Source organism: Erithacus rubecula (genome assembly GCF_903797595.1).
Source record: "Erithacus rubecula genome assembly, chromosome: 14".
Lineage (NCBI taxonomy): Eukaryota > Metazoa > Chordata > Aves > Passeriformes > Muscicapidae > Erithacus > Erithacus rubecula.
Window position 1 is genome coordinate 14,991,553 of NC_136666.1, and position 72,089 is coordinate 15,063,641.

A 72,089-nucleotide genomic window follows, 5' to 3' on the forward strand; every position below is an offset into this window, starting at 1 on the left:
AAGAAAGCCTTTATTCATGTCTACATTTGGGCAATTTGTTATGGTAAGACCAGGTTACCCACTGTTGCTGTTGTAGGAGGGCAGAACTTCTTCCTCCTCCATGTACTGCTTGCTCTATGTTCATCTGTGATCAAGGGCTTTTCATAGAAAGGTCTGTTGATTTTGTGCCATCCCATTTCATTTTTCCCACAGTGTTATGGTCTTTGGGCCTCCTGGGAAAAAAAATATTTCAGTAATGCTGGTGATGGGAAACAGGGTAGTTAAAAAAAAAACCAAAGAAGGTACCTACACTTTAAATTTCTTGCTCTTTCTATGTAATTATATTAGCTTTTTCACAATAACTATTGCTTCAGATATTCATGCTGTAGTGTCATCATGTAATTAACCTGCTGTACCTTTGGACCATTGAAGTTACAAAGCACAGGCAGGTTTTGAACTGAAAGCTCAGCATCCTGGTCTGATTATGTTCTGCCACCATAGTGTATATTGTCTATGAGCAGTCTGATTATGTATACCTTTTGGGCAGTCTGTCCATCTGTAAAAATCAGCAGAATAGGATTGTTTTAGTCAAACTAATTCCCAAGTAGTGATTTAGTTTCTATTCCTCCATCTTGTTTCTGTAAATTAGTGCCATGTTCCAAGCACAGTAATGCTCACAGCAGTGTACAGTGTCTCTTGCAGGAAAGATGAGCTGTAAACTGTGCCAAATCTACTTCAGATTATCAGAACCAAGGTCATGGTGCCTGGCAAACAAGGACAAGATGAAACCAAGCAGAGACTTCTCCCTGAGGTGTCAGGTAGCAAAAGAGGGAGACTGGAGAAAGAGGGAGTGACTGTGATAAACCTGCACAGGGGTGAGAGAGAATGGAAATGTGGGCTAAGGAGCTGCAGCCATACAGGTGCAGAGTGTGCCCAAGACAAGCAACAGCTGGGCACAGGAGCACCTTTCCAGAGCAGAGGAGACCTGGTGCTTGCTAGAAGCCTGTCACCTCCAGTTCTGTTGGTGGGGAGTCAGCCCTACCCAAGAGGACAAGGGAATGGTCAGAGGTCCTTTGGCTGGAGAGCTGCCAACAGCAAGCCCACCATTCAGGGACCTCCTGACTTCATGTTTCATAGCCCTTGTAGCTTGTTTTCCATGAGGGTACCCAGCTACTTTTTGGGAGCATTTATACTCTTCATGATCAGTGATTCTTCTGACATAATTTCACACAGAAATGCGGTGCCTGGTTTTCTTCAAACCCACTGTTCTCAAAGGTAGGAAACAACAAACAGCTATTTTCTGTTCACTTCTGCATACCAGTCATGATCTTCTGTACCTCTGTCACTCATTCCCTGCTACTGTCCTTTTTCCAAGTCAAAGATCACAAATTTGTTTATCCTTTCTTAAACAAAAATAATTCTAGATTTCTTTTTTTTCAGCTCTGCTGTGTATATCTCATATTACTTCAACAGCTTCTCTCTCTTTTTGTTACCTGGGAAGTACCAGATGTTCACTCTGTACAGCTTGTTGGCTCCATAATCCCTACAGTGTAGACACATTTTTGGGAAAGAAGAAAAAGTTGTTCCAAATGTTGCATTCAAGCAAAGAGGGATCACACAGGCTGCACAGGGGGTGAAGAGACTGCAAGTGGTTGCATGGTCAAGCAGCAAGGCAGCAAACAAGTTACTCTCATTACTACACTCGTGCATCTTGTTGGTGGGGGAAGAGAAGGAGATTCTGAGAGTATCCAAAATAGGGAGACTACTCACCATGTAGGTTATTTTTTCTTGGAGGATATTAATTTGATGATTAAATAGAAGATGCTCCTTTTCAAACAAATATTAGTAAATCAAATAAATGTGCCTTTCTACTATTTTCCAAGAATTGGAGAGAGCTGCAACTAAAATTGACATAACTGAGAAAACCATATTTTTATTGTCTATTATCCATGGGCAAGCCTTTTGCTTATCTGCATTTATAAGATTTCCATCTAGTTTATCAATATTCTCAAAGTTGATGCAAATTTTCCCAGAGACCTGATTATTCTGTCTTACTCTCTCATGCCAATGATTATTGTGCCATACTCTTATCATATAGGAAGGGAGGTCCTTTTCCATAGTGCAGTACAAGTTTAGTCCCTGTGCCTCTTTTTAGAAAAGCAGTTGTGTTTGTATCTTGCAGTGACTGGGCAGCCCCACATACACATCTTGTTCCAGAGTGAAATACAGTCCAGAAAATACAACTTATAACTAACCAGGCAACCTCACAGGTCTGTGAGCTCCTTCTCAGCTGAAACCACAGAGGTTACCAGCTGTCTGCATACCAGAATTTAAATAGACTCATCAGAATGACCAGGAACAAGTGCTAAGGGATAGCCCCACGGGTAGACAGCATATGTGTGAAGGAACTTGTTCCTGTTGACGATGACACACCTATTATCCACCTGCAAACCCACAAAAGCAGCATTATAACCAGGACTTAAGATAGGGGGTGTTTCATAAGGAAATACAATTGTTTGTAAGAACAAGACACCTTGCCACAAAAAGAACCATGTGACTCTGAATCTTGCCTTGAGAGAAATCCAAATACAAGTCAATGTTCTAATTAATTTGCCTTGGGCTATATTACCTTCCCCAGGAGGAGAAAAGAATAGTAATTGGGAAAACAACATAAAACATACTGAGTAGTAAATGCAGACCTTTCATTCATTCCTCTGTGCTGGGCAATGATTTCTTTCTCTCTTCCTCAGATCCTTGTCATGTTGATAGCTCAATATCCTGCCTTGGGGACAGAGAGCTGAGAGGCAGAAGTGAACAGAGGCATTTTACACAGAGAGAGTGGGGCACCCACAGCTCAGTGCAGTCTCCATTTTTCTAACGCAGATTTCCTCTCTCCAACTCTCTGGTCATTAACATTTTAGCGGCTAAGGACATCGTGTAGCCATAACTCTGCTTTCTCGTGGTCTTAATTACTTACATGGAGACAGGAGAGGAATTATTTTCAAAATGCTGTTTAAGTTATTTGTTCTGTTTCTTTCAAACAAAAGCATCTCCTCTGCTTACAACTTCCTTGATTACTGAGGAATGTAGTGCTCGTGACAGATGCCCGAGGCTGCAGATGAAGCCGTGTGCCCGGGCCGTGCAGGGTTACGCGTTCCCTCAGCCCAGATCCAGAACTGAGCATCTGAAGTGCTGAAGTCCACAGCTGCACTCTGGCTCGGGGCCCGCCGGCTCGGGCAGACCACACTCACCTTGTGGGACCTTTGGCACCCAGGCTGATGCTGTCATTCATGCACTGAGCTGCACCGGCTTCGTGCCTGTCAAGCCCGAGGCTGGCTGAGATCTGCGCGCTTTCTGATGAGCCGGGAACCCGTTCCTGGAGCACGGACAGACCGGGATCGCTCAGGAACTGCTGTGGGAAGAAGGGGAGGACAGTGTCCGGCTTTCACACTGCACTGTCCTACAGTGCTCAGAGGTGAGTGCCGGAGAACGGGGCTGAGTGGCCGCCGGTGGCTCCTGCGAGCCCTGCCCCGCGTTTTGTGGGACAGAGGGACCTTTCGGGTCTCCCCTCGCAGCTCCTGTCCCCAGTCTGCAGCCCGACACCCAACACTGCGGGGAGCAGAGGGAATGCCGTCCCGCAGCCACTCGGGCCGGTGTCACCCCGCGGGAGGCAGCGGCGCTCCGGGCGAGGGTGGGAGCGGAGCCCGGCCCGCCCCCGCCCGGCCCCTGCGGCCGCCCGCGGCCAAGAGCGCGGGGCGGAGCGGCGGCGGCCCGGGAGCCGCAGAGAGCGCTGGCCCGGCGGCCGCGGGGATGCTGCGCTACAGCTCGGGGCTCACGGTCACCGCCACCACCCCCCGCAGGCCGCCCGGGGACGGCGGCCGCTCCCGGCGGAAGGTGCGCGGGGCGCGGGGGGACCGCGGGCGGCGGGGTTTGGCATCTCCCCTCGAGTAGTTACCTGCCGAGCGCCTTCCTCTCTTTCTCCGCCCTTATATTCTGTGTTTTCTGGTAAAGCTTGCGGTGTGCGAGAGCATCTTTTTGTGCGTTCTTTGTAGCTGTGGGGAAAGGAAGAGTTTTTGGGGAGTTCGGCAGGGCTTTTGTAGTTCTAGACTGGCGTGTTCTGTAAACCTTCGAGGAAGGTGTACTTGTGTTGGAGGCTTCCCCTGCATCCTTGAAATGTGCCTGGATATTTACAATTGCAAACGCGCCTGTCCTATCCTGAGAAAGCTCACTGTAATGATTTAAATGGCAATAGTAATTTAATTGTATGATCGGTTCCTCAAATGCAGATATGTAATTTGCTGATTTAAAAAAAATCATAAATGCACAAATAATAACCGTATATTAATCTGTTTGTCTTCTAAAAAGTTGTTAAAACTCAGGCAGATATGATAGGAATGTCACTGCAGCCACCCAGCTTTAAATAGCCCTTTTCTTGCTGCTGTAACTACACTGCTGTCATTGTGAATGTTGATTCCACATGTGAAGAAAGAAATCAAAATAAGTAATAATCTTATCCTTTCCAAAAATATGTCCATGTGACCATGATGTTTCTTGAATTATGCAGTTATTGTTTTGATGCTTCAAAAATATGACTTCATAATTTAAAAACTGAAGAATGTTGTGCTGCTCTGGTTTTACATGGCAGCAAGGTCAGAATGGTCTTCCTGACAAAACGATCCCTGGTCTTCATAAAAAATGAAATTGCTCATGCATAAGAAAAAAAACAATAACTTGAAAATCTGTTTTGTTCCCTATATGACTTCTTGTTCCCATGGAGTTTCCCTGTTCTAGTATTTTTTAAAGAAGTTACAGTAAGGGAACTTCTGTTCAGATGATAAGCTTCTTATTTTAATCCCCTTGATAGATTTATGGAACGAAATTATTAACTGTATTTGATAAATTCTTTTAAGAAAATTGGTGAAAAATTATTTCACAACTACAACCCACTGGGAAGGTGTTGTTACTTTTTTAGTGAAGTGTGGCTCCCTTATCATGTGTTGTCAGAAGAGGGGAGAGAGACAGTTAGAATAATTGCTGAATAAATGGAAGATGTGTGTCACATTCCCATGTGCCTGTGGTCACAGGAAAAGTGCCATTTAATTGAGTGTGGACTCTCATGGCAGAGATTTTATAAATGGAGCAGCCTAATCAACAGATAAATGACCACAGAAGGTACTTCTTTGCTTTTTAGAAATGAAAGTAAACATGCACTGTTCTTCTGCTTTCACCTTCGAAGGTCTAAAGCCAACACTGGACCTGAGGCAGGTGATTTTTGGCCACTGAGCCCATAGGGTAGTAGATAGTTACTCTACAAACATGTTATCCACATTTATTTTGTCAGTATCAACAGTATTAAATTCTGGTGATGTTGAACTCCAGGGCTGGTTTGAAGCTAGGTCAATATTGAACCACATCTTTTTCCTGTGGGGCTCTTGTAAAATGCTTAGAGACTGGTTGCTACTAGAAAGCCTGTATTTTTCTGTTGCTCTACTAGTAATTTTGGCTATTCTGTAACAGCATTGCTCATTGATTTAACAATTAATTTTAATGAAAAAATATGTAATTATTTCAGCCCCTAGTTAATTCTGATTAATGTCTTTCTGGGTGCCTTGTTTTTGGGAAAGTGGGAAGAAGAGGCTGAAGAATATTACCTAAACTGAATCTGTCATTTGTATTTGTTTTAAGTTGCACCCTAGTGATTTGAGTAGGATGGTAAACATACATGTGGATTGTGGATCTGGGCCATGGATTCTCAACATTTTAAAACTAAGCTAGACTGGGGTTTTTTTTTCCTTAACTGCCATACTGCAGTAGCTTTCCTCTATGCTGTCCCACTCTTAGAAATCCAGTAAAAAAGTGTGTTTTCATCTGTTACTTTTCATTGCAGTCAGGAAACTTCTGTCTGGTGTCATGTTGGGGTGAACCTGACCAGTCTTTGTTTTCCTGTCTATGTCTTTGTTTCACAAATGATGTCAGATGAGCTTTGGAAATACCACTCATGGTTTGTTGGTGTCAAAAACCCAGGAGTGAGCATAAAATGTCACAATTAAGATTATTTGTAATGTTGACTTGCTAAACTACAGATGCTGCAAATTAAGCAAAGGTCAGACAGTCTTACAGGATTGTTAGAAAGATACCTGGTTCTTCTTCTACCCGGTATTTCTTTTCAAAAGTTATGCTCACAAAGTTACAGTGGCAATGACATAAAGGTAAGGTGTAAGTCATGTCTGTCCCTTTTTATTATCACTTGTTCTTAGTGTCAGTGAGCAGATGAAGGAAATTTAATTGCAGCTCTTTTCCTGATAGAGTAGTTCTCATTTTCCTCCCCATTTTCTCTCTGCATTGCCCAGTTTGTTTCTGGAAATTACTTTTTCATCATCAGTTGCATGTTCTCCTGCCCCTGTTTGGCACTGAGTCAAGTCTCTTCCTGTTAGGATTTCATTTCCATTTTAAGGCACCACTACAGCAGTGTTTGCTGTGGGAGGAGGGCTTGCAGTGATTCCCATGTGAGCCTGCTCATTGATTTGGTCAAGTCAACTCACCAACAAACAGCCCAGTGTGTTGTTCCTTCAGGAAGCCCTGCAGAGCAAGAACAGTGCATGAACAGTGTTCAGAGCTGCTTCTGGGCTCTGCAGGAAAAAGCTGTGCTGGTTGTTTTTCCTTTCCAGTCTCCACAGTGTTTCTGAATTTTAGCAGATGGGTCTGTAGTGCTGTCCTTAGGTAGAATGCATCATCTGGTGCCTAGGAGGAGCAGGACTGCATGGCTACTTTATACATTTGCTGCTGTTTCCCCAGGGATGCTGGGGAGGTCCTATTGTTGTGAACAATAGCAGAATACAGCCTGTGTGAGTTTGTCCTAGCAAGGAACTGGGTGGTACTTGGCACTGCTGTACAAGCCTTGCTGGGCACAACTTCATGGCTGGAATCCTTATGATTGCCATTTGGGGTGGGGTGAGAGATTTGGGGATAATAGATAAGGCAAAGTGAAAAGGGCAAGAAAAAACAGCTTAAAACCTTTTGATTGTACAGTGATTTTAGTCCCAACTAATGACTGTTGTTAATTTTTTATTTCCAGTGTAGTTGTGATGATTTGACTGCCATCTGTGCTGGACTTCTGTGGTTTCCCTCATAGTAGCCCTGTAACACCTGTGATGTGAAGGGCAGTTGTGATTCACTCACTGGTACAGGGATAATTACTTATTTACAATCAGTGCACTGTGAACCTCTGTTGGCTATAATTAGCCTCATACTGATTAATAGGCAAGTTATTTGCTTCAGAGAATCATACACAACTTCATTTCTCCTAACTTTGAGTAGTCAGTCATTATCCATTTCTAGTTATTTCAGGCATTTTTAATGTTTTATCCTAGCAATATGTTCATTCCTTTTTATCCAGTTTTCCTTTGTTCAAAATCACTGTAAGAAAAAGTTGGCCTCATCTATCACTTCCTGCACAGCACAAATTCACATCTATTTCCTATTTATGGCTCTGGTCTTTGTTTGCCTACATGGAGGAATGCCAGTCTGTGTTTCCCTTCTTGTTGTAAACAGGAATGTTTTAATAGGAAAGAGCCTTAATAAGCTAATAGGAGGAAAGGTGATGTTAATTACCTCATAAATCAATGAGCTCCAAAGATGAGGAATTTATTATTAATGTATCTGGATAACCTATCTGTAAGTAGGAAGTACCACCACCTTCTGTAGATTATGGGGACAGTCTGGTGTTCTTAGAACAAACATAGCAGCCAATCACTATCAAAAACCAATGTACCAAGTGTCATAATTTTAAAATGTATTTCATTGTTTCAGTATTCTTTAGGAAAGTGAAAACATACACTAAAATATACTCCATGTTTCTAAATAATCCCTTTTGAAGAATTAAAGTACGCCAAATCAGCAAACAAAATTCAGAAAGTAGAAAATTATGTTCATTGTTCTGTTAGCTCTCAATGTCATTTATGAGTACCTAAGAAAAATTTTTTGATTGAAATGCATTTTTGGTATTTCAGGTATGTAATTACGAGGATGCTCTTGAATTATTTTTTGCCAGCTAAAAACCCCTTTAACCTTTACAAATAATGTTTTGCCAGTGTGTGGTAGAAAACAGAAAATAGTCAGTTAAAAGTTGAATCTCAGTGCAGTCCATTCTGTAAAGCAAATTATTAGCATCATTTTTGTAACACCTAAATCTTGTTGTTCTTCCAGATGAACGTGTGTAGGCTGCGTTTAACAGTGCCACCTGATGAAGTGTCACAGCCTGAGCAGGGACCAAAGGAAACTGAGAGAAAGAAGAGTGTAAGTTTTAACAATCCAAGTTAAATTCTCTATAAATGAGAAGTAAGCATTGCCTCCACAGATGTTGGTACTTGTTGTTTTGGCATCCTGAAGTCCGGTAATTGTAGAAGATTTAAAAACATGTGGAAGGTTGTGAAATTGGGTGTGAGCTATGACCCTAACCCTTGGAGTTAGGGATGGCAAAACTGCATGTAAAATAGAGCAGTGGTAGAGGAACAACAGAGGTTGTAGGTGATTTGTGACTGAGGTGCCTTTAAAACTTGATTATTTAATATTTATATATCAAAGAACAGGAAACTGTTATAGGAACACAGTCCTGTATTAAATAGGATTTTGATCAGGATCCTCTTGATTCTAAAAGAGCATTTCATATTTCATTAACAGTGTGCAAGATTTGAGCATTAATGTAGTTGATGTGCTGGTGACTTTGATGTTTGTGTGTGCCAGCTAATTTTGGTACAGGGTGATGTACAAATAAGAAATTAAAGAATTCAAGATTGTTCTGAATTGAAAGGGATTTTGAAGGTCATGTGCTTAGAATGGTTCAGAAGGGCATTTGTTTTGCAGAAGTGAGTAGAGTGCACAGAAAAAAATTTTGCAATCTGTTTTGGTACAGAACTTGTTCTGTAAGAGCTGTTCACTGTAAGAGATGATGTTTGATTAGTCTTGAGGAGTGAGACTGAAAAGGGAAGCTGGATGAGCTCCACAACTTCACCATATGTATACTTTGATAAACCAAAATTAAATAAGTTGATGAAGTTTGCCAGACTCAATGTCTGACAATCAGAAGTATGAGAACAAAAACAAAAATAACAATAGGATTTACTAGAAGTAATTTCTTAGTGATACATAAAGGCAAAAATGACTAAAATTACTGAGAAAGACATTCTAAGCAGTAACAATAAATGCAAAGTAAAATGCTCAAGATAAGGATTCCTTATCAGTTGTTTTTTGTCCTGGAGTCATTTTCACACACTGGTCTAGCAGAGTAGTTGGTTCTTTAGGAATTAGAAATGTTACTTGCAGAATAGTTTAAATAGATCTTAATGCCACCTAAATTTGGGCCACGAAATTTATAGTAATATTTCATTTTGTACAGAGGTGTTTAGCTGTAGCATTTAGAGTAGCTTCTCTGTCAGTCTCTTGTCAGCTTGTACCTGATTGCAGCAACCCTCAGACTGGCCTGAGTTTATGGGCCCTTTGTCCTAGGAGGAATCCGAGTTTGCTTTTGAGGAGGATAGGTATTTACTCATGCCTTACTCACTTTATGGCTGTGAGTAATGTGATAATGAGAAAGAATTGTTAGGGATTAGGGTTGGACAATTTGTAGTGGCTTTCTTATGTAACCAATGTTTTTCTCTGTGGGACCTTGTATTTAATGAGCTGTTATTTCCATCATAATGCAAGTAAAGGCAAGTGGGCTTTATATCAGAAAATGTTAGGGAGAGGATATGAAGATAATAAATACATTATTTGGCTCAATGTGCAAAACTAGGATGTTTAAGAGATAGGTCTTTATTAGCTGAACCAGAAAAATATATGAAATTTAAATATCGCATGTTCTGAGTAGTTTCTAAAGTTCAGTACTTTAAGACAATTGAAATAATTAAAAAGTCAGGCTTCAGAGCTAGATGGGATCTACTCAGCCAATTTCAGAGCAATTAAAAAACACAGAGGAATTGTGCCAATTACTTGTGTTTTACAGTTTGTGTGTGATTAAGAAAAATACCCCACAGATAGTACAGCCATTCTGTATGGAAGCAGCTGCAAAAAAAAATCACTGCCCATGAGTTTTTTCCTCATGTCTCTAAAGCCAGACAGCAATATATTACCTATACATTTTATTGTCTGTGTAATCCATTGCTTTCTTCAAATTAGTTGTACAGTAACTTCCAGTGTACACATTCCTCATGACTCGTCATGCTGTGATACTTTTACTGCACAGTTTAATTAAAAATAATCTCCTACAAACAGTGATCAGGCATCACCTGTGTTCAGCTGACTTCATAATAATGAAATTGTTTAAAGCACTTTGAGAACAAATTTTACAAATTTTAGATAATTCTCACAGTCCTGTGAGAACTGTGCCCCTTTTTGGAAATAGGGATAATAGAAATTAGGGAACTGCTCTACCTTGCATTTTACAATTGAAGGTCAAAAAATCCAGCTTCAGCAAGAATCAAATTTAACATCAGATCCCTTGTTGGAATCTAGAATTTTGTGCTGTCTTTAATTGCTGACTCCTAAGAAAATGAGAACATGAAAAATGCTTTTGGTATTTCAGATATGTTAGTCTGATTTACAGAAATGAGCTGTAGGGGTAATCTGTGAGATTGCAGTTTTTGCTGTCAGAACCTGGCTGCAGGTGCTCTCCTGGTTGGGCAGGACAAATCTCTGCCTCTGCTGCTGAGAGAGGAAAGACCTGGCAGTGTTGAAGGGAATGCCAGAAAACTATAAATACCATGGCATGACATTTGGTTGTAATCTCCTCTTTCCAATCTTTCATTGGAAGGAGGTGATTTTGAGCTGCCCTAGTGTGACACAGCAGTGGTTCACTGTTTGTTACTTTTTACCATCTCTCAGGCTCGGTGCCATTAAGAGGTGCTTCATTTGCAGAATCAGCTAATGAACTGCACAGCAGCTCTTCCTGGGGCTGAGCCTCCCAATAACTTATTGTGCTGCTTGATATCAGACCAGAAGTGATTCTTTATCAATTATGTTGGTAGCTCTTGCCTTAGTCTTTTTCATTAGGGTCCAAACTTCACAGGAAATTTGTGCTGTATTTTGTTTAATCCGTATCAGTGCAGCAAGTTTCCCAATTAACTTTTTTTTACTGCTATGCATCCATTGAATAAAAATGAAGAAGAGATTAAAATGAAATTATGGATCCGGGTGGTTTGGTTGCAAGAAAATTGCTGCAGGCTATACTGTACTAGGGTAGCCTCTCCCTGCTTTTTGTGAAGGGCTGGCAGATGGTGCAGAGTTAGAGACTGATCTCAAAAACTGAAGGGGGAGTGAGTTTGTGTCAGGTTGGATTTTGTATACTCATATTTAGGATGAGATATCCTGAAAGAAGCATATGAGAACTTAATTCACAGGTAGAGGCTGGTTGGTTGGGTAGTTTGAATTGTTAGTACTTCAAGTAAAAAGAATGACAAACTATTCTGATTCTGTTCCATTATTTCTGTGCATGATAGACAATGGGTGACAGTAGTGTGAGGCTGTTTACTTCACCATGAAGTACAAAGGAATATTGTGCTTGGCAGATTGTATGCCAAATCTGCATATCCTGAAGCCTCTCTTGTCTTGCATGATACCAGACAATTGTATTGTCCCTGTTTGGGATTGGGCTTATTTTTATCCATCAGTCTCTTTCTTCACTGTCATGGTTAAATTTGGAAGTGCCATTGGAAGCTGCAGCTAAGCTTTTGAGGGCAGAATGTGAAGATATGTACAGACATACATTTCTTTTTCCTTTGGATGCACGGACAAGTGAACCAAAATGAGATAACACTGGGGAAATTTGTGTCACTTTACTGTCTGTGGCTTTCAGCCAATATTGAACAGTGTTTAGTCTTAAACTCGACTTGGTACTTAGGCTGCATATATCCTAAAACACTTTAATTTTCTTGGTTTTTTTTAAACATTACAACTAAGAAGTAAAATTCTTTTTTCTTCCTACACAAGAATACAGAAGCATAGTAAACTTTTTTTTTTTTTTCCCCCAGCAAAAAAAGTAGGCTGTAAAGAAGCCAGGAGGGGAATTTGCTTCTGTACATCATGGTGAGAATCAAGCAGAAACTTGTGTCAGGCCTGGCTCAAGAATTTGAGTGCAGTGAATGTGTGGCTGTGGTGCAGATGGAATCTAGGACAGTGCCTGTTTTCTCTGCTGCTGCCAGCCCACTCCTGTCAGCAGAGCAGACCTTGTGCCTGCACAAATGTGGTTTATCTGCTACAGGTGATTTTACTGTTTCTTAGTCTCTCCAGCACTGGTCACTTAATTTTTGACCTGCACTAATTAAGCAGCACCTTTGTTAAAACCAGCACTACGTAAAAAAATGCAGAAAGAATTCCAGTGACTTCTGAGGTTACTGCTGTTTTGTTGTATCTTAGTTTCCCAATGTGTGAACACTGGCATTCTGTGTACAGATTTCATGGCTTAGATATCACTTTGTATAATGTCTGACACTTCTCTTTTGAGATGGATACCTAAATTCTACACCCAAGGAGTTTCAAAGTTGGAATGTATTCAAGCAATACTTCTTGCATTCTTCATGAATTTAAGAACACTCATGTCTGTTGTGGCATATTTTCCTTATTGTAATACTATTTTAATGTAAAACATTCCCATATTTACCATGATTTTCATGGGCTGTAGAGGAATATGAAGAGACATAAAAACAGAGCTGCCTTTTACCAGAGCACAGTAACTTTTCTTGGTGAGCTTAATGTTATAAATGTGCCATTTTACTGAAGAGAAAATATGTAACCTCAGTAACATCATGGATATGCTTGTTCCTTGTGTAACTAGTGAACAGGTAAAAGATAACTGGATATTTTTAGAAACATCTGGAATGTGGCTGTTAAGGAAAAGATAAAGCCTCACTTAGTTGATATAATTCTTGTTAGAAGTTTTTTGATGGTGTAGGTAAACAGAAGACCATGAGTCAGGAATAATTTAAGGCCACGGAGATACTAGACACAGAATTGTGTTAAACATTACATTAGATGTCCTTTTTTCTCAAAGAAATTGTTTTCTGTGCTTTTGCTTTTAATTTTGGGGCAGGGAGAAGTATAAAATATAAACCTATCTGACTTTCATTTATAAAACTGGTAGATTAGAAACAGATCATCCCTTAGTGTTATTTACATAATGTACAGGCCATAGAAAAAACAGTTAAAAACTCAAATTCAGGGTTTGGCTTTGTAATATCTTCACCTGTTTCATGCTACTTGTGCTGCCTCCTTGAACAGAGACATAAACAGGATGCACAGTAATTATCAAGACTTTTGCAAGCCTGGGGTGTAGGCTTCTGTTTTAAATATTTATTAGTTAAGTAAACACAGTCTGTGTTTCTTTGGTACGTTCTGTGTGATCACACCAGCACAGCTGTCTCTTGCTGCAGCACAGCCAGAACACGTTCCTGGAGGCTGATCCAGGATGTCTGAGCATCTACACGAGGTGTCCTTGCTGCCACCTTGGGCTGTGTAGAACTGACTGTAGGTACAAAGATATATTCACAAACTGACAAGCCAACCCTGTCCTTTCAGATCATTAGCTCACATTAGAAGAGATTTGGCTGATATTTTGACTTTAAACAACAATGGTTGATTAATCTAATGAACCCTTCTATCTTAAAGCTCTATTCTGGTTAGCCTTACAGTATTTACTTGCTCCTAAATACTTGCCTGTATTTACTTATGCTGTTATCTTCATTGAGATGCCTCACTGTAGATAAGAGTGGAGACCATTGAGGACCTGCTTGGAAAAACATTTGAGTTCTGAGAATGGGTGTGTATGGGACACAGAGGAAAATAATGGGAAGTATTTGACTTTAAAAAACTGTTCTGTAGTTCTTGAGGATGCAGAAAACCCAGGATTAATGAAAGAGGAAGCACGGGAGAGAGGCTGTGTCAGAGGAAGAATAGAGTACAAGGGAGAAAAAGAGACAAAGATGGGTGGAAGCAGCTTCAGAGGAGGCAGAAGTATAGTCAGTGCATGCTTAGTGCTGCAGTTCTGTGGAGATATTTGAGAACTGAGGTACTCAGCAAGGTCTTGTTTAGAGATAAAGCTGTATTGAAAAAGTAGTGAACAAACTAAGCAACCATCTCAACTCTTCATTCAGAGGGGTCTTCTGATTGTAGCCTTTCTCCTAAGAGGGAGCTGCATCAGGTGAGCCCTTTTTTTGGCTATTTATACAGAGCACTGAAACTAGTGGTCACCGAGAAGAAATTCAGAGTTAGTAAACAGAAAAGGGTGAGTAGAAGATAAGCATGGTTGGAATAGAACAGCAATGAAAAAGGTTAAGGAAACATGAGAACAGTTACTTGTGTAGCTGTTGGCTCACACATCTTTAAAACAAGCAAGAACTGAAATTTTACCAGGCACTTGTCTGGGGATTATGATACGAAGGAAGAATAAGGAGAGGGTAAAAACAATATCCTGCATTTTAAGTAGCACATAGGACTGGAACAGTCAACAGATGATGGAGAGTCTTTTAATCTTCTGAAAGAGAAGTAAGAAAGGCATTTTAGGAGGCTTGTGCAAATACAGATAACAGGCAAGTTTAGCATTGTTGCAAGAGACATGTAACCAGTCTGCCTTTGTGTGTACCTAATCCTGCATGTACTGTCCATTATAATGTAAATTTAAGTCTGTTCATCTCTGAAATACATATGTAAGTGCCATGGATGATTATCCAGCTGCAAACCAACTGGTCTGAATTTGTAGGTCTTTCTTGGGATGGGGGAAGGGGGGAATCCTTCAAAGCATTCCTGAGGAATGTGTTCATAATATTCTAAAAATAAGGAACTTGGTCAGAATTTTTATGCCAGAACTCTGCAAACAGCAGTTTAGACACTTTAGACAATTCTGCTAATGTTTCAGAGGCACAAAGGACCTTGGCATTGCCATTCAGCTTTTCACCCCATTAAATATGAGTGATCATGGGCAAAGGGTATGGATTTATGAATTCAGTCTGGTGCCTTGGTAACCTCTAAACAATCCAAGTGATTATTCATTCTGTTATCAGGAAGATGGAAACTTGTGTGTAATCCTTTTTTCCAGATGCAGGGGAGGAGCTGTAATGAACTATGAAAGAAACTCTACAACCCTGGAAGCAAACAAACACAAAATAATCTTGAGTCATGTCCCCATCTGGTTTCTTTATTTCCCTATTTATAAGTATGAGGCGTAGGACTTTTGTTTGTGCACATCCAAACAGCAAAACAAAACCCCCAATAATACATAATTATCAAACATCTCATTTTGAGGATATGAAGCTTTGCATATAATGTTTTCAAAGTGCAAAATTATATCATGTATAAGTAGAGCTGGTTGCCCAATGTTTTCTTCATTAAGTGGTTTTAAAGCTTTCTTTTCAAATGAAGGTTTACAGTTTTGTTGTTCAGTGCCTGATATGTTCTTTATCAGGTGTCTGCTCTGTGATTTTTGCCCTCCCAGCTGTGCACACACACACAGAGCTTCAGCAACATGGTTAAACTATTAATGATGGGATAAAGAAGAGAGTGTAGGATTTACACTGTTAGGAAAATCTGTCAGTGCCATGTGGGATGGACACAATATAAAACGAATGTCTGCCTCTATAAATTTTTCTTAATACAAGAAAATTTTCCTGTTGATTTCCCCCTTACCCAAAGAAATATTTATTCTTATATTGCCAGCATAGTTGTGTTGGTTTGGCTCCTAAAAGCTGAGAGTGCAGCTGCTTTAGGCTGCAGATGGTGTCCTGTCTTCACCATCATGGTAAGGACTGGAGATTTCTAGGATGCAGCTGCACATGGATATAAGATGTTGAGCTTTGTCTGTTTTTGGCTTTGCTTAGAGCAAAAAAAAAAAAACAAAAAACCAAACCAAAACATATTCTAAAGTCAATGTAGTAAATGTCCTCAAGTGTACCTGTATCTGGTATATCCAGAGTAAGAAAGTAAGCTCATTAAACCATCTATACTTGATTTTTCTCCAGAAGTGACCTTTCAAAAACAATGTGCAAAGCTTATAGGTAACAGCTGTGTATCCAAACTTTTCATTCTGACTTTCCATTCAGAGATCACTGATTATTTTTAGATTCCTAGTTTGCAAATATTTCACAATCAGTAAGAATATTTTCCCCTTTAAAAAAGTCATAATGTGTATGTTTTCATCTAAGGTAGTTATTTAAATTCCTTGTAATCAAGAAGAGAAATGAGTAGTTCTGAGGACTGACTAATTTCAGGTGCTTGTGACAGAAGGATGTTTCCCTGGGCCCATTAGAAGGGAGGAGAGATGAATAGCCAGGTCAGGTGGTGATCTGACCTTGCAGATACTCATTTACATGCTGAGGGAAATCATTCCTGCTGTTTGCATGAATACTTTTCTGGTTAAGTGTATTGATGAGATGAACAAGAGGAGTCTGTGAAGGGTGACTTGAAGTAAGACATGCCATTATTATGAGTATGTTCCACAAATTTCTGTAGATCATTCAAATAAAAAATGTTGCCTCTTTAAAGCAAGCTCTATTTACATAGCAAGACTTGATTTAGAAGGTTTATCCTTATACAGTACTTAATAACATTGGAACACCCACATAAATTCTGTTTCATAGCTTTGCTTTAGCTCTTCCAATGTCAGTTCTGCAACATCTGTAACAGAATTGGAGACCTGAAATCAGTTTGATTGCTTTGGAGGTTCTTAGCTTTAAAAGCAAACTGAAATTCTGCTTTATCTTCAAGAGAAACAGGCATTTTCTCTTTTAAGGAGTGCTGCCTAAAAGGTTTTTATTTCAGTTTCTTAGAACTTTCTATGTTTTTTGAGTGAACTTGTGAATTTTTGTTTCATGCAGCAGGGAGTTTGGGAAATGATAATAATTGAATAAATAGAAATAATTCTGTTGGTGCAAGAATTTAGAGGGGACTAGAGACCTGACAGTGTTCTGCATGAATGCAGAAAAGTAGCAGCTGGTGGTGAATGAAAATTAGCCAGGTTAACCTTTTCTTACTTGTCTCTACCTCTCCTTTTACAAATCCAGCCTGTTGTCTCTGGCTGTGCCTATGACTTTCATTGAAGGCAGTGGTAATTAGACATGTCTGTATTCTTTATTAATTATAAATTGGTCATAGTTCTTTTCAAAAACATGAAGGCTGGCAGGTTGGCTCCAAAATGTTTGGGACTTAGTGTTCATATGTACTGTTGTGCTTTCACTGTAATTGGTGTCTCTCCTGGCCCTAAGTTACTGTGGTTTTATTCAGGACTTTTTATTCTAGTACTTATTTATTTTAATTTTTTTTTATTTTTATTTTTAGGATCTCTACCATGTTCCAAATGGGATCTCTCCAGGGAAGCTCTCTCATGGGATGGTGTATGGGGTTGTGCACCGAACTGACAACAACCATAAGAGAGAAATGGTGGTTTATGGCTGGTCAGCTGACCAGCTGAAAGAGGAGATGAATTACATTAAAGAAGTGAGTTACACTTTCACCTCAAAATTTGTTAAATACCCTTTTCATATATCCATGTAGAGTTGTGAGAGTATGATGGGATGACTGATGTCTAGCCCAACATCTCAGTTTGAACTGGGAGCCTACTCTGAAGCTAGAGGCTGGCCTTGGCAGGATTTGAGTTGGGAAAACAGCATGCTCTGTACCTGTGAACTGTACTTGCTGATGGAAGAAACTATGTAAGCAGACACCTGAAAGGATAAAGTCTTCTCTCTTCCTCTGCTTCCCCTGTCCCCAACCCCCCCAGCTTTGAAAAGGCTTCTAAATTAGGTGACATAGTAAAATCACTTGGGTATATTTTAGGGCAGCCTTAAAATAGTCAGCCTAATAAGGATGTCTTTGTACTACTTTCTCTGTGCCTGCTCATTTATCACAGTTGGCAGAAGACCTCCTGAAAAACAAAAAATGCATTTCTGATCCTGCTTGAAATTTTTCTGTTCTTGAAACTCAGCATCTCTTTGCCCATCAGTCTTTGGCTCTCAGGCTGTGGCAGTAACACCCTAATTCCCTCAGGGCAAATAATCTGACCTCCTTCCACCCACCTTCACCACCCAGGAGGCTGTTGGTCATTGCTTATCCTGTTACACTGATTCAAGTGCAAACTGAATTGATGGAAAAGGGAGGAGCCCTGAGTCAAGTGGGCAGTGTAAAGCTCTGCAATCATGTGTGCTCCTCACATCTGCCTGGTCTTGGCTATCAGCACTTGCTTCTCTCCCTTGGTACTCCCATTTTGTCAGCTCCTGGTGTTCAGCACTCTCAAGCTGCTGAGGTTAGGGCTGGCAGGGTCTGCCAGTGCTGCAGTGCTGGTGAGGCACACAGGCTGCCCTGGCTGCTGTTTTCCTGCCTGGGGAATTTCTCTGCCCTGCTGGGGTGGTGTCAAGGGACAGGTGAATTGGCACACAGCAGGGCCAGCTCCCCAAACTGTGCTCTCTGTGGTACCTGAAGATTGAGTGGGGTGGAACCATCTCCCTGCCCCTGTCTGTCCCTTATGGAGGGACATGCCAGACCATGTCTTCCTTGTGCATTCAGGTACTGATGCTTTCAGGAAAAGTGGGAAAGACATGGGAAGAGATGTGCTGGTTTTTGCTCTTCCATCTTCTGGAAGCTGTGTTCAGCTCTGCTAATTTGTGATCTTTGGTCTGCCAGAGTAGTGTTGTCTTTAAAAGCAGAGTGTTAAACAAGAGTCCTCAGCTTGTGCTGTGTATGTGCTGACTCAAATAGACCAAAAATGATGGGCTGTGTCAGATCTGCTGACAGCTTCCTCTGCCTGAGTCAAATTTGCATCTTGCAAGAGGGTGTGTGTGCCTGTGCCTGTGTGTGAGGAGGCACAGGGTGAGCAGTCCTTTCCAGCTTCCTTCTCCTCATCCCCAAGGGAGCCCATGGCTAGGGAGCACTCCTTGCACAGGTCTGGTGGCCAGTGCCCCTCTTTTTGTGCAGAGCTGCTAAAAACATCCCCTGCTGAAGTTCACCTCACCCCACTGTGCAGAGACAGTAAATTCACTGCCCTAAATGTTCTGCAATCAGCCTGTGTTTGGTAGAGGTGAGGAAGGGGAAAAAAGAGGTTGAATTACATAAGCTGTAGGCAAACAGGATTGCAGTGGCATGCAAAGCCAAATTGGAAGTCAGTTTGGGTGGTTTTTGAGTTATGTTTTTTCTGGAAAGGCAAGGAATAATTTACATCCATAGTTCTTGAAGTCAAATTGAATTCTCAGTTCTTCAGATTTGAAATTGCGTTGGTAAATGTAAGCTAATTTGTTTAGTTAGATAGTCTAAAAGACTGAAATTTCAAGTGTTTACCTGCAAAGGAGACCCAGGGGAAACCAACCACTTTAAAAGTATGGAGGTATTTTTAGTCCATGCCTTTTTTTCCTGAAATAAAACAATATAAGATCAAATTAATCAGGTTAGAATGCCTTATGGATATTTAATTGAAATTAATTTCTTTAAATTATTAATTTAAAAGTGCTTAAGAATGTACAGAGAAGTTTAGAACTACTCATAGTGACAATTATTTGTATCATCTCTATGTAGACAAGTCTTGAGAGTTTTTGCCTTTTTCTTGAGAATAAATTGCTGTTATGCAGTGGTAGATTAACAATAGAAATTAAAGAAAGTAACAATGAAGAACATAGAGGAAAAAAATTATGTCCTATTATATATAAACAATATAATCCAAAATTTTGACAAAGGCCTTTGATTTTTCTGACACCAGGTGAGAGCAACTCTGGAAAAAGTAAGAAAGAAAATGTATGGTGAATATGATGAAATGAAACGAAAAATACAGCAGCTTACAAATGAACTGAAAGTAAGTATCCATTCATTTGCAGGGAAAGCATATGAGAAAATCTGACCCAGTGTTATCTAGAAACTTTTCTATTGCTTTAGCAGAACAGAACTAATCTCCCAAACCACTCCAGTTCACTGTTTTATGACATCTGTAGTTTCCTTTCTTTATTTATTTTTCCACCCAAGAAGGTATAGCAGGACAGGGACGTTTTTGCATATAAAATCAAATTGGCTGGAAATTCTTGGAAATAAAAGAATGATCTTGATACCATTGCCTGTGTATATTGGTAATTAGTGGAGATGGATGTAACAGCTTCCAGGTGAATCAATTAAATAACATTGATAATTAGGCAAAACTGATGACTTGGAGTAATTTCAACACTTTGCTGTTTTAATGACTCTATTGCTTAAACACAAAGTAAAAGAAGTAGCAATATTCATTAGTATTGAAGTGCTAAAAACTAATTACCTTTTGGTTTTTAATGGAACATTTCAATGATCTGTCTTTCTTCTGACATGCTGCTTTAGCAATGAACTCTGTTGCACTCTGTAAAAATAGCCTTCATATTAAACTGTTGATTTGTTCATAAAAAAATCTGAAAATTTGCTTTGAATTTATGTTCAGCATTGATTTTCACAGCCCTGGTTCAGAGGAAGCTTTGGCAATTACAAGTATTCTGACTTCAAGGGACTGGGACCTTGACTTTTGCCTTTCTGCCATCCTCATTTGGAGGCTGTCAGTTCCCTGCATGCTGTATTAGGTACAAAAATCAGAACTTGCTGTAAACTGCTACTTTGATTCTCTACAACTGGTCTCAAAAAAAGAGGAAAAAAAATCCCCCTGACCTGAGAAAAAGAGAACTCAATTTCTGCAAACTGTTAAATAGTCATAATGCTGCCAACAAGACTCACTCTCCCCCCAACATGCATGTGGTAAATGCTGATTCAGGTGCAGCTTTGTTGTCTTTGCTGCTGATCTTTACTGAATAGCACTGATGATATCCTGCACTTCCAGAACTTCTGTCAGACCAGTAGAAATCCTGCATGAGTCAGAAATTCTTCCTTAATTAAGGGTTTCTGACCAGCTCTGACAGAATATCTAGTTCTGCAGCAAATTAGCAGTTCATGAAGCTTCCTTCTGACATAAATGGTGCATTAGGAGATATCCTTCCCTTTTTTTAAATATCTAAACTGCCTGAAAGGAAGCACAAGTGTTGTTCTTCCTAATAACATGAGCTTTTTGTTTGGTTAGTTATTTGGGAGCTGATTTTGGTTTTATATGACTGTTGTCTTTTGTGCTATTGCTAGTCCTGTTTAAAATCCTTTCTATACTCTTTGCTTCAGCTTTCAATCACTGTGCTTTTTTCTTACCAATTTCCAGGACAACTTTTTGTTTGTAAAGTTTGTTTGAAATTTGCTCTTTCAATATCCTGCCCTGGGCTTCTTCACACAAATTCTTACTTTCTTAATCCATCCAAAGCATTTCTGCTTTTGTTTGTTTTACATGAGCACACATTTATGGAAGGTTAACAGTGACTACTTGGCCTCTGCTCTCTATGCTGACCTAATCTGTGTATGGCTTGGTTACTACACACTTGTCCCCTGTATCAATCCCTGGTGTTCTTCTGTTTTTATCAAGAAAGAAATCTGGTCCATCTAAGAATGTGAGCTAGGTTGGCTTCCATTAGTAACAATCTTTTACTCTTTATTACTGGATCATTCAGAATTATTTACACTGTTTGGGTTTTGGTCTCTTCTTGAATGATGTCATTTTGTGTCTTTTCCTCCCTTCAGTTTTTAAGCATGTGTGTGTGTACATATCAGAAAATGACTAATTTTCACACAATAAATCCCTTGGGCTTCCCCTCCCTGCTTTGTACTGTTCATCCTTACGTCTTCTTGATGTTGCTTCTTAATGTACCTGATTAGTCAGTTCCTTCTTAATCAAGGCTTTTCTACAATTCACAGTTCTAGAATTCCTTATTTCTTGCATCCTTCTGCTTTTTGCTCTGAATTTTTGCAATCTGCCCACTCTATGTATATGTTTCTGGATAGACAGCTGCCAATTGTCCTCTTGTCCTTTCAAAAAGAACAGCTTATACAGTGATTGCAGACTAACAATAAGCCTTATTTCTGCTACATTATTTGGATTTTAAGTTTGTTTGCTTGTTTGTTTGTGAGAATATACTTTGAGGCTGTGTATTTTAAGCATCCTAGTAATGTGAAAGCGACCTTGGCATCTTTCTCTTCTGTAGCTCTCTTAGAAAGAATAGGTAAACTTGATCATTATTCTATATAAAACTTTTTTGTTTTGTTTTGTTTTTTTCCCTGCTCAGGTGACAAATGCTCATCAGGAATCCTTAGAGAATCATGTGCGAGTGCAGGCTGCAGCCTTAGATAGCTTTAGTGAAATGAACAGCTCCTTGACATCAGCATCAATAGACTTGCAGGTACATCTTCATAGCTGCTTCCCAGCTCACAGCTGCCTTTTCTAACATGGCTTTCAAAGCATACAGAAAAGATGGGTGGCAGATACAGATTCTAACACTAAGCAACATCATAAAGTACTGCCTTGGATATCTAAAGCACCAAATTTAGGAAACAAATATAAAAACGTTCCAGAAGTTTCTGGTTTTTTAAACACAGGAAAGATTAAAAATAGTGAACAATAAAGAGATATAAAGAGATATTGTTATAGAGCAGATTAATACCACAAGTCATGTCTCTATGAAGGATCTAAGGTAAAAATGTGGTTTGGTCTGTATAGTGCAAAATGGTTCATCTCCTGACTTAGTTCTGCCTTCAGCTGGTAACAGAAATGAAGTGGCATGTTGGGATGTCAGACACTTATGAGATTTTACATACCTGTGAGATGCAGGGGGAGGTACAAGGTGGGAATGAATTTTCTTTTTTAAAGACTTCTAAATATCTGAGCTGAATGACTTAATGTCCCTGCTTTCTTGTATGTAACAAGAATGATACATTCTTGTACATTGCTCTCTTGTTTTCAGTCCACTGTATTTTGTATGTTTGGCAAGGTCCTCAGAGGGAAGGGAAGATTACTCATACTGAAATGTAGCCATGTTCCTTTTTTTTTTAAATAGTGTTCCAGGACTTGATTTCAAGGAGTATACTCCTCACAGAAATACCTTCTAGCAATAACAAAAGACATAATTTTAAATGTTAAAACTTGCAAAACTGTTCACACTGCATTAATATGTCAGGAAGCTCTTTAAATGTGCTGTTTCTTAATCTCTTGCCTATATTAATTCATCAAATTATTTCTGATTTTTAATATGTTCTTTGCCTCTTTCTTCTAGAAAACTCTAGTGGATGTTACATTGGAGAACACTGACATAAGGGAGCAAATAAGGAATTTAAAACATACACATGAGCAATCTATGGAAAAGCTGAGAGAGAAGCAAAAGCAACTGGAAACAGCACAAATTGAAAATCAGTTACTGAAGTTAAAGGTGTGGTATATAAACTCCTCAAAGAATACTGCACAGTAAGGGCATTAGGTGGATGTTAAATAAATTCCTTGGCCTTATCTGGAAAGGGTTCTTCATTCTTCATGCCCTCATCATGGCCTCGAGCTCACTCATTCCTGTGAATCAATAGTGGTTTAATAACAAAGAAGCTCAGCTGGCGACAGGCAGTCTTCCCATAACATGGGCTGTAACATAAGAGTGAGAGATGTTGACAGGTAAAAATGCAAACCATTAAATGGTTATTAGCATCCATTCCCATTAAGTGAAGGAATATTACAACTTTACACATTGCTACATGAATTTCTTGGTGTTGAGTTTCTTTGGTGTTGCACCATTTTTAATAGATAGTCTGTTAAGTCTTATGAGTGTGTGGTCAGCACGTAACAGCAAGCATCTTCAAAAGAGAATTAAGCTATTTCTTTCAGAGAAATGCAAGGGAGAAAAACACAAACTGCAAGGTTTAATATGACAGAAACCTTGACCATATCATCTCCTCATCAGCCAATGTATTCCTTTAATCTCAAACCAAGCCCATAAATAAAACAAACACACCCTACTCCCTCCTCGGAAACCTTTGTGTCTGTTAAAATTGCTCAAAATAGACCAATTTGGATATAGTACCAAATCAGAATTTGTCAAGTTTTGAAAAATTTATAATTTTTGATAAAGTTTCTGAAATTCAGGTCACTGCAGCTATATTCATATTTAATTTTGTCAGAGAAGGTGTTTCTTTCTATCCGTTTTGCTAGTGAGTAGCACTCATGCTTAGTGATGAATGTTAAACAAGAAAATGTAAGTGAATCTCATGTTTTTTTGGCTTTCCTCTCACAGTGAAGCTCTACAGGCTATCAAAGAAGCTGTATTTTGCACCTGCTGTTGTCAGCAGGAAATAAAAAGAGGGAAAAACCAAGTTACAGAAGCAAAGATGATGCAACTAAAAATTTAAAAGAGAAATTTGGGCTTCACTATAATAGTAAGGACATGCCCCAGCAAGTCAGTCTGCTTCTAAGACCAGGGAACTGAAGCTTAAGTCTCAGTTCAACTGAATGCATAAGGATTTGTTTATCTTCAAGCATGTTAAGCTCTGCAGAATACATGCCCTGCATTTACACAGCAAAAGTGTAAATTTTGCCCTCACACTTTCAGTTTTAGTACCAAGTTAGTGAACAATATACCTCATTAGTGTCTTTAACAGTTAAATATAAAATTGTGTCTCACAAGGTGCCAAGACATCTGGGAATTCATTCTAGGAGTGACTGTAAGAGGATGGTGTGGGATCTGGGAGGGTAGTGTTGAAAAGCAGTAACTACTATGTACAATGATTTCATTCTGGGTGGAGAACACACCTGTGGGGCTTATTGAGGAGCTTTGGTTTATTCATAAATCTGCAATAATTTAGACTGGAGATGTTGCTTAAGTGTATTGTAACAGATGCCCTGATACAATTCTTTCAGGCTTCCTAAAATGTGGGAGGTTCATTTAACTCCACACCCTCTCATAAAGTGCAGGTCACTACCTGTGTCCCGGGGTTGGCCCAGGTGAGATGACAAAAGGGGACAGTTGCAGTGCAAGTGGAGTCCTTCAGGGCTCACCCCTTTCCAAAGAGTGAAATACACTGTTGTTTTTCTGCAGGGTACTAAACAAGTTTGTTTCTGCCATGCAAGACCAACCCAAGGATATACTAAACCTATTGGTCCTTGAAATAGAAACAAAATCCAACCCAAAACCTTAATGATCAGAACTCTGTGTTTTGCAGATGTGTTAAGTGTGATGATCAGCAGGGAACTTTATTCCTCCTCGTCCTGTCACTTTTGTAGCACCCACAGCATTTCACTATAACTTTGTTAGATTCACAGCATCTCTAGGAAGAGAACTAAGTCCTGTACTGTTTTACTTCACTTTTATTGTGGTTTACACAGTAGATGGCCTAAGCTGTGAATATCCTTAATTACTGAGGGTGTGGTTGAGTCAGTGTTTTCAGTCAACAGCAGGAAATCTGGTCTCTGAATTACCATTCTGCCCTCTCCCCTGTAGCTCTAGTAAAGTTTCTGGTTCAGTTGTTAAAAATTAACCCTTCCACATACCTCAGAATTTTCATTTTCAGTTTGATTGCTTTGCTGCATGGTTACCCCAGTTCTTATGCTTCACAAAAAGCAGAATGTGAAAAACCAAGAGAGACCAGGGAGGGTACTGCAATAAAGTATTGCTTTGAGTGTTCATGGTCAGTTGAGTCTAGTCCATCTCTAGTCCACACACTAGTTGAGCTGGGGGAGACAGTATTGTTTCAATGGGGAAACAAACCAAGTGACTGGGAGGCTGTTACGGGTTCAGCAAAGAGGCATGGCCTGATTTGGATATGCAGTGACTAAATGACTGAATTCAGACAACATTGAACTTGATGGAACAGCAACTTCTGCAGCTTCAAATTACAAGAATATTGGCAGAATGATGTAAAGGTCTTGATGCAAATGGAAATCTACTTTTGCAATGTCAGATTTATAACAAGGGGGAGCTTAACTTGAAACTCTTATTATCTCATTATGTGAACTCTTTCTCCTGCTGCCAGCAATACTGTACTGACTGATGGGGCAATTTCCTCTCTCACAGGTGGAATCATCACAGGAAGCCAATGCTGAAGTCATGAGAGAGATGACCAGAAAGCTGTACAGTCAGTTTGAGGAAAAAATGCGAGAAGAGGAGCAGAAACACAAGGCTGAGAAAGAAATGCTCCTGGTATGTACAGCCAGTCTGTAAGAGCAGTGCTTAGCTTGGAGGTGGTTTCTCAATTGCTTCATTCTCTGGAGTTGATGCATGTTCCTTCCCTTCTGTCTCTGTGCCACTGTTACTAAGCTTTCCAAACTTTTGTGGTTGTAGGACTAAGAAAAATGTGTTCAAACACAGTAATGTCAATGATAATCTAGATTTTAAAATCTGAAATAGGGTAAGTAGGTTTTTAAACTTCTGATTCTCTAAAAAGGGAAAATACAATGTCCAATTTTAAGTGACAGTTTAAGGAGGAAAGGGGATAACTTCACTGGATGCTACTGGAGCAAGAACTCTCCTATTCCCCAATTTCCCTCCTATGAGCAGTCAGTTGTTGCATTTTTAAAAATTATAGAGGCAGATAATGATGGAGATTGAAGATAAATGCTCCTTTTTATTCATATTGCTGTACATGTGAGGAAAGGACAAAGCTGAACGTGGTAAATTATGGTGTACAGAAATCTGTCTTTTGCAGCACCATATTTTTCTCATGCTGTTATTTAGCAGCATCCTCAGGGGAAGGGAAGGAAAATCAGCTATCTAAGAAATTGTCACAATGATGCTTTACTAATACCTGTGTATTTCAAAGTAACTCCAACCTTTTACTCTATATAATTCACTTTTAGGGTCATAACTCTTCCAGATTTCTGAGCAGGTGCAGTGAAAAGCTTTGAGCTCTTTAGGTGCTATTAGCCTGGCCCTATAGCAAAAAAGAAGAAATATTCCTCATTAACATATTAGCTGCTGATGTGACTGAAAATGTTCTTGTTTGTAGGAGGAAACAAACCGGCTTCTGAAGGCTATTGAAGAGGCAAACAAGAAGATGCAGATTACAGAAACAAGCATACAGGAGAAAGACCAGAGAATTGGTGAGCTGGACCGGCTGATTGAGCGCATGGAAGAGGTATTGAGAGCTGATTGCTGCCTTGAGAGGAAATGCACAAGTGCAGGGGAAATTCCATTTGTTACTGTTCTGCTGCTCAGGGACTGCCATTGCTGTTTGCATCTCAGTTACTGCACTTAGTGTATCAGTAAATGCACCTGGACTGCCACAGAGACCCTGTGCTGAGTTATGCAGTGAATGTAGGATTGCAGTACAGTTCACAAGTACAGATGAGTTCCTTCACATTAGTTCTTTAATCTGCTCTTATCTGGCTGATCTCACCCAGTGAGACTGAATGCCTCTTAAATTCCCATCAAGGTGGATAACAAACAGTTCTCTCTTAAATTGTTTGACTCAGAGCCCAAGTCTTCATAGATCTTCACAAGCACTGTGCTGGTGGGCACTTAAAAATAAACAGGAATACTCTGAGGGAAGAAAATGTAGCAACACCTTTTATCTCAGACTAGGACTGGGAGATCTTTGTGGAGTGATAATGTGGATAATTTGACATTTAAAGATTTTGATGACTCATATTTTCATTGAAAAAATTAAGTTTCAAGTACAGCCATACATCTTTATATAGGAAATTGAAAACTGATCTTGTTTCCATGCATAGCTGGGAAATTGATTTTATTATTATGTATTCTGTGCTGCTTGGCTATAGGAAATGCATGAATTTTTGTTTAATCAGTTTCTATTTTAATTTCACAATGATGTTTTGAATTGCAATGAAATATGCTTTTTGAAGCCTTTACATTTTGATACATGGAGAACTGAATTATAACTTTTCTTGTTTAGGAACGTCACCAGCTGCAAAAACAACTTGAATTAAATGAATTACAAATATCTGGAGCAAAATCTGAAAACAACTCTGACAGTGAAAGGTGAGATATGACTTGCCTGTGGAACTTCTACTCTTGTTAGGAAACTTCAGGGGTTTCTTTGGTTTTGTACACATCTAAATTTTGCCTTTTCTAGCTTTAAAACTGCAGTCTGGTAAGGATTGTCCATCTGAATGTAGGTTTATTTATATGTAAAATATCAAGACAATTATTTTTTGCAGCAATGACCACCTTCATGCATCTTTTCTGAAAAGTTGTTTGCAAATGTGGAGAGTCCATTGTAGATGGAACAAGCTGTGGCTTGCATTTTTCTTAAATCTGCATTCCCAAATTCAGAGGGGTATGATCCTGACTATGAATACTTTCACTATCTAAACTCAAAGGTTTATATGACACTGCTTGTGTGGGTAAAGATGAATTATATAACCAGAAACTGAATAATAGTACTTGATTACTTCTTATGGTTCTGTGGCACCCAGAAATTCAGTTTTAAGGTTTTGGGTGTCCTGCTGTTCTTTGGGAAGCATGAACATAAAAGGAGGTCCCTGCTGAGAGCTGCTCAGTGCCTTGTATTGATCTGTGACAGCTTCTCTGGTTTCAGAGTAAGAATGGCATTTCACAGCAGCCTGTTAAAATAATAACTTCAAGTGAACAGATGTCGCTCACATACAAAATAGAATATGGAGATGAAAGATAATTGCTGTTTTCCTTTACCTCTGAATAATACAGACTCTTCTTGCTTCACTGAGTCCTTTTCAGTGGGAGAAATTACACTGCAGTAAAAGGGCAAAAGCAGGAATTTGTGCAATGCAAGCAAGCTCACAGTGGCAATCTGTGCCATGCAAGCAATAAATCTGTGTTCAGATGATGCTGGTTTATTCTTAATTTGTCTTTACCTGCCTGTACCTTATCAGACACTTGAGTTCCACCTTAGGAAGGATGTCCATTCCATTTCTCCATCCCTATCAATGCTTAAGATCCTGAATCTTCCAATGAGATATAAAATATGTGCTACAATTGCAATCAAAATACAAAATAATGTTTTGTGAGATCTTAATATGCACAACTGAAAAACTTCCAGCAATGCTTTCAATTTTCTGAGTCCCTGTCCAAGTGCTGCAGTTACATTTCTGCAGAGTACTTCACTGTTAATAGAGACTCTTTTGGGGGAAAACAGCATACAATTCAGTCATTCACTGGAATCACGTCTTACAGTTTGCCATCTGCTGCTTTGTCTTAGAATGGTTTTTCTATTTGCAGCTTTAACAGATTTTTTTTTCTGCTGTGAACAGACCAAGATGAAAAGACTTTTTGTTTTTGATTTCCCTCCTTCCATCCTAGAATTCTGTCCAGGCTGAACCTAGGAGTACAGCAGTTTATTTTGTAAGCAAGCAATTGCTTTCTTTGACAAATTTTAAGAATTGGATATTCAGATAAAAATGGAGACTCCCATGTCAAGAGAGTCCTGTTTTCTTGCATTCTAAAGCTACTTTTCTGACAAGCTGCCAAAGCAACTTGTGGCAGGAGTTCTGTGGGAGTTCACTTTCTGTATTGAACAGATTTGAAGAAATGCAGAATCTATCTGAAGAGTTGTATGCACAAATTTAAACCATTCATAGCATTCCTGCTGACTGTTGAGGAGTTAATACTACTCCACTTAGCATTCTGCTGCAGTTGGCAGCTCTGCCAAATTCTTGACTGAAGGCTCCCCTGCAGTAAGACAGCTTTGAAAGCAGACCTCCTTCCTGGCTTTTGTTTAGCATACATTTCCAAAATATTTGCAGGTAGTAGTAAGTCAGGCTAAATGGGTCTTTCTGAAGCTAAAGATCTAGCTGTCTAAAAGTGTTTCACTAAAGGAAAATACATCCTGAGATGAGTTTTGTCACATTGTTTATTTATCAGCACTTCAGGCTCTGAGTAAGCATGTCAGTATGCAAGACTGCATACATAAAGGTGAGACAACTTGGGTGGAGGTGGCCTCTTGGACTAAGATCACATTAAAATGTACTTTGGACAGTTTGACATCTGTCAGTGCAATTTGACTTGCCTGTCCTGATTTATGGTGGACTGTGGGGGTTGTTCTTGTTCTGCTTGTACTGCATAGCTCCTCACTTACAGCTTTGATTCTTGCATGTTTTGCCAGGTCACAGCACTTGGAGGAGGTAGCAGCCAGTCTGAGAGAAAGGATCAAGCATCTGGATGACATGGTCCACTGCCAGCAGAAGAAAGTCAAACATATGGTTGAGGAGGTGAGATGTAGTAAAGCAACTTGGAGTCTTTGGGGAGCAGTGATTCTTTTAGTGCATAATCCAAAGAGAATTGTGTTCTTTGTGCATTTGCCTTATGCCACCTTTGTTACAGTGGAAGTTAAGCATCTGGAGCCAGTGAAGCAGAAAGAGCAGATGAAAGCAGTTTAATCCAGTGGCTGTGGGTTATATACTGTGATCTTTAGGCTGACACTCAGTCTCTCTTCATGGGTGTCCAGGAAATGTGACACAACTTCCAGTTCAATTTGAGCCATGCAGAGGGTACCTCTGATATGGTCAAGTCTAGTCAATAATGGTCACCTTCCTGTACAGAAGTGCAAGACAAAATCTGACCTTTTTTACTTTGTTCTTCTGGTTTTGGGAGATTTTGTTTGGGCTTTTTTGTTTGTTTGCTTGTTTGTTTAATGTAATTACTCACAGAAATAGGACAGAAGCACAGTTTTTCACTGCTCATCTCTTCTTACCCTGGTCTGTCTTAGCTACTGCCATTTCCTTTAAAATTTTAAGTGAAATTTTGCTGGATAGATGCTTTAGGTTACAGGCTGCCTATGTGTCAGGAACCTGTTCTGCAGTCAGAAGGCTGTAATTGCAAACATTTCTGTTTCTCCAAGTGGAAAGAATGACATGGGAAATAGATAAGCTTAAATTGGAGCTTTACAAAGCTGACTGACAGCTCTGTTAGATGAGCTTCCTACTGCACAGAGGATGGGTGTTCATGAGACACCTTTGATTTGTATCTGGACATCATCCTACACTCAAGATACGAGATGTTTAGAAAATACTCAAATCTAAGTGTTTTTTAAATGAATTCACAATGTGTTATTACAGGATTTCTGATGAGATGTTCCATTTTTGTCAAGTTTGTATTTATGTATACTTTGTTTTATAAGATTCTGATGTAGTCCTTCTGTGTGATACTACGTGTCTTTTACACAGAGGAAATAAAGTTCTTCTGTTGTATCAGACATATCAAGTCTTGAGGTTTTTTAGTTTAGTTTGCCATCATCACTGTTTTTAAGCATCATAGCTGGTCTAAAACTGTACTTACAGTCTTTATACTATGGTATTTTATTAAGGAAAATTTATCCAGTCCAAGAATCCAATCCATCTAATGACTGGATTTTGGAAGCAATTATTTAATCTGTTTTGTACCTCTGTACACCAGACAAAGAGTTTTTTTCTCTGTCAGTTCTAAACAGAAGTTCTAAAGGATCTGTGGTACATGTGGCACCCTGAATGAATCTAGCAGTATGTGAGGATGGTGGCCTACATTCTGCCCTTTATTACTAAATATATTTTAAACTTCTGGTTGTAACTTGACCTCTAGTGGGCTGCATTGGTATAACAGGTCCTTTCAGCTCCATGTTTTGTTTTGGACTAAAACCACATATAAAGCTTGAGCCAGTGGTTGATTTCATTTATATTAGATTTAATGGGTGAATTTAGCTCACTAATTCCTTATCATGTATCTCTGCTGGTGCCTGAGTATACACACAAAGCCCTTCTAGACCATCTGGATGTCCTACTGAAGGAGAGTTAGGTGACCAAGTCACTACTTAATTGCCAAACATGTCTGATTCTAAGTGCTGTCTGACTGCCTGTTTTCAGATTCAGTTAACCCTCTATCAGTCGTGACTGCCACTTAGCCATAGGGTAAATATTTTTGCTCTCTCCTTTAGTTCCTGTGTGTTTTAATTTTTATTGTAACTCAGCTTCCTTGAGAATTGCATGAACACCTGTGTTGCTGCATCTATATTTTCAGTAGTGAGCTAGCTGAAAACTCCTCTACCAGAGGTTTGATCAGGTCAGGTGGTACCAAATACATCATGCATTTAATGTTTGAGGCTTTGTTTCTTAATTTTATGCTATTTGTTGCTTGTGTTTGTACTGTGCTTGAGAAAATTTTCGTAATATAGTTGGCATGCCCTGTTTTAAACTGGACTCTTAATTAAAAGCCTAAAAATAGCAGCTTTAATAATGTAGAGTAGCTGTTTGCCATGGGGCAAGAGAAAAAGCATTACACATAAGTGTATGTATGTCCTCAACTATCCAAGCATGTGGTGCTTTTCATGATTTTGTGCTTTTCTCTGCACAATATTAGATAAGTATTTTTTGGCTCATTTTAAGCAAATGCTAACTATGCCATAGCAGCTAAAAAACTGGCAATAAAAATATCAAAAAGGAATGCTGTCTGAAGAGTCTATTCTGAAGTTTGGTTAAAAACTAGTGAGCAGCAGCACTAAAAATATCTGCTAGAGTAAATAGGGAAGATTGCAGAACTATTTCAGTCCCGGAAAACATGTTCATCAGGGTATATTTAAACACACATCCTCCCTGCACTAAATTTAACTGATTGCAGAATGTAATGGCAAGGAATACCAAGAAAAGTGTAATGAAAACCTGCCCTGTTACTCATTATTGAAGTATTTTCATGGCTGTTATCTGTAAAATAACATGCCATCTTAGGGTTTATGAGGCTTTTATAATTATATAGATAAATTGTATTTAAATAATTGAGAAAGAAAAACAACTAATTAAAAAGTTAGAAATCTTGCTTTCTGAAAAACTTAGCTTTTCTGTGGCAGTCATTAGAATGAGAACAGGCTAACCTGGAAAACTCAGGAGAGAAGTGGAAGGAAAGTAAGTAGTCAAAATTATCAGCAGTGCTTATGTTTGAAGCTGGAACAGAGCTACTGCATGAGCTGCTAGGTGAGAAAAAGCCTAAACTTGCTTGACTACAGGATGAGCTTTGTTTAGTATTAATCTTCATATATTGAACACAGATCAGAAGTGTCTCTTCTAGTGTAAATCACAACAGGTTTATGCTGTTGCCATCTCCAATTCAGAGAAATTGGAGAAATGAACATCACATCAAAGGGATGCTGAACCAACAAGATACACTGCTTCAAAGTCATATGGAGAACTGTTAGGATTGGACAAGTACTAAGATGAATCTCCTGGCTGATAAAAATCACAGAATAGATTGCTCTTAAGCCCTTTTTGGGAAAGATGATGGATCGTTTGCAAGTGACAGATGCAGGGCATTCCATAAAAGAACAGCAAACAGCCAGGAGGAAGTGAAAGAGAAGTTTTATAGTGGAGTTTTGTGATGCAGCAGGCAGCTCTAACACCTCTGGTGCTATTTTGATGGCATTTAAAGATGTGTTAGCAGGTGGTGGTCAGTCCTAGCTGAGGCATGAAAGGGGATGCTGGCAGAGAAGCACCAAATGTAGGAGGCCATGGAGGTAAAGAGTATTAACACCTTCCTCTTCACAGATCTCATCGTGTTGGTACTGAATGCAGTGGTTATGTGATCTAGGGAATTGAGCCCAGGCAGAGGAGGACACTCACAATTCAGTGTGCTTATACTTCTCAGCAAAAAAATAATTTGCTTCTAATTTTTTTCCTCTGAAAATGAATCCTTCCATCTCAGGCATTAATAGAACCTTTTTCAACTTGATTTAGTCAAACCAGTCATAGATTAAATAGAAGCACAGAAAATAACTTTCAGAAGAAAAATAAATGGAAGAAATAAAATGGAATTTTTCTGGAGTTGATGACCTTCAACATTTCTGTGTGTCAGTTCTCATGTGCACACATTTTTCATCCTCATAGGGATTCTTTTCTGTGAGAGCAAAACTGCTGCTCATTAATGCACCAGCTGAGCAGAAAGCTATCCTGCATAGTCTTAAAGCCTCATGTTCTCATTAGAGAGAGATTGCAGATGATTTATGGCTGAAAGGTTTATCCCTATGATGAACTTGTTTGTTAAACAAATCTATTTGTTCACAGCTTAGTGTAGTACATTTTAAATGCAGTGCTGGAAGTTAAAAGTGCAGGACTTGCATTTGGCAGGTGTTTAGAAACCCAGCCTTTTTCTCATACTATTTGTACATTGCAGGCTTTCAAAAAATGAGTGAGGAGAGACAGATGGCCAGAGCGGGTCACCCAAGGCTCAGATTTTTTAGCCCTTGCCTTTCTAGCTATCTTAATATATGACTGGGCAGAGAGAGACTTGCAAAGACAAACCAGGAAAAAGTTTGATGAGGGGAAGAATTAGCAGGGAGACTCACAGGTGAAAGGGAGAGGCACACAAACCTCAGGCCCTTCCAGTAAGGAATTTCCCCTGCAGAGATGGAACTAGGCAGGCAGATGCAGGCACAGCAGCATCACAGGAGGGCATGGGAAGCTGCTATCACACTGTTCTCTTCAGGGTTGAAATTGATCTTGTTCTGTGAGAGGAGTAAAAACTTCTCTTCTAAGTATCTATCTGATGGGTCAACCAGTTTATCCTGAGAATTTTGTGTAAGATAAATGAAATGCAAAACATAGATTTTAAATTAACAAAAGAATTATTTTGTGGCTTGATCTCAATTTCAAACCTGGAGAGATTTAAGAAAGGCTTAGTTTTGAGGTTTATGCAATTCACTTTGAAATGGATTGCAATTTAATTGCACAGTAAGCTTATTTTATATGTATTGCTGCTTCATTGTTAAGAAGCAGGAGAGGGAAGGAAATCAGCATTTATATTTTGTAAGCAAGGCAAGGGGGTTGATGCAGGTATAGGAAGTTGTTCTGAAGGGGTCAGAAGAAAAAAGGATATTTGATTTCATGCCAAGAAATTATCTACAGAGCTCAGATTTCACATGAAATTCCCCTAACTACTGAATTGAACTGTCTCTAGGTCATGGCCCATGAGCTGTTCTCCAGCTTTAGTCTCAGATTCGTTGGATAATAAATGGTGACCAGACACCAGGGAGAAGCTGTCTCCTGTTCTGTCGGGGAAGATACTTGCATGAAAGGACAAAGTGCTAATGAGCAAATTATATTCCAAATACAGAAGATACCTTGTATTGCACAAATGGGGTATAAAAAGAAGACATTTTCCCAAAAAAGACTTAAACATGTGAAAACATCTGTATAAAGGCACTCCAGCTTCAGATATAAAGTGACATTTCCCTCTTTCAATATGGAAGAACAGTTTCAAGATCAAGTAAAAGAAGCCACACAGAGGAGGAGAAGATGGAATTATCAACAACAGATGCCAAACTTTTATTAACCAATTGCATTGCATGGTACCGGCCATAAAAACGAAACAACAAAAATTCAGAACAAAAAATGTAGAGAGAGAAACCCACCTTGGGAGCTTGGAGGAAGAAGATAAAGGACAGAACATGAATAACTTGCCACACCCTCCTTCCCCCCTCCCTAGTACAAGTGTTTGGCATTCCTCAGTGGAGTTGAGCAAACAGTACATTGCTTATCTGTTGGCAGAAGTAGAATCACTGCTGGTGTTGGGTGAGAGGGTTTATATATGCATAACATCAGCACTTTCAGCTGGGAATTGCCAGGCCAAGTCATTAATTAGAAACTAGCCCATTACTAAGGTACAGCTTAACGAGGTGGGTTGATGTGCAGACAATAAGCCAATGTCTGTAACTCATTAGGACATGTCAGCCCCTGCTTTAGCAATACATGGACATCAACCACTGGATAATGTGTTCATAGAGCTCATTCATTTAGGAAGGTCTCTACGTTGGTGCATTAACCTAAATCAGTCAGTTGTTACTTTTTCTGTAAATGCAATGTGAGTTTTAAAATACAAAAATTATGGATAAGTTCCTCATGGGATTTAAGGAGGATTAAAAGGCACAGGTGCTCATTCCTATTCATTGTACTATGCTTCCTGAAAAAGTTTCAACTCTTGTCTAGCCTCTCATAAATATCAGTTAAGGTCCAGTGAAATACAGGACTGAGGAAAATCCTGTTCTCCTTGTACAGCCTGAGAGCTCAGGCTGATGTTGCAATATCTTGTATGTCCTGTTTTGTGCATACTGTGTAGCATGTGTTTGTCCTGTGTAGTCATATTTCTGACCAGTCTGTTCATGTCTCTGTATCAGTGTTACTCATCCCAGTCCATTAATGGTAGATGAATAAGGAAAATATAAGTATACTTGAATAATATGATACTTAAATATAGTAAAAATACATTCTGGTAAATATTTTAACTAATGGATGATACTGTTAAGTGGTAAATGATGACTGAGTTTACCTAATAGTGGGATGTGTTCCAATCCAGGAGATCACTGTATAATTTAATGCCTTCAAATCTGTGTCGGAGTTACACGGAATAAAATAAAGTTTCCTATTTCAGGCTTTCTTTGTAAAGGCTCTACATTTAAATATAATTTTAAATACCATTTTAGTTTTGTCTCAATATGCTTTTTCCTTCTGCTTTAATAGCTTTGTAATCCTGTTGACTTTTCATTCTAATACCATTAGTCACAAATCCAGCATTTCTTTAGAGACGCTTCCTTTTCAAGTCTTGAAATTCTCCAATTCTCCTCTTGACTGTTCTTCTTAGTATTCTTCTGTCCAAGAGATCAGTTTAATGCTATTGACTCTTACATCTCACTTTCCATCTTAGGGAAGCAAAGTCTAGTTGCTTGCTAGTGCAGGAGAAAGTCAGAAGTGCAGCTCCTCCTAGAAAGTATTTACACAGCCCATTCAAGTACCATGACAATTGTTTGGTGTTTGGAGAATCTGTAAGGTGCAGCAGAAAGAAAGAGATCTTCACCAATGGAATGGACAAGAAAAATTGAATTTTCTGGGAGATGCAGCAAGATGAATTAACAATCTGAAGATTGAGGCAGTTTGAGAAATGACCTCGAGGTTTCAGGAGGCAAAAGCATGGAGGTGGTAACAGCAGCAGGGTGGAAACAAGAAATGTCTGTAAAAAGAAGTGTGTGACCTTATTAATCCTGAGTCAGTGGATAAATTCAGCCTGATTCACACTCCATGTTGGACCTTATGTGCTGATTCAGATCATTACAAATTGCAGTGGGTATGTGAAATGCAAGCTGCACACCCTGCACCATTGGCAGGGAACTTCATGGGTCATGCCAGGATGGGGAGAGATTATTTGCCCTTCCTAGGTGCAGGGAATGTCAGGGATTGAGCTGGGGTGGCTGAAGGGCTGAGAGCCTGTGATGCCCCTTGGTTGCTGGCACACCACATAAATTACAAACTGGAGCTTGGGCCTTGTAGCTTTTCTTTTCCAGTTTTGGAATAGTCAGGTATCTCCTAGCTGGAGAAGGGAAAGCAGGAACAATGGATACAGAGGGTTGGGGAGGTAAGAGAGAATGAAGTGGTAGGAGAAGGGTGACCCAGGGTTGGTAAAGTCACATTATTACTGTTGGCAGAACTGTTCTGAAAGGAATGGGTGGTCATTAATGTAACTGATATTTCTAAGTAGGTTGCCAGTTTTGTTTGAGTGCCTAATGTAGACATAAAGTTATAGAAATACAGGTAGATTACAGGTAGAAATGTGGAGTCAGTCCATGGAATTTGAGAGTCTTTGGCTTGCACTGATTTGTTTCTGACCATTCTGCCCAGACTATTCTGGCCACCACTCAGGCCTGGATTTGAGTATTTTTTTTGACCCATCTTGCTTCTCCTCTTCTCCTCCCTACCTTGTATTCAACCCAAAGTCAAAGTCTATTGCTCTGTCACCTGCTAGTTGTTCTGTTGCTTTATGCAGCTTCTAGAAACAAAGAAACTCTAGGGATGTGGATTTGTGGGTTTTGGGGTTTTAAAAATTTAATATAGTAATACATTAATATAATTTCTTAGAACATTCCTGTATTCTGTAACTGTTCAGCTGAAAACACTGTATGGCATTTATGTTTTAGCTTTTCCAAGTACCAGCTGATCATTGTGTCAGTGACATGTGGTACCTGAAAGTCATGGAGACTAAATTAAATTTCAGTTGGTGTTATAACTTTTCATTTTTTGGTTCAATATCTGTATTTGTTTTGCTTCATTTTTTGTCACTGTTCTGAATGTTTTTGTTTAAATATTTTCTAATTTCTAGCAGTAAATTTTTGGGAGGGTGGTAGTACTGCTGTTGTTTTCATTATTGTGCCTTGAGTATTTTATCTTTCTCTTTTAGCACCGTGGGAGTATTTCCATTAATCACTGTTTCCAGATATGCTGAAAAATTTTACACTGGTGGTTTTGAAGGGGATGTTAGTGTTTGTTCACAGCTTTGATTTTAATATACAGAATTAAAAAGTGACTGGTGAGAATGCATGGAAAATTTGGCCAAAGTATTCAAAAATGGTCATTCTTGCAGTGATTTCCAGAAAAAAAAAAAAAAAAGAATGTGTTGTGAATGTTCCATGATTTCAGTTTAGCTGATCTGCACAATGAATTTACTTTAGTAGAAGTCCACTAAATTTTTTAGCTAATCTAGGGATTAAAGCAGTTTGTGAATACTTACAGGTATGCAGTTGTTTCTGAACAATAATGTTAAACACATTTTCTTCCTGGGTTACCTAGACCATTTTCTTCCTTTTCCCATCCCCATCAGACTAAATGTCTTTGTTTTTCTTCATAGATTGAAATGCTAAGGAAGAAAGTAAAAGAAAAGGAATTATTTATAATACAGCTTTTAGACAAAATCTCTTTCTTAGAATGTGAGGTAAGGCATTACCTTTTAAGTTTACATTATTGTGATTATTTTATGAAACCAAATTAAATTTGAACCAATGTCATCCAGTCTTACTTGGATGTATAACTACTATATGTATTTGCTGCTCTTCAAAAGGAAATTAAACTTATGACACCAGTCATACAGTCAGGAATGTGTATAATAAAGTCTCAGTATTCAAGCTAAATTTCTTAACTTAAAATTTTATAATGGTTTTATAATAACTTAAACCAGAAGCTTCTGAATAAAACCGTTGGTTTAATTTATATTCTTTCCAGAATTAAGGATTCCTTTATTTTCTCAATACATATTTTTACATCATTTCTTGTAGGGAGAGGGCAATATGCAATTTTATTTCCTTGTTTATTTACCATAAATAAAATAAATGTGTGATGAAAATTACTGTTTCCCAGAATAAAGAATTACAAGATAAACTGGACTACTTAATGGAAAACCAACCAAAGACCAATATAGAAACCAGAGATACTGGTGTAGAATGCGACCTTCCATACAGGTATTTACTTTTTCTGCTTGTTTGTAGGAAAATTCCTCATAATGTCTCTGATCAGTGCTGTATTAGTAAACCACTCTGCTAATAAACTGTTTGAGTGCTTTGTGGAGATTAAAAGAGCACTTCACTCCTAGGTGCAGTTTACTTCAGTGACTTGTGGTTTAGGATTTATTCTTTTCTTAAAGATGCAAACATATTGCAAACTCTTGGGGAGTAGTTATTGCCAATAATGCAATTTAAGTCAAGAAGTCAAAGAGGGGACTGTGAGGTGTGGGAAGTTCTGGTGCAGGGTGACACTGACAGGGGAGGGCTGCAGTAATTCTGGGCATCTCCTCTGGTGGAGATTGCCAGGGAAACAGTGCTGTGACATTGCCATGTCTGCACCAGAACACTGCTGCTGCTTTGTGGTGCCAGTGGCTCTGGAGCCTGGATTTGGGAAGCTCAGGTGCAGTGCCTCCCATTCTCCCTGCTTTATGTGCCCTGAGCCTGCAGCAGGGCACTGAGCCCTGGGAGCAGGGCTCTGCACTCACACTTCAGTATCCCCTGCAAGTCCCCACAGGGAAGGGCAAAACAGGGAACAAACCAGTGAAATAAGGAGGACCACTTCACATTACTTTTATTACCAACAAGTAAACTTGTCCATTGTAATCAGCCTGTTTAGTTTGAGGAATGGAAATCAGCATATGAAATCAGCAAGCAAACTAAAATTTTCTTCATAATTTAAAAATACACCCATTTTGGAGTTCAGCCTAGAGCATATTTTAATGGCATGTGTTTTGGAACCTTAAGTACAGTGTTTTTTCACTAAGGTTGTCAACAGAAACATATCTTTGTTGCCCTCTCTTGGGCCCCTCTATATGTAAGCACAGCCCCTTCTTATCTGATTTTCTCCTCTTTTTGAGATTTATCTCTATGCAGGCATGCACCTTTATGCAGTTTAAATTTCATGGAATTACCCTTAATGATTAATTGTGTTCTTAAATGCCATATCATTATCTTTTTTTTTGTTGCAGGACTCTTAGTCTTAATAACTTTATTCTCGGCATTGCTATGAGCACCAGCAAATGCCAGCCTGTAAACATGTCAGTATCTGCCATGGTTTTTATCAAATATTCTTTGTGGCATTATAGAAAAGAAATATGCAACATACCAAATGCACTGATAAGTTTAATTTTAGCCTGTCAATATCAACACCAGGGCACAAGTTCATTGCCGTGGCATTACGAGCCCAGCTGTGTGATACTCTGACCTTAACTCTCTAAGTTTTCTCTTGCCTCCTGAACAGCACAAGCACTGAGAACAGACCTCCTGAGAGCCCAAGGCTGGTGAGGACCTACACCCCGTTCAAGAGAGTGCTGGAATTTAGCACAAAGAGCAGCACATCCTGAGCATCCAACTCATCCAGCTTTCTAAATACAAACAGATATTTGCGCCTTTGCAGCTTGGTTAGATACAGTTTTATCAATTCATAGAGAAGAGCAGCAGCATGGAGTCTTGCTAAATTTATCCTGAAAGCAGCTCTTTAGTAACTTTATACCTGAAGTTACTACTGATGTTAGCTGTGAGGGGATAGGGAAGCAGCAGGCTGAGTGAAGCAGCAGTCAGGCAATATTGCTTCTTCAGAAGCTGCCTAGTGCAATGTGTCATTTCAAATGCCTGTAAGAAGGACTTGTATAGCTGTACAGTTGGATTTTTTCTTCAATTGTGTTGTAATTCTGTTTGTGTAATGAAACTCTAATATATTCTGTTGTCAATACTACTGGAGCAGTAGCTGAAGCTGTGCTGGCAGAGGGAATTAGGGTGGAAGCTCCAAATCTGCCCAAACTGAGGGTGGCTCATGCCTGTCCCAGACCTGGTGCAGTTGGGGACTCTCTTCACCTGGGAGCAGCTCTGTTGTACTCAGCACTCTGTCTGGGAGGGAGACATGAACTTGGCTGTTTAAAACAATTTCCTCAACACATGGCAGATGAATATTGTGTTTGCAGCTCAAAACAGTAAGGGATAGAGCAGATTATAATGGAATTTGCTTTGTTGGACTGAGGCACTGGTTTGCACTTCCTCAGTCGTGGGTGACACATTCAGTAATAATTGTGTAGGAAAATCCCTGATACTTTATTCATTTACTTTTCCATTTGAGGAAGTTTTCATTAAACAAAAGTTTGCCTACTGCAACCTGCAGCAGTCCTTGCAATTCCAACAATAGCAATCCTGAATCAGGATTTGGGGTTTTGAGTACTATTTGTTTTGTCCAAAGCACTTAAAATCTTTGGCTTCAAAGTAGCAGCAGGAATGACTGTATCTAGTACTGAACTAATTTAAATAATTTATATAGGGTATTACTTACATCTTATTTTGATCTTCCACTCTTAGTTAATTTTTAATTAATTAGGAATGTTTTATTTTAGTTCTGTTAACATGAATGAAGGACCTTTTTTTTTTTTTTTTTCCAAATTATAGCACCTGCAACAGAAAACAAACAACTTAGGTTCTGTAATGATCAATATTGTTGCATGCAGTGTCAATCCCAGGAGGTGCTCTTGCCACAGAGCTTCACCAAGGAATTGCTTTTATCTTCAGCCTAAAGCAGTTTAGTCCTGACTATTCAAATCAAGTACACTTACTAAAGTTGTATTTAAAATAATAATGTTGACCTCATATTGAATGCACAAGAAGATGAATAATAACTGATTTCAGGGATGAGCTTTGTACCTGTGAAATCTTATCTCCATCTAGTGGCTGATACCAGCAAATATTTGCACAGTATCTATTTTTGAAGAGAAAGACACTAAAAGCTAATCCCAACAGGTACATTAATGTCCATTAGGGATGCAACTTTAGGTCTTACAGAATGTCTTTTAGCATTTCTGTGCCCATTCTGGGCAGGATTCAGGACTTGAATTCTGAACCATGGTTTGTGAAAATTACCTTCAAACTTAAGGTGGTATTTTTAGATAAAAGGAAATGCAGGTTGTTGTAAAAGACATTAACTGACAAGTTTAAAAAAGTGAAAATCCTTTGCCACTCTGATTTTGGCCAGAATTGAGAAAACAGAATTTGATGACTGTGAGGTGCTCAAGGAATGGTAGTAGTGGGCAGGGTAAGTATCAAAATGCTGTTTTACACAGGCTCAAAGGAAGTTCATTCTACTTCCAATATACTCCTGAGGATCTCCTGAAAATGCTGCAAGCTATTTTAACTTTGAGACTTGCAACATTATCTGTTCAAGACTTTACCAGGAATGCAGCAAGGCCTTAAGTTTTTACTGTAAAGGTGTTGTATGTAAATTTTGTCTTGACTGTTTGATGAAACACAGTATTTTTTTCCTAAAGCAAACAAGGACTGAAGTTGAAGTTGTATTTTAAGAGCATTTAGACATGCAGTGAACTGGATGACCATCACTGGATTGGACTACTGGTCTAAATTTGCTAACTGTGAAGAACATGAGAGGAACTGTATTTATATCATTGTGTTACATGAAAATGTAGAGCTTTCCAGTCAAATGAGCAGTAATGTAAATTAGCATAGATAATAACAAACCTGACTGAAAAGACTGTAACACTTCTGTATAAATTTTCTCAATTTGAGACTGAGTTAATTAGTATCATCACATTAGAAACTAGTAAAATTTCTGTAAACAGCAAAAAAAGCCATATAGGAAGGTCCCAGAAAGTACACTAAATGCAAGTCAATTGTATGACTGCATTTGTACCATAAGTATTCTTTTGTGATTTATTCTGGATACTCTGGAAAGTATTTTGGGATACACTTTTCATATATGCTGTACAAAGAATGTATTACATTGTTTGCTTTTAATACATCCGGTATGTAGGACATGAAAAGGATAAATTGCAATAAACACTGTATTTAAACTTGTTGTTCTGTTGTGTCAACAGTCTTTTAGAAACAAACCCATCTTAAAAGGTTGCAGACTCTTCCTGCTCACAACCTTGTTTGTTCCAAACCTGTGGGAATGGAAAGTGACTCTTGCAGAGCCTGGATGTTCTCGAGCTGTTTCCTTTGGCACACGGGCTCTTGAGAACAGGAAGGCACTCCCTGGCTAAAGACTTTCTCAAAGCCAAGTCACAAAAGTAGATGAACTCTTTCATGAAATAAAAAACTATTGACTTGTACAGGATAAACAAAAACTGGGCAGCACAGCTCTTGGAAAAAAACCCAACAGCTTCAGATCTCCCAGATAACATCTGAATCCATCTGGGATGATGCTCTCCAGGCTTCAGGATCAGACTGGCATGGCTGTGGTCCATTTTTACTTACAGTTTCTATCCACTTACTGATAACAGAGATTTATTTTTAAGACTATAAAAATAAAGCAGTCTATGTGTCAACAAAAGAGGTCGTGCACACATGACAATCACAGTGTCACAGGTTTGTAATGCTCAGAGGAAGAATGTCAAGTTTTTAACTCAAATAATGCTTCCCTATTTATGTGTATTCAGCTCAGATTGCCAGCAAACCCTGATAAAATCTTGTTGAGATCGACAGTGCTTGGTGCTGAAGCTACAACATGGGATTCTGGGAGCTGGATACAGATGCTTTTGAGAGAGCTGTAAATATTCGACCAATCTGAAAACTTCTGCACATAGACAGATGAGAAGCAAGTTCTCTGTGCATAAAGTGTGTAATTCTGCACAGGAAATCCCTGCTCCACAGAATGGAGATGCACATGCTGGGAGTTTCCTTCCACTTACATTTTACTTCATTCTTGGTCAGCCCCTGGGGCTATTTGCATTTATAAAAGAAGAAAAGTGCACAAGAGACCTGAGCTAAGGCCCTTCCAGCCCTACCTTAAACACAACTGGGAAGGAACACAGGAAAAGAAGGACACAGGAGCCATTTACAACTCAAGGTATGTGAATATTTTCAAAAGAAAAAGGGACTTGGTGATTTAAAGAGGAAATACATAGAAGTGAACATCTGTGAGGTTGCAATATTCTGTAAAGGCATATGGTATGTAGGCAATGCAATGATCTGATGGTTACTAAATACACAAAGATTTGCTTTTAAAGTCTTTGGGGCTTTTTTTTTTTTTTTGATAAATAAGGTTAAAGGGAAGAAGTTTTTTTAAAATAAAATGAAATGAATTATTACAAAGGTGCATCATGCTGCTAAGACAGGAGGTTTTTACCTAAATGAAATAAAAATGATTCAATTAAATTCCAAACACTCATACCATTTTTTTTTCTTGTCATTTTGGGGGTGATTTACATTGTATGTGTAGCTCGTTTCCTCTCCTCCTGCTCCTCAATATTTCTGAGCAAGAAGCTGGAAAGGTAATTGCCCCCCTCAAAAACCACAATCTGAAGTTTCTTTTCACAAGAATTTCACAAGAAAAAGTACTTAGATTTTACAATATACTAAACGTAGCATAACAGAGGCAAGGAAAGATGAACCTCCTGGATTTTAAAGTTATGCATTGGCCAAAAATGATAACAGAAATCCCCAGGATTTTGAGGGGAGAAAAAGAAAATGTTTTCAGACTTTGCTTAATAATTTCCACAGACAAAAGATGTCGAAAAATGTACATAGAATACCAGATTGGTCTCTGGGGAGGGGGAAGAGTCAGAGTGTGCTGAAGTGCTGACCCAAAACACTGCTAAAAGGTGTCCCGTTTCTCCCAAACTCAACCCCAGCGGCACAATCGCAGCTTTCCCAGCTGCTGCTGCTGCAATTCCCGAGCAATGAAGGCGATTCCCCAGCGCGGGCCGAGCGGCCCCGCTCCCCTCAGGGCTCGGCCGTTCGCGTTCCGAGCGAGTCTGGCCCTGCCGCCGCGCCGTCGCTTCCGGCACGATGGCGGCGCGCGGGCCGCTGCCGGGTGCCCATGGCGGCGGCTCCGGGGCTGCGCGGGCGGACGCTGCCCGAGCTCCGCGAGATGCTGAGGCGGCAGGAGCGGCTGCTGGCCGACCGGTGAGGGCAGCCGGAGCGCGGGCGACGAGCAGCGGGCCGGGCTTCCCGCGCCGGCGGCAGAGGGCGAAGCGCTGGCTCCCGTTGAGCCCTGAGGGATGCGGGGCAGCGCTCAGGCTGTGCGAGCCCGTGTGGCTGTGCGGGCACGGGGATGGACACCTGGCCTGTGAGGAAAGGCTGAGAGAATTGGGATCGTTCAGCCAAAAAAAGAGAAGGCTTTGGGGTAACCTAACTGCGGCCTTCCAGAACCGGAGGGGAACTCACAGGAACGATGGGGCAGAACTATGTAGTGACGGACAAGGGAGGGCACGGGTTCTAAGTGAGAGTAGGTTTAGATTAGATACAGAAGGATGAAATGATTCCCTGTGAGGGTGCTGAGGCACTGACAGAAGCTGTGGCTCCCCGTCCCTGAAGTGTTCAGGCTCGGAACAAGCCGGTCCGGTGCGAGGCCCGCGGCACGGGGGGGAACGAGATATTTCTAAGGTCCCTTCCCACCCAAACCATTTTATGGCTCTTATTTTTCACTGACAACACACAGTGCTGTGCTGCAAGTGCTTTGAATCTTGCTGTGTTCCAGAAGTTGAGTATGTAAATAAGAAGCTGATGTTGTAAAGTGAAACCTGCCCCATTAGCTATTCTGATAAAACTTCTGTGTCTCAGATTGAAATGGGATTGTTTATAATAATTTTTGTTTGTTTCTTTTAGGAAGTTCATTGCTAGGCTTCCAGATAAGGGTAAGAAGATCTCTGATTTTGCTGAAAAGCTGAAGCTTGCCATTTTCCAAGAGGAAGAAGTAGCCAGGACAGCTGAACTGTTATCTGCTGTCAGGTTGGAGTTTAAGGCAAAACAGGAGGAGATCAATACAAGCAAACAGGAAATTGTCCCAACTGATGACACAGTGAACAGTGCAGATTCCTCAGTTGTTAATGAAAACTCTAATATTAAAGATATTTCTGATATTTCTGCTGGAAAGCATGGGGCAGAATGTATTGAAGAAGATGCCACAAATACAGCTTTGGAAAATCAAAGGACTCAGAGGAAAAATAAAGTAAAGATTGTTACAGAGGATCAGAATAATTTATGTGAAGTTGTTTCCAAGTCAGCCACAAGCAATCACCTGAACAATGATCAGCAAGTATCCCAGAGCAATACTGAGGATGGTACAGAAAGTACAGCTGCTTTGGACAATAGTAAAGAAGCCTTAGTTGATGCTTTTCAAAGAGTTACAATTGCAGATGGGAAAAATAGTGAAAAAATACTGGAAAAAGAGCAGGATGTGGCAAAACATAAGGGCAATGTGTTTGGAAGCCAGCATCCCAAAACACCACATTACATTGAAGTTCTAGAGGCCAGAGCCAAGAATCCAGTCATAAAAAAACCCAAATTTAAAACAAATGCGTAAGTATTATGACATAGAAAAACTTTTTGTGAGATACTTGATGTGCATAAAATTGGAAATGGTACAGAACAAGCATGATGGTTTTATTTTCTAGTGATTGTTAAAGAGATTTAAAGTCTCATGACACATAAGATTCATATGTTGACTCTTCAGCTTTAAATGCCACAGAATCCCAGTAGTAGCAGTGGTTTAATTCTGCCCATTTGAAACAATTGTCGTGAATCTTCAGAGAATTTTATAGCTTAAGGTGCAAAACTACTAAACAATTGGCAAAACTTTTGGATCAGTTCTATAACATGAAGAACTTTATTAGCTGGAAGCCTTTTGCTTTTCTGCCTTTTTAGGAAAACTGCAGTTTACATTGTTCTGGTAGCAGTAACAGTTTGTACCTTGTGTGACTCCCAAAGCATTGCTACTTTAATTTGCTAATGAATTAGCAAATCAGTTTGGTTCATTGTCAGGAGTAACTTGTCTCTCTGCAGAGAAATAGTTCTGTTTTTTCTGAGTTCTGTTTACTTTTTATTTGTCTGTTTTTTCATAATACTTCAGATTTATTTTCAGCTCTTTTATTCTGTTAAAAATAAGTTCTGAAACTGGAGTGGTTCAACCTTGTGATGTAAATTTGGGTCACAACATAGGTGTTTTATGTCCTCCAGACTATCAGGAGAGCAGAGTGGATCATCTCATGGCTCCTCACTGAGTCAGTCACCTGGGGGGTCTGGCTCTCCAGTTCCTCCAGAAGAGAGACGACTCAGAGATAAGAAACATTTGGATGACATCACAGCAGCTCGACTGCCACCACTTCACCACTCTCCTGCTAAGCTGATATCCATAGAGGAATCCATAGCAATTCAGATACAGCAAAAAGAAGCTTATGAGGTATGAATTTACAATTTGGTCTGAAAATTATATCATCAGGATCACTCCCAAAACAGAAGAGATAAAGGGATCTTTTAATTGTGGTGAATTGAGATGAGCAGACTTTGAGGAAAGGCACTTTGTCTTGTATTTGATTTTTTTAATGGTGTATTGGCCTCTCAAAGTATTAGTCCTGTATTGAACACAGTCTCTGTGTGTTGACATGCTGAACTTATTGCACTTTCTTCACTCCACTCTTCATTAAAGAGTTTTTGTTCCTTGCATAAATGAAGGCCTAGCAGTATTTGTTATTGCTAAAATGTGTAAGTATCTACATTTGCCTTCATTTATGCTGTGTCTGAAGAATCCAGGTTCTGAGGTTCTTCAGATTCTGTTATAATGGATTTTAACTTTCCAGCTAGTGTCAGGCTAATGTTTAAATTAAACAATGTTGTAGAAATGTTTTTTTTTTTAAACTGACACTACTGTATCACAGGTGGGGGCTGCCACATGGAGAATTTCAACTCTTATTAAAAAGAGTCAAGTATTAATAGCATAGTTATGTATAAGTGTGAAAAGAAACATGACATTTCTTTGCTAGTTACTAAAACTTTTAATTAATCCCACTTTGAAATTACTGATATATGATGTCAAGTTTATATTAGTTTTTTTGTGAGAATGAAAACTGAGCACTTTTTCTAACCTGTGTCCTTTTTTTCCTAACACAGGAAATGCAAGCCAAGCTGGCAGCACAGAAGCTTGCAGAGAGACTGAATATAAAAATGCTCAGGTTTGAACCAGAGGGGGAGGCCTCAATGCAGTACAGAGAAGTGAGAGATGAAGATTATTTTTCAGCAGAAGACTGAATACATGAAAGGGTGTCTGTGGATGAGCTGTGTAACTGATCTTTCTGCAGTACTTCTTAAAACCCAAACCTGAATATTGAGAATGCTTCATCTAGTCAGTTTTTTCTTAAAATTTTCACATGACAGCTCCAGGAAGGGTTCAGTATAGAAATCATAAATACACATGTCACAGTTATTTATCAGTCTTCTTTGGGGACTCTTTTCTGAGCACTTGGGGCTGTTAATCCTTGTGGAATGCTCCACAGTTCTCAGCTTTAGCAAAGTGAGCTCTCTAAAACAGTTTTGCAGGCTATGAGGGGTCAGTTATAACAGAAAGTTTCTTCTGTGCAGAAATGTAATTGCAAAGGGCTTTGGCACAAAACATGCCCATAAAGTAGGCTGAGGTGCCTGTGAACTGCTCACATGTGTGCAAGCTCTTGTCTTGTATAAATGTGAGCTGCTTCTTTTACCTATTTAATACCTTGCTTTTATGGTATGGTGAAAATACCTGCCCAGAGAGTTACAATAAATACCTGAACTTTAGGCTGTAAGGTAACTTCTTAGCACATGAGAACTTGTTTCTGTGCCTGCACCTTAAATAACATTTGCTGCCCTTATGTTGTAAATAGCTAAGAATTTAAAGTTATTTTGTTACTCAAATTCTGTTTGGGCTTTAAGGGATTCTGCTGTTTGATTTTTGGAAGAGATCAAGTTAATCTGAAGAATTTACTATTTTTATTAAAGATTTTTATGTTTCTCTGTATTTTTGTACACTGCTTTCATATTTTGCTACTGTTTTTTCATAGTCCAATACTGTAAATTAAGAGATTCACCCTCTGGTTTTCTTGGAGAAAGTATTGTGTGTATTTTTAAGTTTTGGCTGTTACTTGAAGACAAAAAACAACTTTCCTTACAAGACCATGGATAATATAAATTCTGAAAGATAAGGAACACATCTGACAAGTATCTCACAATAATATTTTCACTGTGGGCTAGGATTTTCTGTCCCTGGATGTGTACATGTTCCTGCAGGAATGATGTCTTTGGAAACCAAGGATGCTCCAGCTGCAAGTCATTAAAAAAGCTGCATGGGATGAAAATGTGGGAGGAAGGTCTCAGCCACTTCTTGAGTGCAGGCAGCACTTTCCTAGCAGGCAGTAACTCTCTTCCAAGTGCTCCACAAACCCTCCTGGGCAGTCTCTGTGGCACAGTCCATACCCTGGCAATTGGACAGGTGGAACTGCTGCTAAGCTAATTACAGTATTTTTTTTACTAGATCATCTCTTGCTCTCTCCTGAGCTCTTTCCTCTTGCAGCCTTCTTGTTTTCATTGTTCATTGGCTTCTCATCAGCTGCTCTTCCCTTTTTCTCATTAGGCTTACCTGCTGTCACTAAACCCAGTCCATATTCTGCATCCCTGCCCCACCCATTCCCTTTCCTATGACACACTGCTGTGTGTGTCTGTGTTTGACTCCTGCCATGTGCCATGCATCCTCCTGCCATTGCTATCCTATCTTGCTTTCTGGAACTCCATCTAAATAGCAGCTGTGCACCTGGCACCTCCTACCTTCCTCAGTCCCTTGAATACCTCACAGAGGCCCCAGTATCTTTGTCTTTTTGCCATGACTGCTCTCTTGAGGCTTTCCTTATCTCCTGTTTTGGTTTCACACTCTGCAGGTGTTTGTCATTTCCAGGCCTTCTCACCTTTCTACCTTCTTTTTGTATTTGGGTTTTTTCCTCTCCTCTCTTGTCTTGCTCCTTTTTTATCCTCCCAGCTTCTCACCATCACTTGCCTTTGTCAGGACAATTCTTTGGCTTGTTTTCAGCCATTCACATTCATCCCTCAGCATCTTTGTTGATGACCCAGTGGATCTCAGTTGTATCTATTTCTGTTCATCATGTGGCTCTGACTCAGGCCAGAGGAGTGATCTGTTATGGATGCAGCTCATCTCTCAGATCATTGCTTTCTATGCTGCCACCTGCTTGCATCTTGTCATCAGCCCTGCCATCACTGCAGTCTGTGCTGCTCCAGGACAAGCAGCCTCAGAAATGTATGGCTTTCCCTTTGCTGTTTCATGAAAAGTAAGTTACCACATGGAGGCTGTTTGCTTCTCTTCCCTGGTTAGCATCATCACCCTTATCCTGTACTGACTGTGCTGTCACACCTCTGTAAGATGCTGTGTGTGCTTTCTCTGTGTGGCTTTTCTGTGCTAAAGGAATTCACACAAAGCTACACAGTTAGGTACTTGTTTTCTAGAGTACTGAAATTTACCTCTACCTAGGCTTGTCTCCACACACTTCTGCTAACTAAACCTACTCTTTTCCTTATGCTATTAACACATACTTTTGCTCTCTAAACTTTGTAAAGCAGAGGCAGTTTTTTTGATCCTTATTTTGATAGAATTCAACACATTGATGATCCCTGAATGGGCAAACTTCACCCAGAATGGGATGTGGGGTGGGGTGGAAATCACTGCATTATGTGCTTGTTAAACAATTAGTGGCTCTTCAGTTTTGGGGGCCTCTTGTGTGAATACAAAACCAAACTAAAGGTATGAATTTTAAGTTATTATTTAAAAGTTTGCAAAACATGGAAGCTTTCCTGGGGGCTGTTGCTTCTAAACAGAAATACGCACTTTGAATTAAGGTTCTGTGAATGACAAGAAAACAAAGTCAGGTTTAAAAAGAGTCCTGTGTTAAGGAGGATGTGCAGTCTTGAAGTCTGTGAAAGGTTGGATTACATGAGGATCATGAAAGGATTTGTTTGATAATGAAAGGATGAATCATTAAATGGTTTAGTCACATTGAAAAAAGTTTCTGATTGAGTATGGTATTGCTGTTGTGTATTTCACTGTTTCCCAGTTCCAGATAATTTCAAAATGTGTATTGAGAGCTGAGGAGCTTGTTCTGTGTTTTGAGAATGGACTATTATATTGGATTGGGCTGTTAACACAGTAAAAATAAAGAATGGATAACGTGTTTTTTAAGTTGTTCATGTGAATAATGTTTTGTTTTGACCATGTAAAATTTAGAAGAGAATTGGAACTCTTTTACTTCAGTACTTTACAAAGAAAACATGGAGATGAAGCTAGAAAATGACTGCTATGTAGGAAAAGAAAACTTGGAATGCAAATGGATGAGAAAAGACCTGTAAGACCTAAAGCTGGCCAGTCTTGCAGGTCTGAGAGATGGCACAGAGACACAGCTGAAATGTTACTGAGTCAGGGAGCTGCAGCAGTGTGGGGCAGGGATCTGTGCAGTACCAGCTGCAGTCCTTGCTTTCTGCATTGCTGCCAGTACCTGACTCCCAAACTGCTCAGAAGAAAACAGATTTTCTGTGTGGCAGCTTTAACTTTTCCTGAAGGAAAGAACATGCAATCTAGTTTGCCTGCTATGGTGATAACATAATCTAGAGGATTTAGCTACCTAAAAATTTATGCTAAGTATTTAGAAAATAACTTTTGAAGAAAAACCTAAATGCTGCTAGACTTTAATTATTTTTGGCAAACTTTGAGAATAACTAAGGGTAGAAAAGGCAGTTGCTATTCCTGTTTTATAGAGTTCTGTTGCTAGTGTTCTGTCTGGTTTGTGGACTACTACTAAGGGCCACATGATCAAAAGGTCAGTGACAGTGAGCTGTGAGCTCCTGTGTGGATGTAAATTGAGAGAACTTGGAAATTGTGGCTCTGTGCTGCTTTCTGAACCTGCCACAGGGACACAGGAGTCAGGGAAAATAGTATCCAGACACTACTGACTGATGAAAAGTTGAGTGGGAAGCCACAGCAAGAGCCTGTCATGATCCATGAGCAGCCCCAGGCAGCAGTTTTGGGGTTTGTGTGTGGAACTCACAGACACCACAAGCTGGCAGCCTTTAGCAGCCTCCCAGCAGGCAGACCTGAGCAGATGACTGTAGGTGTGGTTGTGGCTGCTGCTCTGTTCCTTTGTGCAGCTCCAGTGCAGAGCCAGCTCCCTGCATCCAGAATCCTGGAACCTCAGGCATGTGCCATGCTGGGTTTTGCCAGTGAAAATTATCTGTAGTGGGACCCAGTTCTGGCACAGTTTGGGTGATGTCTGGCTGCTCCTCTGCCTTTAGCAAGTTAGTGCCTGCAAGAAGTGTGCTTGGGCCAGGGGAATTGCAGCTGGCCTTTTATTAGAAATGAAAAGGAATGGCATGAAGAGGACAAACTGAGGGACTTACTGTGTTGGAAGAAGCTGTGTCCTACCCTGTGGACTCTACTGTAGGAAAAGGCAGCCTTTCTCAGCCTTCCCAGTCCTGCTTCTTTTTCAGAGCAAGATAAGAAAGAAGCATAATTTCCCCAAAGTATTTCTAAGGACACATTTTTCAGGGTGTAGGTGTTGCATGTTGTGGCCTTATTCCAGGGAGGTGCTAACTGACCTGTATTTTCCCTTAGTTTATGGTTTACAGTTTTTTTGGAAATTCACTGCTTTTAGGGTGGTATTTATGGAGATCACCATTGAGATTTCCTGGTTTCCTAATGTTTGGGTTTAGGTTGTGAACTCCCACGTTCTGGGACAGAAAGGGAAGTAGAAAAGACAGCTGTGTGAAAACATTTATTTTGTTGTGGTATTGTTTGTTTTTCAGTCAGCTAATGATTGTGTTTTGTTCTCATTCTCTGCAGTGCTATGTCACTACTGCCACTGTGGTGGGCAAATGTTAGCTGACTGCAGCCCAAATGTTTTCCAATCACACTGACTTTTCATGGGATATGGATGTGCAACTGCATTTGACTCCTTTGTAAATCCATACTGTTGTTGTTGTTGTTATTATTATTATTATTATTATCATTATTATGTATGCAAAGCTTTAGAGATTCTTAATCATCTCTTGTTTAAAGCAACTGTTCTGGTCACTTGGTTATTAAGCTTGTACTAAAATGTCCCTTGATTTGGTGGGCTCGAAAGCTTCACTGTAATACTGAAGTCAAAGCTTGATTCCTCTAGGAACATTTATGTGCAAATGCTCTGTTGAACTGGGATATTGGCTCTGTGTTTTGTTTAATCTCTGTGTGCAAGGCAATTTGTGAATAAGAGTTGTGAACCAGTTACTGGATGTGAGGAGACACAAATGAGCCCCGTGAAATGTGTGTGGGAAGCAAATTGATTTTCAACTTGCTAGAATCATTGAACTAAGCATTTCACTTCTAATCACCTAAATAAGAGTGAATGTGTCCTCTAGCAGTAAGTTTAAGAGAAGTTTCTTGACAGGAGAATTTGTAAGAATTTGTATTGACACCCTCATTGCTTTTCTTTCAGGTTTATATTGGGGACCATAATTGTGTCATGCATGAATTGGCAGATCTCCACTGAAATCATGAGGGATATAAGTGGAGCCATAATGCTTAATGAACATATTCCTATTTCCTCCCTCTCTCCACACAGCTGGTATTAATGTACTTGCTTATTAGATCAAGACAGTGATATCATGTGGCAAGTGGTTGCAGTCCAAGGTTTGCTGAGTCTCTGAAGCTGAGTATGTGATAGGAGATACTCTTTACACACTTCTGAATAGAAATTTCAGTTGGAAAAATTCTGTGAATTTTTTTCTTTTAGTTTTTCCTGAAAAAATATTTTCTCAATTGTTACTTGATGACAGTAGCATGCACATTAAATTACTCAGAGAGTAGCCAGACAGTGGTGGGAGTGCTGCAGCTCTGGCTGTAACAGCAGGAGAGCTCCTACACCCATTTCTGAATTGAGACTGTCATCTGCACTGCCCAACCTGTGCTGCACTGGGCCCAGATACTGTCACAAACCTTGTACATCAATGAGAAGTAAAACTCCTGGCCAAGAGAGGAACCTGGTATCAGTACCTGGGTACTAACTTGAAAACATGAAATGGCATTGGCACTTTTTCTATAGCCATCTTATAGATCTACTTCCACTTCTGTGAAATTGACATTGATTTTCTTCTGTTTTCTTACAAATCTTTAAAAATTAATCTTCCAGAATTTGCCTACAACAAAATGAACCCCCTGATTCTGGGTAACAGATAAAATATATAAACATGAGCTGGGTTATCTGGCTATTTGGATTTGAATGTATGAAACCTTCAGAGACTGTGTGATAAGCTCTTTCTGTATAAGCCACTGTTACGAGTGGTCTGTGTTGTCTCCCAGTTACTATAAAAGTCTTGATGTAATTCTGGTTTCCAGAGTTACAGATCCATCAATTCCATTTGTAATTATGTGTGAAATTATTTTGTCATTGACTTTCTCCCTGCCTTTTTCTTATGGGGATAAAAAAAACCAAACAAACCCAAGCCACACAAACTCACAAAACCTTTCTTACATGTAATAATATTTTCTTTACTGACCCAGGTTATTTCATATTGATTAGAAGTTCCTAATCCATGGTTTCACATCTTTCTCAGATGTTGGCATTGTACTGATTATAGCACTGCTAAAGTGATAGCTGATGATAAATATTATCCGTGCACAGACATTGGGCATCATCATGTGTCATGTCTGCAGACCAGTTTTTTTGCCTGCATGGCAGATTTTTGTGGCTGTGAGCCAGGAATTTTAATGAAAGAAAACATCAAAGATGCAGAAGAAATGAGAATATTAGTCAAGGAAGATACACAGTGATGCTCTCTGATAACCCCTGGTAATTGACATTGGAACTATGTGGGAGCAACTTAAATAAACATCTGGACATTGAGTTTAGACATTTCCAGTGACAAAACCCAGACAGATCTTCTGGACTTGCAATAATAAATATTTCAGCGCAGTCCACATGAATCAACTTAGAATTCTGTTTTCAATTATTCTAGTTTTATAAATATATCATAGTTAATTATTCAGGGATACAGTTTCTTTTGAAGATTAAGGAATTTGATGTTTGCTTCATTCACATAAAGTTCCATTTTTTATTTGTATCAAACTTACTTCTGTTTGTACAAAAACAATAATGCAAGCTTGCCAGAAGCCATTAAAGTAGAATGCAACTGAACTTTTCCTGGGGTGGAAGGGCCCTTTTCTGAAATTCCTGGCAGTGTACTGTACTTCATTCCAGCTATGGTAATCACTTAAATTGTGCTGAAAAGAAAATTATAAATAATGATTTTAAAAAGTTATTCTCAATATTTAGAAGACACTTTATCTTTTTTACTTTTGGTAATGTGATAGTGCTAAGAATATGGTATCTATTACAAACAGTGAAGTGATGTTTATATCTACCACAGTATTTTAAAAAGGTAGTAATGAAGCTACAAGAGTGGCTGGAAAACTGGTTGCAGCCCAGATCTGATCCTAGTATTACAAGTGTGAGGAGTCAATGGCTAGCAAAAGCATGCTTAATTTTTGGTTTTTCTTGTATTCTTTAGAGAAGCCTCTACTGTGGGCTGTAATTGCAAAACCACTTATTTCAGGAGGAATGAATCATGTCTCTGAGATTGAAGAGTCATTTCCATATTATATTAATATTACTTTATTCATGTTTGGTTTTTTTTTAATTATTGTTATAATTTTGAGATGATCTGTACCTTTGTTGCTGGGAGCCCTGGACAAAACAAGGCTGAAGTGTACTCAGGATTTATTAATCTTCAATTTCCACTTTTAGTTTAATTTATGCTTCCCCAGAGCCCAGCCTGTCAACATCAGCACGTTTCTGCAGTTCCTTACCCTGGCTGTCACTAGCAGGAGCACAAGTGTAAGCTGGCTGCCAGTATTATTGAGCCACTGGGTGAGTTGTGCTGTACCACTGGATTAAGAAAGTTTTAGGGGACTACTGTGCTAGTCTGACCTACAGGTCACCATTCATTTCAGAGTGGGAGAGGCAGACACGAGTTGAGCACAATCCAGAATCTCTCTTGTGCTGGCTGACAAAGTTGTTCCTACATCAGGCTGGGCTTGTGTGGCAGTTCAGGTTAGAAGGGACTTCAGGAGAGCTCCTGGCCTGGATCCTGCACAAAGCAGTCAGTTCTGAAGCCAGGTGACATTGCTCAGGGCTTTAATCCAGACTAGTCTTGGAAATCTCCAAGGAAGGAGACCATACAAGCTCTCAGGATAACCTGTTCCCAAGTATGGCTGAGCTCCTGTGAGGCCAGGGACGAAGCCTCTCTTGTTTCAGCTTATGCCTAGCTCTGTCTTCTGATAATGCCCTTATAGGTACTGGAGGATGCTGTTCAATCCCCTTCTCCAAGCTGAACAGGTCCACTGCTGGCTCAAGCAGCTTGCTCTTTACCAAAACCTTCAAGGCTTTTTCAGCAGGGCTGCTCCACAGCTTGTCATTTCTGGGCAAATCATAGGCAAGCATGTCAACAAGTTGTGGGCTGACCAGTGTGTTGTATTCAGTTCTGTCACAGCTCTCTCAGATTAATAAAGTATGTTTTCTGCTTTCATATTTTAAGTGAAAAAGTAACCTAGACTCAGATCAGGATAGCCATGCTATCCAAATCTTCAATGTTAATTAAAACAAGGCAATTTGTGCTTTGTAACCCTTTCTGCATACTATAAAAGTGATGGATAAGAAAGCACAGTGAAAACTATAAATCAGCCTTGAGTTTGATGATCTAATAAAGAGCATCTCTGGTGGTTTCACCTCTTGCTCATTGATCTATAGCTTAGTAATTAATTTTCTTTAGTTTTATCCTTGTATTTATTAGAATACCTAATTCTTTATTGCTAAAACTATGCACTGGAAATTTGTAGTGTTATAGTTCAGACAGTGCAATTTATTCATTGTTATAGGAATACAGAGGAAGAAGACAAATTAATTTATTGGAGGTTTATTACTCAAAAAGGTGCACTTGAGGAAAGATAGAGAAAAAAGCAGAATGGATAAATCTAGGGAAAATGTAAGTTGTGAATATTAAGCAGCTCTTGTAACAGAGGAATTATCTGTTGAATGATCCCCCATGGGAAAGTGTTCAGTTCTCATTGCAGGTGCTCCCAGAGCACTGACTGCAGAGAACAGCTCTGCACTGAAGAGGTAAATGGATAATCAGGATGTTGCTTTTTCTGTACTGCCCATGCCATGATTGCAGCATTCCCCTCCATTACAGGGCAGCCACTCTTTCCAGTTGTATTTGTGGTTAAAATCTGAGAGTGTGGCTTGGATACCTTAACTCTCATGGAATTTAAGGGAAATTGCTCGTCAGATCTTGAATCTGAAATACATTGACAGTTCTTATTTCCTGCTGCTCTTTTGTTTTCTGATTTTGCTGCAAGGATGGGGCAGTATGGGTAAATGCTTTGCTTATCAGCTCTGCCTCATTCCAACTATACTTTTTCCCAAGAAGAAAAAATGCTGATAAAAAGCAGTAATAAAATTAGCTTCCAATTATTTGTAGCAGATGAAAATTCTCTTTATGCATTTTTTTGTGCTTTGTCTAAGGGCAAAAAGCTCAAGCTCTGTCTTGACTGACCCTTCATTTGACTCAAACTACCACACAGTAGAGAGGAAATGAAGTTTATAGGTTTGTACTTAGTGACTGTTGAGACACTTGACATACATACATTTAAAATGTTAGCTAACTCCTCTATTTTGGTATTTTTATTTCCTAAATTATTATTAAGTTTTGTAGAGATCCAAAGATAACAAGCTTCTAGATTGTACATACATTACAAGCTGACTTTTGTGCTCATGTGCCACATACTTACATGCAGAGAAATTTGAAAAATGAAAAGAAAGCAAGATGCAGAAAAAAAGTTAATCAAGTAAATATTTCATTAGATGGTAAAGCTCTCACTTACTTTCTTTTATAAATAGCACTTTTTTTAAAACAAACAATCAAAAAATCCCAACCAAACCCCAAAGCTGAAACCAAAAGCAACCCAGCAAAGACCATGTATTGTTATGAGGTTATCAGAATCCTCCTGCAGAAAAGAGTACAGGTCAGGTATATTAGACAGATGTTGAGAAGAGCTCTGTTCTCTATCTTGCAAGCAGTTCTCAGGGTTATCAATTGTGTTTGGCTTTTAGCATGAAGGTAATTGGCAAAGTACCATGTTACATTTCAACCATTATGCCTGTCTTATGAAGTATCACACACTTTTTCCTAGAATAGGTGCTCCCTCTCCTCTCCACAGAAATCAGACTGTGCTTTTACTAGTGGAGTAGGTCTGTGGGAGAGTCACCTGAGCTGCATTCTTCCTATCTTTTAAAAACAGGGACATGAGAGATAAAGTTTCATAAGTCTGGAGAGAGCAGCAGTTTGTATTTCAGTCTGTGTCACATCTATCTAACTTGTGTATGTGGTCCATAACTCTCTGCCACAACTTTGGAGGAAAGTGCTCCAGAGGACTTGCTGTGCTCTTTTTTGCGCTTTAGTGTGTAAGAAAGGATAGCTCCAAAATATTTGGAGGCTCTAAGAATCAGTGATGTAGAAATTAGGATGAAAACCCAGTACACCTTTTCCAGAAGTGTAAGGAAGGACAGTGTGACACCCATTCTTAAACCTAGCCTATACTTACGTTCCCTGCTAAATTGATGTCTAAGTAAATAGCTTTAATGGTGGAGTATAGGAGACATGAGAGGCAGATTACACTTTATTGCAGAACTTGCTATGAAATCCATACTTTGTTGCCTGGACAGTGCAGTGAGGTGGATATCTGTGGTAGTAATGTAAGAGCATTTTTGTAGGAGTGCTGTATGTCACAGGGCTGCCCTGGATCAAATAGCATTTAAATACGTTGTAGATGGGGTTTGATCAAGGACCATAGGGCCATGTCTAGCCCATGGAGAACCAGGAGAGCCACTTACAGCCTGCCACTGCAGCAGGAAATGTTATCCCAGTTTATGGTTTTACTATTGTTAATGCTGGTGCAGTAGTACAGGATCACCCACCAGTACCAGTTAAACCAGGATACTGTGTGGATACACAACTCACTCCTGTTTTCTATTTAGCTGGAGCAGTCCTACAGTAATGGTTACACTGCCTTTCTGATTCTTAGACAGCTGTGTAAGGACAATACTCAATCTGGCACACAGCCTGCCAGGGGAAGAATGTTTCTCAGAACGGCTGGAACAACTGAGACTCATCTGATCGGTCTGAACCAGTGTTGCTATTTGTTTCACCTGCCCAGTAGTGCTTTGTTTTGTGGTGGGACTAGGTGCTTGCTGATTGAGCCATGTCCTCAGGAAAGTCCCAATTTGTGCTTCTGTCTAAAGAGTCTGTGTCCCCTCTGTGATCACTGTGCTCCCCACTGCAGAGCTGTGCCATACAAGGCATTTCGTTGCTTTTTTTGTACCGATGTTTCAAGGCTGCCATAGTAATTTTGAAACCTAGGGAAGAGAGAAACCAGTTTTTTTCTCCCCATAAAAACAGCCTTGTTTGGGACTTGTTTTAGGGTTCGAAAATTGTAACCGGTGTTTTGTATAATTAATGCACTGCTATAATGCTGTGAGTGCAGCACCCCAGAACCCTGCCTGGCTTGACAGGGCGATGGAAGCAATGGAATCTCATTAGCACCAAGCTCTGCCTGGGTTAATGAATCCCTGCTACGAACAATGTTGTGCTAGGTGGAGTAACCTCATGTCATTGGAGTAACCAACCATGATAAAGTTTGGATATTAAGAGGGTTTGAAATTTTTTTTTTTTTTTTGACAATACAGGTACAGACAACCTTGCCTGATCCTATTTCTGTTCCCATTGCTTGAGGAATATAGATGGCCTGTTTGTAGCTTCTGACGAACGGTTTAGCTCCAACTTTAACACAATTTTCTGTGGATTTACGATGTTCAGTCAGGCTGATATAATCATGTAATAAATATCCAGTTTTTTCACGATTCTTTAATTAAATACCAGACCTCCTTACAGAGTTTCAGAAGAGGGGGAACACACAGAAGTGGGAGTTCCCCAGCCCGGAGTTGTGTTTGCGGGGGCGGCACAGCCCGCGGTGACCGGAGCCGCAGCGGCGGCGGCTGCGGGCGGGCCCCTGAGCTGCGAGAAGCTCGGGCAGAGCCGAGGAAAATCTTTAAATGGGCCATAGCCTGGAGGTTTTGTACTCTCCCTGGCTGGCGGCCTGGGCCTGGAGCGCGGCCAGGGAGGGCGGAATGGGGCCCTAGGGCTCTGCAGTACGAACAAAAGGAATAACCCCGCGCAGCGCCCCTTGCGCGCCCGAGGGAGCCGGCAGCGCCCTGCTCTGCGCGGCCTCCCCGGGCACCCGGCAGCCGCCTCTGCTTTCTGTTATTAAAAGAGGGAAATGAAAAAAAAAAGAACCCAAAGCCCATGCCCCGCAATGTAAACACTCTTACGATTCCTGTGGAAACTGGATATAACCAGGTTATTCAAAGGGGGGAAAAAATTAAGCAATCCATACATGCTAGGTTTGCTTTCACATGTGTTAATTGTAAGGGGGTGATTTTAAAAAATAAACCATGTTTTAGATCCTGGTTTGGCAAAGGTTGTGAATGTGTACTCTGGAAAAGAGGGTTCAATGTACCTGTGTTCCATAAAGCGTCACACTTGTCGGTGGCCATGGAAGGATGCCGTGTTTTCCTGGGCTGTGCTGTGGGAGCAGTTCCAGCTTGGCCGCAATAGCTTGGAGCTCCACAGCCTGGCCACAATAGCTTGGAGCTCCACAGCCTGGCCACCGTGCTCTGAGCTCCACAGCCTGGCCACAATAGCTTGGAGCTCCACAGCCTGGCCGCCATGGCTTGGAGCTCCACAGCCCGACTGCCATGGCCTGGGTTCCACAGCCCGGCCGCCATGGCCTGGGTTCCACAGCCCGGCCGCCATGGCCTGGGTTCCACAGCCTGGCCGCCATGGCCTGGTTTCCACAGCCCATCCGCCATGGCCACCGTGCTCTGGGTTCCACAGCCCGGCCGCCATGGCCTGGAGCTCCACAGCTCGGCCACCATGGCCTGCGGCTCCACAGCCCGACCGACACGGTCTGTGGCTCCACAGCCCAGCCACCATGGCCTGGGTTCCACAGCCCGGCCGCCATGGCCTGGAGCTCCACAATCCGGCCGCCATGGCCTGGGTTCCACAGCCCGGCCGCCATGGCCTGGGTTCCACAGCCCGGCCGCCATGGCTTGCAGCTCCACAATCCGGCCGCCATGGCCTGGGTTCCACAGCCCGGCCGCCATGGCCTGGGTTCCACAGCCCGGCCGCCACGGCCTGGGCTCCACAGCCCATCCGCCATGGCCTGGGTTCCACAGCCCGGCCGCCATGGCTTGCAGCTCCACAATCCGGCCGCCATGGCCTGGGTTCCACAGCCCGGCCGCCATGGCCTGGAGCTCCACAGCCCGGCCGCCATGGCCTGGGCTCCACAGCCCGGCCGCCATGGCCTGGGTTCCACAGCCCGGCCGCCATGGCCTGGGCTCCACAGCCCGGCCGCCATGGCTTGCAGCTCCACAATCCGGCCGCCATATCCTGTGGCTCCACAGCCCGGCCCTGAGGGCTCCCAGCCCACCCTTGGCCAGGAGCACATTATCATTTTATTGTCAGCGCTGTGCTGCGATCGTCCTGTCAGCAATGTACGGTAATAAATGAGCCATGTTTTAAAACATTTGAAGAACAGAAAATGTCAGGGTTGTTGCTACTATTACGTTTTAGGTGTGTATTTATGATACTACTCGTGTATCATCCACAACATGACATTTCTGAGTTCAGTACAGTCATTTTAACATCAAATAGCAAATATTTTACCTCACAAAATCCTCAGGTGTGTTTAGCACGGAGACAGGTGTCAACTTAAAATAAAGACAAGTCTGGTTTGGCTCTGCATGCTCACATCAGTGCCTGTCTCTGGTGGCCTATCTTAGAGAGCCATGATCCACTTCTTAGTGAAATTCTGATTTCAGTAGGAAAATTTAAAACATCAGAATCATTAGTTTGAACTGCTGTGCTCTGGTTTCTTGGCTGTTACTTGAAAAATGTCTTCCTCTTAGAAACACAATGGTGTCACTGCTCATTATTTTATTGTGAACTTCAAAATATTCAGTAGGGTTTGGGGGAATTTTGTTTGTTTTGGGTTTTGTTTGTTTGTTTGTTTGTTTGTTTGTTTTAAATGCTCTATCACCTGAAACAATCATACATGAAACTCTTGGTTTCAATTGTGTGAGGTGAGTTTCTATGCCTGAAATCTGGAACATTAGCCCTGAAGGTAAAATATTTTCTTAATTCTGCCAGTTATAAAGAATCCAATGCTTTCTATGTTTACAAATTTATAAGTCCATAAATCAGCCGATTTCCATGATTTTCTGTTTGGAAATTTGCTTAATTTTTACTGTTTAGAATTGTTAATACTGAAAATAAATACAGCCAGGAAATAGGCATGTTCTGTGCTTGCTCCAATGAACTCTTAACATATTTTGGTTTTCTGAGTGGCCTTTTAATTTTAAGCAACAATCTATTCTTATATAAAGATTCCTTTCATTAAGTTGTTTAGATGTTTTTCTAAAAGGATTTTTTGGGTAAACTTTATTTATCAGTGGAATAATAATTAAAATGTAAATAAATAAATATTCAATAACTGGAAAATGTTGCACACTCACAACAAAATGGTTTAAATAACATCCTATAAAAAAAGTAGTCTTTACTGCATTACTGAACTGTTAAAGCTTAAGTTTTGAGGTACAAGGCCATTATCAAATTATGACACAATCCTCCTTTCTAACTTCTTTAAAGGTACATATTTCATAAGTTTACATACATATATGACACTTGGAAGCATTTGAACAAGATGCATTAATTTAATCTTTCAATGAGGTTTTGTACATATTGCCTTGCAGAGTACTTGGGGAGCATGAGTATTTGCAAAGATATCTGTGACATCTGTTCTTAATATTCTAACATCTTTCTTCCATGTATGTTTGATAGACAACATATTTTTGGCAGTCTTTGTTATTAGAATTGCCAAAATGTTGATATTGAGTGCCTTGGTTTTCAATGAGTGCAAGCCAGAATGAGCCTTTTCAGAGACTCATCTTTGGAACCAAGTTTTTTTTTCTAGAAAGTCATATGTTTCAACATTCTTTTTAGGTAATCAGAAATAGATTTATAATAGAATAAGGAAATTATTTCTGGTCAGGAACAGTTGTTCAAATATGTCTGCTCCCTCATCTTTATTTCTGATCTGTGTATTTTTAAGCATAACAGTGTGTTAGAACTCCATCCAAGTACCAGGCCGTGGGATTTTGCTTCACTAGATCTTTAACCCTCCTAAATGCCCATTGTAAGTGCATTGATATGAGTGTATAAATGGCATTTCATTAAGGGATTTTCTGAGACTCAGATGTAACAGTGCTGTGCAGTTTATAGAGTTCTGAGTACAGAGTAAACGGCACAGCCTGACTTAAGTGCCCAGGCTTCTTATAAAATACGTGAGAAGCCCACTCTGAAAGATCTGTGTGAAGTCCAGGTCACACAGAAAGCAAAAAGAGAAACAGTAAGAAAGTACCTCCTTGTAGTCTGGATTAGCAATCTGAAAGGAAATAAGGTTCCAGGGTATTTCTTTTCAGAAGTGAAGTGACTGTCATTTCTCTGAAATCACAACATCAAATGATTAAGTTTCTGTAGAATTCAGCTGTGATTAAACCCTCTTATTGCAGAGCCTGTTCCCTGCAGATCTGTTTGCTGAATATCTCAGAAAAATCCATTAGCCAAGGGCCTGCAAACTGTTGTGTACTGGTGTAGGCTGATGTCCTCAGGGAAAGGTGTTACTCAGTCTAGCAAACCTCAGGGAGAGGGACAACATGGGTTTAAAGCTGCTGCTACTTTTTCTGGGGTGGCCAGTGTGAGCAATAGGAACGTGCTCTGGATCAGACACTAGTGGTCACTGATGAATGCTGCTGGTAGGTGGTGAAGTGCAGAGTCCTCCCGTGTGGCATGTCAGAATGCATGTAGGAGCCAAGCTTTAGGTATGAAGAAAAATTCAAGGTGATAACTGAGGCACAGATCCTTCAGTGAGAGAAGAGTCAGGAGAGGGTTTCCAGCCCTGTGCTGCAGTTTTTAACCTATGTGTGATTTTCAGAGCAGAACCTAATCAGGAGCTGAGTGTGTATCAGCTTTATCCATTGGACCTACTCACCTAAAAAAGTTGGAATTTAGTCCTGTGTGACCAGAAATCAGTGATGGAGATATTTTTTACAACAGATACACGATCCAAAGGTCTTATGTTTATATCTGTTTCAGAATCTGCAGAAAACAACTGTGGAATGCTCTTGCAGACTCTGAAATCCTGGCCCTGTCAAGGTCACAGGGGCATTTCATAACAACTTAGATCAAATCTTGTAATGTGATATTTAATTTTGACTGTGAAGGCTTCTCTTATGGAAATAGAATTAATTATGCTGCTTTATTACGTTGCTCTGTGTTACAAATATTTATTTGCCAAATTAGTTTTCGTTTATAATCCTGTAAGTTCAATGTAACATCAGTGATGAGAAAATTGCCCCAGAAGTGGAGAAACACATGCTCTCAATCATTATCACCCTGACTCACTCCCACTTTATTAGAATTTTATGTTGTTTCTTCCCCCACAATACCCCAAAACTGCTGTTACCCAAACTGAGGTAGACATACCTTTCCAATTGTAGAAGGAAATCCCTAGACATGAGACCTGTAGTAATGGTTATTGTTCTGTGGCTCTATGGATGGCTATGAGTTCTTCTTTCAGCATGGGGAAAGAATATGCTTTATAATGCACAAGATACCAGCAAAAAAAAAAATATTGAATTGCCTGAATAGTGTCACTGCCATATGTCACTGTGACAAGAGACACACACAGCAGAAAGTATTTCTGACTTGGTGTTTTGAGTACAGTTCTCATAGTGATGATATTTTTATTCCTGCCGTAGTTTAGTTAATGATTCATTTCCTATAGGAAAAGATGGTACTGTATTTTCCATATTACTTTTGGAGCGTGGTGTCTTAAATCTGGTATTTTGTCCTATGCGGATTTTGGCTTCAGCTGCCCCAATCTGAGGGATTTCCATGAGCTAGAAGTGAGTCCTGATGCACCAGGAGCTGTGTGTCAATCTGAGCCTTCTGATTTGCAGCATTTGTGTAAGGGGCACTGCCATTTCCTGAAGGCCCTTTTTATTTCCTCCCTGGCGTTTTCCACAATGTATCTGTTGACTCAGTGACCTTAAATGAAGTAAGTATTGATACAGGGTAATTAATAATTATGGAAGCAGGCATGAAATGCATCTGGAAAGTAGAAGAGCAGATAACAAATAAGGGCCAAGGGAGGCTCATTGCTTTGCAAAGATGTGCAATTCGGCTTTCTTTCAGTAGATGTCAGCAGCACTACAAACTTGCCCAGTTCACTGCTTTGAGAGCCCTTCTGTTTACAGTTTTATTAGTTCACAATTTTAGATTCAAAGGAATATCCCGTCTAAACCAGTGAAAACTATTGCCCTCTGAAATGGGTTTGAAGACTTCTGTTTATCATCTTAGAATAATATTGTATTGTCAGTAATGTATTTTTTTTCATAGAGAACTTAGAAGAGGCTTATTGCTACATTTTTAGAATTTTCTGAACATTTACCTCACATTTGCCCTCCAGGCAAATGTGAAGAAATATAAGATGTCTAATATTTTGTCTTCTTTCTGTGAAGTAAATCAAAACCGTGGGAATGTTTTCATATAATTTGATTTACTCCTGTCTCCTACAATACATCTTCAACTCTGTTCAATTAACTCTCTGCCTGCTATAAGAAAAGGGTGCAATCATATTCTGACTGAAAGCAATGGCAAGTGTTCTGTTGGATCTGCTGGGAGTTGTCAGCCCCAGAGGAGTTCACAGCCACAAAGGAAGGATGTGGAAGGACGTTTCTTGTGTGTAGAATTTTTTGTGTGAATGGCAGGGAGGGAAAAGTGTTATTTATTTCAGTGTGTAAGGAACATTCATTTTGCTGCATATTATAAAATAAACAGAAATATTTCACAATTGTCATGTACATGAAATGGGGACAAGAAGATAAACAATCCAGTGTTTATTTGGTTAGAAATGAAGAAATTTCATTATCTTCTGATTCTCACAAGGAGGGATCTTTTTCCTTCATCTGATCTCCAGCAGCAATCTTTAAAATTTTTTTGTAGTATGCTGGGTACTTGTCAAGTATCCAGTCAACTTGTGGCAGAGTTGTACTTTTGGAAGTTAAGATCATACTCTGAGACAGGATCAGCCCAGAAAGCAGCATTGGCCACTTTCCTGCGTGTCTGTCACCATCTTATTTGCAAGAGCACCAAAATGAGCAGCACTGAGAATTAGAGGCAAATTCAGCCACAAGCAGCGCTGGGGACATTTTGTGTGGCATTTGCTTGTCTCTAGGAAAATAGGCTGTGACTGTTTTATCTTGACTGCAGGGTGTGCCTACACGTGCTGTTGCCATCTAGAACTGGCCAACTCCAGAGCCAAACTTCTCTAACCAGAGGTGCTTGTTTCCACACACCCCTACAGCCTCCCCAGCACCACCCCCACCCCCAGATTTGGATGGGAATCAGGTAGAGTGATTTTTAACTTAGTAAAAGGAGACAAAGTGCTGTGCTCTCCAACCTGTGTTATTGTCAACAAACATTTAAATTTGTTTTCCATGCCATCTTCAGAATCTTTTCATTTCCTGTGTCACATGCAACTTTACTGTGCATTGCCTTTGGTCTGTACGTTGGGGCCCACTATGTCATGCTATTCCCTTTATGTTTTTTCCCTAAACTCTCTGTGCTTTCCCATTATCTCTTCATTTTGGTGGTTTTTCCTTTAGTGACCTCTCCCACCTCACAGTCATCTGTTCCTGGCCTTATTGGACTTTGATAATTTGATAATTTTCAGCTTGCTGGTTGATCCACTCTGTATCAAACCTTTTCTTAACTGCACTTTTTTTCATGACCCCACTAGAGTGGGCGGGGAGATGCTCTCTGGCAGGCCAGCACTGCCAAAGGAATAATTACTAGTTCTAGGGATGGATCCAAAACAAAGGGGAGCCAGTGCAGTTTGGGCCCCCCACATGGGCCCATTGATGTCTGGATCTCAGCCTGGGTAGATGGAGCAGACAAGGAGAAGCAGTTTGCCAAACTGAGCGTGGGGTACATGGCTCCAGGGTGATGAGGCAGCAGCAATGCACAGCAAATTTTCCCTCAAGGCATCTGTTAGCAGCAATTTGGGAGCTAAACCAAATGACCCCAGTGTAACGCTGTTCTGCTCTCTCCATTGTTCTGGGGTTCTTTCTTACTCGCATAGCCAGCAGGAGGAAGCTGGTGGCTTTGGCTCTCTCTGACTCCTTTGGCTCTCCTTGCTGAATGGATCTGTTTCTGCCTCCGTTCAGCTGTTGAGCAAGTCTGTTTCTTAGGTTTTGGCTTGCTCTGCAGGGCATGAAGTAGGGAGTGCTGAATCTGCTGCTGCTGCTTTGCAGAACATTGGATTTGGAGGGGCAATCTTTGCCACTTCACCACAGACTGAAACTGGAAGAAAACAGAAAAATTGTGTCTTGTGTCTTGTGAACCTTGTGCAAAAATGTCTTCCTAGCCCTTGCTGGGTTACTGTATTGTTAATTATGTTGTGAATTTGCATCCGAGGATATCAGAGGGTCATGAGCTAAACACATACCTGTGCAAAGTTAGGCAAGAGTTGTCTCTGTGTTACAGGGATGGAAATCAAGGTGTAAAAATAGTATGAGTTAGCTCAGAGTTTATACAAAGGCTCAGCCATTTGGCAGCAGAGTGACAGGAAATCTCCCCATCTTCAGGGCTTGCATAATGACAGAGCCAAAAGTACTAAATAAAGTGTAGTGCTGAACACTGGGTTAGTTTTCATTGTCTTCATGTAGGTCTCCTAGGAAACTTCTAAGAAATGAACTGTTGCAAAAAGATTGGGCACACAGCAATATTGCTGGGTATTTTGGGATTGTAAATAATTGATGTTTAAGTCACAGAGTAAAAAATTAATGTTCCTAACTTCATTCATACTGCAGCATGAAAGAAGAGATGCTGACTTAGTTTAACATCATGCTTGTGACAACTTTTTCAAGTCATGATTGCTGCACTGGTAGACTGGTTTAGATGAAAATGGAGGTGGTGGCAGGACTGAGTTTTCATTTAAATATGACTTGACTGGAAGAGCCAGCATAGTTTTTTTACTAATACTAACAATGCTGAACATAACATCAAGGTTTAACTATTACACAGTTGCATACTTAATAGGAAAAATAAGACCTTTCTGTGTGTGTACAATTTCCTGACACTGATTTTGAGGCCTTATGTGCATCAACAATAATGGACCGATCCAGCCAAAATTTGCTTCCACAGCTGCTGGTCTTAGGAAGTTCCCTGGGCCTCCTGTACTCTGCAGCTGTGGAGGCTATTCCCTGCTCTGAACAAAAGAATCTCCCCTCTCCTGTGACTGCAAATGAATGAGACATCCTGTAACACCCTGTTCAGAGGGGCAGAGCTGACAGCCAAAAGCCATCCTTGGCATTTTAGTCCCTGTAGATAGTGACAGATGGTGCATAACCATAGCAAGGAACCCCATAGTCCTAAAATAGGGAAATAAATTTTTGAGGAATTATTATAAAAGTTCATTGCTCAAAGGTCTTGGGGCTGGTTCAGCTCCACAGAGAGTAAGGAGGAGAGATTTAAGTAGCAGTTTAAAGAAAAAGTCATCTGGCATATTAGTGTATTGCAACATCCTAAGTGAGTGTAAAGGACTCGTTTCTGCACATACAGTAAAAGCAGGAGAACTGATACATGGAATGTTTCTTACAGGGCCATGCAAAGCTTGCCTACTTTCATTCAGCTATAAAACTGTCAGTTGCAATTTTCACATGAATTCCTTAATTTGCACCTTTAAAATGTTAAACCTTACTTACAGTTTTGTGAGTGAAACCTGATGGTTTCAAGTGTGTTTCAATTTGAGCTTTTAACATTCTTGTTTGAACCTGAAACTCAAAGTGAATTTAGCAGTTGCGAAAGCCCACATAGAATACAGACAAATAGCAGGAAAAATTCTCAAGAATCTGAGCAAACCCAATTTGCAAAATTTCCCATAGCTCAGGCTCTCTCAGTTTATGAAAATCATCTTGGTCTCTTTTTTGTGACATGACTGTGGAGGTTCTGAAGGTGGAGAGGTTGTGATGGTGAGAGCTGTCAGGAGCCGCACTGTCAAAGAGCTGCAGTGTCTTTCCATGGTCAACTCCTGTCCCTATGGGGACAATAATTCATCCAAATCCAAGTTTGTCTTCAGATTCCATACACTAGAGAGGCAAGACTAGCTTAAACTCTCTGGATAATGTGTAACTGAAGCTAAAGGGACAAGGTTTGAAGCCTGTTTTGAAGCAGGGAAGTTTTACTAATTGATATGCAATAAAGTGGTAATTAAAAAGATCTGGGTGGTGGAAAACTAGATTAATGATGAAGTTTTATCTAGTTTCCACCCCTGCAGCACTTTTGGTTGGAAAATAGAAAGTAACCATGCTTTGTTATTGCATGAAATAAATAAAACAAGCCCAGAATGCTGTGGTAGTTTCTTGGTCTCTAAAGCATACAAAGTTGAAACCACCACACACAAAAACCATCACAAGAAGAGCGAGTGCAAGCTGAAAGGTTGGTGATACTTGCTCTCTGCAATGCACACAGCTCACAGTTCTCAGCACTGAGAACTCAGCTGACCTCTGGGGAGTTGATAGGAAGTCCTGACTCTGCTAGAGTCAATGGGAGTTTTGCTGTGAATTTCAGGGAACTTCACAGAGTGGTCCTTGTTGTGCAATGTACTGTTCCTGACTCTGAAAGCCTTGCAAAATCTCATAGTTGGGCAAATAGGCATTTTTAAGTGCTCTGCATCTTCTGCCTGGCAATCATGGGAAATTCAAGGTTCACTTAATCTCACTAGGCTCCTGGTAGTGACATGCTACCTTACCCATGGAAATGAAATACAGAATGTAGAAGTTCTGTGACTGGCAGTGCTGCTCATTCCTTTTATTTGTATGTTCTGTCACCTTCCTTTGCCTGTGCTGTCACCTGAACTGTTTCAGTGCACTCAGGCTTTGGCAGTAGGACTCCTGTCAGTTTTGGTCTTTAGACAGTAAGGTCCACACCCTCACTCCCATGTGGGCTTCAAGTGGTAGTTATGATAATTGATATTCAGTTCTATTACTAATATCAGTCTATTAAATGAATCTGTATCTCTGATTGTAACATTAGTAATAGGAAGTGCTGTGTTCAGCAAGCAAGTAAGGATTAATTTTTGGCTCTGTTCCTGGCTATCCTGAGATATGTATTACCATCTCTTCAGAAAATATAAGAATTTTTCTCTCTTCAGAATATATTTTTGTCAGCTTTGAATGTATAGACTACCAATATTGTTACAAAAGTTTTTATTCTGTTCACTGCATTTATTGAGTTCTTCCTAAATCAGCCAAAAAATTATTTTCACTGTATATGAAAAGTCTGGCTGTTTTCAGTAGGCTAGATCTGGGGGAAGGTAAAATTTAATTTATTGACCACTTAAAAGCTGTGCATTCATAACTGAAATGGCTGAGGTTCCTTGTGTCTCTATCTTTGCAAGGCCTAGGTACAAGGATGAGATCTAGAGTCCTTTAGAGGACTTAAAATAGAAAAGGAACATACTGTATCTATTTCACTTAAATAAGTCTACCTAAATAAATGTAAAGATGAAATGATAAAAAACTGTCAATAAAATGGCATGAAGCCTGAGGTACATATTTCTTGTATAGCATGTTGGTAGGGGCCCTAAAATAGGTCCTTATGTTCTTTTATTGCCAAATCTGTAAATAAGTGGGGACTTAGGACTAAATTCACAGCATTAGTACCTTCTAAACTGTTTTTGTGGTGGGAAAAGCCTTGCTGAGGAAAAAAACCAACACTTTATTTAACAAGAGTTTGAAAATCAGTTCAACAAAACATGGTGTTCTTTAGGTGATGTGCCAGCATGAATTGACCTTATAAGGTCCATGTAAGGAAATATAATAGTGTTATTTCCTAATATTTTGAACTTTAGTTTTTTCTATAAAAGCTCCAAAATGTGTTTTTTATCTGTAGAGGAAGCAGCTGGGATCTTGGATGTAGGGAGAATTTGCTGCACCTGTCAATAGGTACCCAAATTAAGATGCCACATCAAGAACCTTTCCCTTCAGGAAAAACCAAACAAAATAAAATGTGAGACTTATTTTTGTGGTGCCTCATCTGGAAAAACTCTCTGATGATTATATTGTGTTCATAAATATGACACAAGATCAGCAGAGTGTTGCTAGTGGTGTAGGATTTAGAACATTAATTTAAGACAGAAAAGTAAGCAGGAAGAGAATTGATTGCCAAGTGTGTATGATTTGCTTTTCCAGTGTTGTAACCAGCCTCTGAGGGCTCTGTCTGAAGCCTGCAAAGTGGGCACATAATATAGCTACCCACAGACTATGGGTTAAATGCCAGCTGTGGTTGGTGCATTTTTTTTCCTCCCCAAGCATAGCTGAATAAGGAAAATTTTATTTAAGCTTGTTTTAGTTGGGAATGTGACACATCAAAAAAATCACCAGCTTATTTTCCCAGCCTTGCTTTCTGCAAAAGCCCAAATAACTTCAGTTGCCTCATAAATCCACAGTGATTACAATGTATTTATTTATTATTATCTGTGCAGACACAAATGACCTCAGCAAAGAAGCCAAATTAGCTCCTTATTTTGTGAGAAAAATCATTCAGCCCCCATCTCTTTTCCACCCACAGGATCCTTCTGAGGGCTGTGACCTTGTCTTATGCTTCAGCAGCAAACATATTTTTGGCTGAGACTGAACTCTCTGGAGTGTGTGGATCTTACAGGTAAATTGTCAAGTGGAGTTTGTATTGAACAGTGTTGCCTGTAAAATTACATTTGTGATTTCTAATATATGACTAGTTAGTTATGTTTTGTTATTACACAATTTTAAAAATACAAAAGTTAAAGGGATGAAATACTTTTTGAGCTGTGTAAGTGGAATATGGAATCATGTTCACTTCAGCAGAGAGCTGAGTAAATTGTTGAGAGGCATGATAAAATAGGATTGTACAGCCTTGGAATTCTGTGTGTGGATGAACGGAATAGGTGAATATGTTCCATTAATTTCTAAGGGATATTAACTATGTATTGA

The 72,089-nt window shown here is 39.9% G+C and overlaps 1 protein-coding gene across 1 annotated transcript; it reads left to right on the top strand.

Moving 5' to 3' along the window:
- The first annotated feature begins 3,709 nt into the window (after window positions 1–3,709).
- LOC306807980 (myocardial zonula adherens protein-like) lies at window positions 3,710–51,034 on the top strand. Its single transcript, XM_079318057.1, has 17 exons — window positions 3,710–3,873; window positions 8,185–8,274; window positions 17,296–17,454; window positions 19,703–19,795; window positions 22,113–22,226; window positions 23,097–23,249; window positions 25,875–26,000; window positions 26,806–26,934; window positions 27,712–27,797; window positions 29,899–30,004; window positions 38,421–38,504; window positions 38,927–39,027; window positions 40,310–40,401; window positions 44,676–44,949; window positions 45,652–46,344; window positions 47,002–47,224; window positions 47,932–51,034. Exons 1-17 carry the CDS (start codon window positions 3,790–3,792, stop codon window positions 48,067–48,069), a joined length of 2,745 nt encoding a protein of 914 aa, XP_079174183.1. The 5' UTR covers window positions 3,710–3,789; the 3' UTR covers window positions 48,070–51,034.
- The last annotated feature ends 21,055 nt before the right edge of the window (window positions 51,035–72,089 follow it).

What these genes read in the sequence shown, in the direction of transcription:
- LOC306807980 (XM_079318057.1), top strand. Translation starts at nt 3,790, where the DNA reads ATGCTGCGCTACAGCTCGGGGCTCACGGTCACCGCCACCACCCCCCGC. An exon ending in TCAAACATATGGTTGAGGAG is followed by an intron (nt 30,005 to 38,420) that starts GTGAGATGTAGT and finishes TTTTCTTCATAG; the next exon opens with ATTGAAATGCTAAGGAAGAA. An exon ending in TCTCTTTCTTAGAATGTGAG is followed by an intron (nt 38,505 to 38,926) that starts GTAAGGCATTAC and finishes ACTGTTTCCCAG; the next exon opens with AATAAAGAATTACAAGATAA.